The sequence below is a fragment of the Ictidomys tridecemlineatus genome, chromosome 1 (genome assembly GCF_052094955.1).
Source record: "Ictidomys tridecemlineatus isolate mIctTri1 chromosome 1, mIctTri1.hap1, whole genome shotgun sequence".
Lineage (NCBI taxonomy): Eukaryota > Metazoa > Chordata > Mammalia > Rodentia > Sciuridae > Ictidomys > Ictidomys tridecemlineatus.
In genome coordinates, this window is record NC_135477.1 from 208,321,059 (window position 1) to 208,393,147 (window position 72,089).

Here is a 72,089-nt window from a genome sequence, read left to right on the forward strand (position 1 = left end):
CTATTCGTTCACTCAGTCCTCCAGTTAATACATAAGTGTCAAGAACTGATTGCTGCCAGGTGTTGTGACATCTAGAACCCATCCTGCCCCTTGGGAGGCTGATGCTCAGGGCAGTTTGTCTTTATGCCTGTTGCTTTCCTATTTGAATATCTTTGTTGTAATAATTTTACAAAGGAGTAAACCTTTCATGGTACTATGGGCTCTTTACTGATCAATTCTGTGTATCGTAAAAATCTCCAAGATTCAGTATTAGAAATCATTATAACTAGGAAGTCCTGACTTATTTATCTGTAAAAATCTACTTAGTAATGGTGAAATCCCCTCTCCCAGGTACCAAAAATGATAGAAATGAGGCTACTTTTAATTTCTTTCTTCCTTCTCTTCCTCTTTCCTTCCTTCTTCTTTTTACTTTTTGATTAAGTTGTTTGAACAAGTTCCTCTGGGCTACAAAAACAGAAGCAATAGTGGTATCAGTTTCTGAAATAAAACTTTAGATATAACTGCTGTATTAGCTAGGCGAAAGTTTCTACTGAATACAAAATACACTTGAAATTTACAAAAGTTATCCTGTGAATAGTTTTGTATTGATTTTGAAAAACTTACAATTCATTTTTTAAATGTTGAATTGAATTTACATATGGACTACCAAATAGTACACAAGTATAAGAATCTAGTTACTTTTAATTTTTAATATCAATTCATTTTATTTGTTTTTCAAATACATAGCAAAACACCAGATTCCATACCTTAAATGTATACAATTTTATCAGTCAATTATATATCAATAAATTTAAAAATAAAAAATAAAACATAAACTCATGTCTTTTAATTCCTTTACTGCTTTATACTCCGGTTTGCTTTCACTGCAGAGGTGCACCTTCAGAGAAAGTAGTGCTCCCAGGGAGAGTTAGAGCCCTATGCCAGCATGGATCAGCCAGGTTGAAGCTGCCACCTGACAGGGGGAAGAGACCTTCTTCAGGCCATTGGCCCTTCTTTGGGTGCAGTGTGCCCTAAGATTGAAAGAGGGCAGCAGATAACTCACACTGCCAGCAGGGCTAGGTGGCTTGTAACCCGAGGAATATCAGCAGCAAATTTGGTGGGTTTTCACAATCCTAGGCAGGCTAGGGTCCACTGTGCCCGAAATTTGTATTTCTAGAACTGTTTAGATTAAAAAGTAAATGTTTGATTAATGGCCTTTGGCAAGCCGTGGTGATGTTGAGGAGCAGGTGAGGCACATTGCCAACTGAGGCAGCCTCTTGCCTTGTGAGCAATGCAGAAGCTGCCCCAGCGGTGTCAGCAAAGTTAGGGCCCAAGTGCAGGAGAAATGGCCACGGAGCGCACAGCAGAATGGCTGCCTGGACATTTTTGCTGCCTTGTAACTGCTCCTGCTGTATCTGCTATGAGCAGATCCTCTTCACCTAGTGTGCATACTCCTCCTACCTGGGAGTTTGCAAGGGCTGCAGGAGAGCAACTCTCCTCCGGATTTTCCAGTGCTTCCAGAACAAACTTCCTTCACATCCCTGGGATTGGGATTTCAGGGAGGCTGAGTATCAGGAACTCTGAAGTTCTCAATCAAAGACACAATCTTAAGCAAACCTGCATAGTTGAGGTGGTGGGTTTTCATCCTTAGGATCATACAGTAGTCATTGTTATGACCTAGTTTCCTGAATAAGGTGATACTGGAGTGTGGATCCCAAGTGCAGCTTCACAGAGAAGCTCTGTATCTTTTGGAAGGAGAGGAAGAGTAAAGAAAATAAAAATTATTCTTAAAATACATCTTTAAATTATGTTGCTGGGCTCAGGAGGTCTGTGGTAGTCTTGTTTATTTGTTTTGTGGTGCTGGGAATTGATCCCAGGGCCTTGTGCATGTGAGGCAAGCACTCTCCCAACTGAGCTACATCCCCTGGTTTTAAGTCATCATTTTCATTCTTCAATTTTTATGAAAAGCATTTTAGAATTGTTTTGACTTACCAAGAAAACGTCAAATGACATAGCAATCCAGAAGGTGCCTATAACAGTTGAGCCCTCTGTTTGAGAATAGTTATTATTTTTTAAAAAAGATGAAAAGAATTGATGATTTTTTTTTACTCCATCAACAAGTTGGACTATTTAAACTGTTTTGAGAAAATGCACATTCTCCTTTTTTTTTTTGGTCTTTTTTTCTCTTATAACCTCAAAATTACCAGATGCTGTACTGTCTACATACACACCTGATGCTAGATAAAGGGTTTCTAAGAAACGTGTCCTTAAATTTGGGCTGATTTAATATTAAACAGTTCCTACAGAGCTGAGTTAATCAGCCCCTTTATGGATGTCAGTGAGCAGAGCATTCCCTTCCTATGTATAGGAGGAGCACACAGGTCCACATGATCCTGTTGTGTTTCTTAGTAATCTCTACAATCCTGAAGCAGAAGATTGTTTTGTTTTTACTGTGTTTCATGTCATGAAATTTGAACTGCAAGTTAATAAATAGGGTATCCAGTGCCCTCTGGGATCATTAAGAATTCCTTGGGTCTTTAAAGGGACCCTTGGAGTCTAAGATAGAGTGAAATAATCCAGAGTGATCATGAAGTTTTTCATTTCAAATAACTCTAGACAAAAAGATACATGTTTCTTTCCTGGAGCAGACATCTCTAGAGTTAAAAAAAATAGTTCTCTTAGGAATGACTCCAGTCAGTCCTCAAATTACATACACAGAAAAGATGGCTATGTTTACAGAATTTTTATAAGAAGAAAATTATTTGGAGAAATAAATACATGCACCAGAAAATGGGAACTAAAAAAAATGACTCAAGGTAAATGCTGGAGAGAGAACAGCCCACTAGAACAAATGATCATGCCACATATTGAACTAAGCAAGGTCCCTGTCACTGCAGGTCAGAGGCCTGAGTTCCACTGGCAGCTCTGCCTCGGCCTCAAGTTCCTTACAAAAGGCACATTTTTAAAATTTCACAGCCTCAGTTTCCTTATCAGAAAAATGATGGAACTTGACTTTCTTTGAAATTCTACTATTTTATGTTTCACTTAAATACAGCAATGGACACATGGACCCTCAGAGAATTGGTTTCCAACCCTGTTGAATTAGCCTCCACTTTAGCCTCATGGGGATGTACAACTACCAGAATATATTTTCAACATAAATTATGAAAGGTTCACTTTCCTAAGCCATGAAGAAAGATGCAAATTTTATGCAGCTCTCAACCTTAGCTTGTTTCTGAAGCACCACTTGCTGCACTGAGCACCACTCTAGTCAGTGGTTTCTGTACCTGGGGAACCTTGCTAGGGTACATTATGGCTCCATCCAGAAAGTGGAGCTTAGCCTCTGTCTCAGTTCTGGGCCACTCAGCCACATATCAGAAAACAGACTAAGGACACACAGGCTCTGGACCTGGCTGTGCTGTAGGCAAGACCAGCAGGTAGCGGTCCTGCTCAGCCTCCTGTGAGCCCTCACCTGGGTTCCTCCCTTTGCCCTGGAAATAAAGAGATGCAATGAAAATAGTTTCTGCAGTTAGAAGGTTTGAAGCCTTTTGCCTCCTTGAAAAGGTTGTGCATTTGTGAAATCTTTGTGTGCCATACTGAGTTAACACACACACGCACACACACACACACACACACACACACACACACACACATGCACACACACACACCATGTTCCTCCCTTTTTCTTAACCCTATTTTTACACTGGAAGGAGTCAAGTGTCCTTCAGTCATTTCTGTCCCTATTCAGCAAGCATGTGGCCTGCTGAAACCTACCTCTATGAAACAGGAAGATAGATACAAGGCTTATAGGAAAGGAACTAACAGACACTCAAGTTCACGCGCCTGGCAGTGTGTTGGGTTTTGACTCTCATTGCCACCAGAGTCCTCTTTAGAAGTTTAAGCAAGTCTCTGAGAGGTTAAGTAACTTGCCTGGGGCCACACTGCAATCAATCAAATTCCACAGACTTACTGACTTTTTTCATTTATAAAAAGTCTTATTCAATTTTGGAAGAGTTAAAGCTATTATTTTCCCCATTGCTTTTTGATTCATAAAAATTATATGTAATTCTACCAAAAAAAGAAATCTATTACATGAAATTAAGGTACAATTGTACCATTTACCAATTTCCATATGTGACTGTCATGCTGGATGAGACTGTTGAGCTGTTGGCCTCCATTGGGCCCCAGTGGCCTCTCAGTAGGGAAATCGTGTATTTCCCAGAGAGCCCCTTTACCATGAAAGCTATTCTGCCCCTGAGGCACCTTCTCCAATCACTTTTCATGTCTTCACAGAGGTAGTGAGGGAAGGTGTTGGTGGAGAAGGACACATAAGAAGGGGGACATTTTCTTTCTTTTGAGTTTTACCTTGGAAAAGAATGTGATTTAATATGAAAACAAAGTAGGTTATCATGAAAATAAGAGTCAAATCAAGTCTGGATGAAAGCCAGGGCTCGTGAGAAGCCAGCACTTGGTGCTCACTTGTCCCAGGACCCCTCCAGCATTTTGTTCTTGAAGCAGCTGTCTCCCAGGTGACCTCTCTGTCTGTGTCACATTAACCTTTCCTGTTTACTTGATTAGAGCTCCTGCAGAGTTGGAAGTTGATATCAAAGAGGATAAATATCCTGGAAATGGCTGAAGCTGACATATTATTTTATGACTTTTTGAAGTTTCTCAAACCGAGATTCCTAGGAAACACTAAAATGCAGACCGTCCTAGGCCTGATGAATCAAGGCCTCAGTGGTGGGGACAAGAGAATGAGTGGAACTCAAGAATCCACAATTTTAAAATCTCTCCAGATGATTTTTATATACACCAGAATTATAACTACTGTCTGAAAATTTTTTTTCAGGTATGTTACTTTATTTTATCTTTAGATAACCCTACCAAACCTAGGTTATTATGATTTTATACTCATTTTACAAATGAGGCAATTGAAATGTGGAAAAGTCACTTGCCTGAAGGAACACAGCTAATAATTGGTTAGCTCTGACTATGGGCTGGATCGTCTGTGCCCCTTCTCTGCCCCACATATTTTCCAGACTGGAGGGTGGGTCTGAGCACACAGATGTGGTGGATTTAACCACAAGAACGATCTAGCTTGGGCTTCCTCTATGGATCATGCTTTTGGTGTTCTACCTAAAACATCATCACCAAACAGAGGAACTCTCCTGTTTTCTTGTAGCTGTTTTATAATTTCACACTTTACTTTTAGTCTATGATCCATGTTGAAATAACTTTGTGAAAAGCAGAAGGCAGGGGACTGAGTCAGTATTTTTTTCTGTTTTTGCACGTGTACATTCAGTCTCTTCAACATCATGAAATTGCACGAAGAACTGTAAGACCACAGTTCTTTCCCTTGGAACTTAAACTTTGGAGAAAAAATAGAATTTTGAAAAATCAATTTTATTACATGCATTTCAAAAGTGCAGGTAGGTATTTTATGTCATAAACAATTGAGAAACAGTCATCAAAAGCCTATAATGGCCTCTCATTTACCCATGATAATCTCTTAGAAAGTTCCTATTTATAGTATGAGCTTTCTTCTCCAGAAAAAAAAAAGATACCAGTGGATTCATGTAGAAAATATGTCTTGGTTCTCTTTATTTAAACATTTTAAGTTCAGTTCCTCTTTAGCCATCTTCCAGCCAGAGGAACACAGGCAACACACTTTGCTCCCCTTTTCCGGATCCTGAGGTGTGTCCCCTTTTATGGACTCAGAGGCACTTTTCAAATTAACTCGGGTTTTCACAGCGCTCTTGTTGTGCCTCAGAATGAGGGACTGACTTCAGCCCCACTGCTGGCTTGCTTTGCTTGGGTGAGTTAGAAAACCCTTGGCGATGTGGATTACCTGGGTTTCAGTGCTTAGGGGAAACTGTAGAAAGAGCCAGAACACGCGAATCAGTGTTAAGGAGGTCCTCAAACACAAAACCTTTGTGAAACTTCACTGAAAATTCCAAGCATTTTCAATTAAGTCTAAAGACTACAGGTTATCTCCCCTGAGGAAATGGGTTCCCTTTGGTTAAGTTGTTTGTGTCTGTCAGTTGGTTGGTTGGTTTAATCTTTTAAAGAATGGATTGAGTCAGGGCTCCAGGTAGAGAAAGTAAAATCACAGTTCTAAAATCTAATGGGCCATGATTCTAATCAATAAAGCTAATAACACTTTAGCAAAATGTCATGGTTTATAATTGCAAGAAACCATAGGGTCTGAAGAACACCGACTGAGGGCAGCCCTGGAAGGATTCGCTCTGGAGCCAGCCAATGACTCTGGGCTTAGGAAGAGCAGTGGAAGGGCTTTCTTCCTCAGCAGGCTGCAGGGTGTGGGTGGGGCCCTGCTGAGACCCTAGTGCTAACTGCTGCGCTTATTAGTATGTGTGTAATTCAAGTGTGCCAACTAGAAAGGCTGTGCACTACTATGAAACAGTTCCTTGGAGTCTCCCTTATGTACCTTTTTGGGTTTTGGCCTAGTTTCCCCTGGACAGAGTCCTGCACTTTCTTGAAGCTACTGCTTCCTGACCTCGAAGACACTGAAGAGTAGGGCAGCTTTTTTTTCCTTTCAAATGAGCCCTTTCTGAGCCCCATTTTTTATCATATGGTAAGAAACACTGTAAATAATTGAGGTGATCCATCAAGAGACCCATTCTTGACAACGAACCATCACATAACTCAGTAAAAGTCAATTAAAAACCACAAACTTAAGAACCTTTTGCTCAGTGAAGATTTATTGTCATAGAAGGCATCTAATACAATAGGTATTGGGGAGTCAAAATTCTTAAAAGTTCTAAAACTGCAGTTAAAGCTTGACAATAGAGTAGGATTTATACAATAGCAGAATATATGAGTTCTTTGAAATGAAAAGGTATTTTTTTTCTTTCCAGCTTTACCATAAGATGTTTGAGATGTGAGGATTTTATAACAACCTTAGAAGCAATGTCCACTGTGTGGGGTATTTACATTCTTTCCAGGGTTTCAAATGACTCTTACTCTTTGGTTGTGCCTATACAATGAAAGTCTACAAATTAAGAAAAGTCAGGAGTTTTTTTCCTTTGTGTGAACCTTCCCGCTGCAGACTTGCTGGAGCCACCGACCAAACTCAAGACGTGCTCCATCAACATCCCAAACAAACCGCCAGGTCAGACAACACGCAGCCCTCAGCTGGAGCGGCGCCCAGGAGGTAGCCAGGGCCTCTGGAAAGCCCAGAGCGTGGACCTGCCCGCGCCCCTCTTTAAGGGTGTCAGGCTGCGTGGGGAAGCCTAGGAGGCGTCCACGCCCCTGAGGGTGCCTTCCCTAGAGGTACAGAGAGGACAGCCAGCGCGAGCCCGCCAGTCAAGGGGAGAAGCCCAGGGACACCAGGGAGAAGAGCTGACTAGTGTCCCTTAAGAGGGCAGCCTGGTTCTAAAGCGACATGCAGGTCCGCTGGCTAACTGGGTGGCGGAGAGAAGTGTTCACTTCCTTGGGAGTTTACACTCAGAAACGCTGCGGGCAAAGAACACCTGGGTGCCTGGCAAGAGGAGCCCTTTGGGAAGGGCGTCTCTGGTGATCTGTCACCCAAAAGGGAAATGCGCGCTCACCTGAACAGCACGGCTCAGTGGCACAAAAAACTGCTACTTCAGAGTATTCCATACTGGGCAAAACAAAAACAATTAAAAGCCAGGCAAAACAGAAAAGACATTCAAGATACCAAGAGCTTTGCAATTGAGCTGAAAAATCATTTTCCAATATAAATATTCCACAGATTAAAAACACACACACACACATAATATTTACAAAAATATTTAATTAAAAATATCTTATAATTTCAGTAGTCTATTAAAGCATATACTTTTTCACACTTATAGAACATCTCTATATATACATGGTATGAAATGTCACTCAGTTATCTATACAATATGTAATATTCTTGCAGGGAAAAGAAAGTTCCCTGCCCAGTTATAATCATCTCTTTTAAACAATAGATGTAAAAAAAAATATCTACAATGCTCTGGGGTATATTAGTAAAGCTTCAAAACAAAAATTAAGCTCCTTGGTCACAAAGTAGCCTTCTAAAGTCGGATTTACTCTGGATCATCTATTTATCAGTCCTGTCACACTTAATTAAGAGTTTAACTGCACCTCCAAAAACCACAGAAATGTATACTTCGCAGCAGTTATAAATGAAGAGACAAAAGAGAATATTATGTAAAATGTTAATGGACGTGCAAAAAAAAATGAAATTTTATTTTCTTTCCTGTCCCTCTCTTGGAATGACGAGTGAAACGTTTCAACATTTGCTGATGTGTTTTCTTTTCCTCCGTGGCTTTGCTATAACTTCTGCTCTTCCCCTCCCTCTCTAGAGCTCCTGGCTTGGGCTCAGGCGGCTGCACACCTGTGGAAGAGGAATGAATAAGAGGGGTGTGTGAACCTTCCTGCTGCAGACTTGCTGGCGCCACCGACCAAACTCAAGACGTGCTCCATCAACAACCCAAACAAACCGCCAGGTCAGACAACACACAGCCCTCAGCTGGAGCGGCGCCTAGGAGGTAGCGAGGGCCTCTGGGAAGCCCAGAGCATGGACCTGCCCGCGCCCCTCTTTACAGGTGTCAGGCTGCGTGGGGGAGGCGTCCAACGCCCCGGAGGGTGCCTTCCCTAGAGGTGCTGTAGCCATGTTGTTCACCCATCCGGCCTGGAACAGCAACCAAACACCAAGGGAAAGGTTAGCAGGCACAAACTCTCGTCAAGGTCCTGGGCGTGCTCCGACACCAAGCTGGTGCGCTGAGCCCCCACCCCAGTCTGCAGCCTGGGGAGACCCCTCTGCTGGACTTGACAGCACAGGGGTCGCGAAGCCCCAAGTCCTGCCCGGCGCTTTCTCCCTGATCTGTACTTATCTAGCTAGCTGGCAGCAGGCTGCCCCAGGTGCCTGGAGAAGGAGCTGGGGGCTGTCATTCTCTTGGACAGCCTCCACTCCGAAGAGAGGGAACGCCTGCTTCCCGCCACCCTGCCACCACCCTCCTGCACCCCCTGTGGCGTTGTCCCCAGCCGCCACCGGGCCTCTCACCTGGCCGGTATTGAACGCAGTGAGCGGGGTCCGAGGCGGCACTGCTGGACAAGATCTGGCACGGGAGGTGGTAGCTGTCTCAGCAGAGCCGGGTGCGTCTCCAGCGCCAACTGGAGGTCCAGGATATAGTTGAAAACGTGCTGCAGGATCTCCACTTTGCTGACTTTCTTGTTGGGCGGGATGGTGGGCACCAGCCTCCGCAGGAGACTGTAGCAGTCGTTCGTATCGCACTGCAGGCACAGCAAAGGCTCCTAGGCAGCCGCCTCGGCTGCCTTGCAGTGCGCTGCCGCCACAGCGGTCGCGAGGGCCGAGCCGCCCAGGTTGTGGCCATGTTGGGCCAGACAGCACAGCGCCAGCTCCCGGCTGCCGCAGCCCGAAGGGCGCACCAGGCTCACCGCCTTCATCACGCGCGCCCTGCGCCCGGTGCGAAAGGACTTGATGGGGCGTGCGAGGGAGGTAGGCAAGCTCCGCTTGGCCCCCGCCTGAGGCCGGCTCCTCTCCCCTTGCCTTCGTGCCCAGTGCACTCGGGGCTCCCGGCGATCCGAGCCCAACAATTGATGGAAAGGTCGCTTAAGTTTTGCTAGGGGAATCTCTGCTCAGTGGGCGACACTGGGCCCGAACCAAAGACAAGAAAAGTCGGAAGTACCGGTGGAAAAGTAGCCCATCTGGGCCCCCTTGTTATTCCCTTCGGAGCTGAGACTAAGCGGAACCGCCGTTGCCACCGCCGCGCTCCCCTAGCCCAAGAGCTCCCCACTCCTGGCACGGACTCACTACCGCGCCTCCTCCACTGTGCTCTTCCCCTGCCGGCAGCGCAGCTGTATTTATTGAGCCGCGTGCCCCGGGGGCGGGGCCAGCGCCCGGGCCTGGTAGGGGCGCAGCTGGAGCGGAGCTGGGCCCCTTTCGCAGGCTGGTGCACGGAGGGAGGTGGCGAGGGTGGGGGCTTTGGGAGGTGCTGTGAGGCGGGGAGCCGGGCAACCCGAGCGAGCGGCGGGAGGGGTGCGGAGTCGGGAGTGGCCTGCTAATCAGGAGGGCAGTGCCACCTCAGGGAATGACGCTTGGGCCAAAGGGAAGAGCACTCCATTCCGTCAACGCTGTGGGTTGGGTTTCTGACCAAAGAGTGCAAGGTGGGATTCGGGCCAGGCTGGTGTGTGCTCAGGGGAGGGGAAACGCGAGAGAAGTTCCTGGGACGAACTGCGGGAATGTGGGGCTGGAATTCACTCTCCTCCCGCCTAGGCTGCTGAGGGAGCGCTGGGCCCTGCTCACGGATTCCCTGCCACTCCCAACAGCGCGGCCCAGGGTCTCTCTGCCACCTCTGGGATTCCAGTGCCTTAAGAAAGAAGCTGTTCAAGAAGTTCTGTTCCATATTTTCCCTTCCGTTTCATTATTCGCCTTTTGACAATTGCTGAAACCATAATGATGGAATGGAATGTGGAACCTCTCGTTTTCTTTCTTTCATTTAACGCTAAAGCTTAGCAAAAGAAAAGAGAAAGCCCAATGGAATGCAAGTTTTATGGTGAAGAAAAAAAATAAATAAAACAAAACCGTCAGGGGTTTTTCTTTTACTCATCTAGATGCATAAGTGGGCTAAGGAAATGCAACTGCTTTCTACATAAATTAGAGCACGTAAAGATTAAAAATGTATGGACAAGGAGTATTTAAAATTCTGCTATGACATATAATATTAATCCGTTTTATGTAAAATTCATACCTGTAACTTAATTTAGGCCATTAATGCACCACTTCACGCATTAGTGCATCCTGCTTTAAATAAGGTGGTGAGAATGTCCACAGTCTCCTTTGGCAACAAAGCATAAAATTCATACTTCTAGTCCTGAGATCCTGCTTGGGCCCCACCCTGCAAAAACGCCTGTTCATTAAGGACGTTTTGTGTTCCATTTCTAACGGAAAAGCTGTCCTTCAAGGGTTCAAAATTAAACTGCACAATGAACTCTGGTGGGGCTTTGTGTGTACCCTTCTCAAAATAATTAAGCCCTTCAGATGTGAAATGAGCATAAAAACTCTTAGTTAGTGGGGAAATGAATTTTGAGTGGCTTCACCCTGCAAACCCTCCCAAACACACTTGGAGATGAATTATCCAAAGAATTTTCTTCCTTCATGTACATGGCATGGATTGCTGCCTTCATTTTCATTGAAAATTGAGAGAAAGAGATGTGGACCTCATTTCTTAGGGTCTACCCCCTGTGTGGACTTGGTTTTCTTCCTGTCTGCCCTCGTTCCCAGAACTGAAATACTTGTAGAAGACAAGTATTTTGTTTCACCATGTGGCTACTTTATGACAATCGGTCATAAAGCACATTCCTTTTTCCTGATGAAGGAAGAGAAACTATTTAATATTGGCTTCTCAGGTAGATGCAATAACCTCCTGTCCCCTAAACCTCATTCATTGCTGCCTCTAATGTTTGTTTAGAAGCAAATGACACTCTCACTTACATATGTGCCTGTGTAGGATTGTCTCCATTTATCAAGAAAATCAGAATTATACAAGTCAAAAGAAGGATTTTCTTCTCAAACAAGGCCTGATCTTATACATTTGTAAAGTAATATAAATATACACAGAGAGAATACTGTGATTTTAGACAGATAGCTGGGGGAGGGAGCCCCAGTGGGTGGAAGCTATTTTCTTGGAGCCTGTCATATCAGCACAGATGATAATGATAAATGGATATAGGTACAGATGTTTTGTTCCATGATTTTTCTTGTACATAGAATTTAAAATCTGCTTCCAAATGAAAAACCCAAGAGTTTTCAAAATTGAAGTATGTGAAAGTGTCCAGGGCACACCCATATATAAAAATTTTATACATTCTAACTTGATTAAAATTTAAATTTTAAGTATGTGACACAAAGGAACAATCATATTTATCATTTTTGCTAGATTTCAAAATGAGCCACACCTTGGGTGTGGCAAATGCCAAATGCCACAGTTTAAAGTTTTGTTGGAGGTAGTTTTTGTGTCTGACTTAAAGTTAGAAAGGGTGACTTTCTTTGGGAGAAGAGAGTTCAAACAATGTATCTTAGCCACTTGATCAAGAACATCCAGGAAAACTGTGATCTTCAAATCCTGCCAGCAGAGTAGGCAGGAGCAGTTAACTGTATTCCTCCTTTTGAAGGTGAAAAGATGTGAAGACTTTGAAAAAAAAACATAAAACTTTATATAATAGGAATAAGAATATGATCCTGTCCTTTTTGTCCCATGAAACTAGAGAATAGTGGAGGCTACACGCTGAATGTTTTTGTTTTCTTAGCCATAGGCACTGACATAATGTCAAAAACCTGAAATCATAAGACTCCTGGCACTGAAAGTTCAAAACAGAGTTCATTCAGCAGTTACCAGGTTTTGAATAAACTGTGCAAGCCACATTATTTCTAGTGCTCAGAGAAAGACATTTAGTTTACCTGTGGCTCTTGCTTTAATATCAAAGTGTTTTACTTGCGCTTGTGAAAATGAGGTGGGCTGGCCCAGAGCTCATTATAATGGACATTCTTGGTCCCCTCACATTCACTCAGTGGGCCTGGGGTGAAACATGCATAGAAGGAGCACTAGGAAACCTTGTGACCAGGGTCGTATACACACCCCTCCCAGGACAAAGAGATCTGCAGTGCTACCTGGGGAGCATTCTAAATGCCAGTTGGACCCTTGCAGATATGTGACACCCAGGCTCTGAGATTTCACAATCACCCTGTTTACCCTAAACAGGGGTACCCAAGCATATGGGGCTTTTCAGCCTGATGTCTTTAGGAGTGGATACTTTCTTCTTCAAGGACTGGTGGGGAATAGTGGGTGGGCTCAGACCTACAGAAAAATATGTGTTTCCATGCCTTGGTCACTCTCCAGGTGTAAGTGGTTGCTGATGGAGGTACACGCATTCTTTTTGGGCATAACACACCACTCTGTACTCTAAAGCAGGAATGTCCCTTGCTCCAAAAGAGTAAGTTGGACAATGTGGGAACTGGAGCTCATGGCTGCTATACTAAGCACTAGTGCTGATACAAACTTACTCCTGCTGCCTTTAGGTTGCTGATGCCAGGCTGGAAACATTGATAACCTCTTGGTTTGCTCAGTCTTACAAAAAAGGCTTACAGAAAAAGGATGTTGTAAATTCAGTGTGGCCTACTAGACATGGCCCTGCAAAATACCTATCCCAGGAAGTTTCAAAGGTAGTCTGGTTTAATAGAGTGTAGCTATGTTTTAGAAAGTCCTCCTCAGGCTGGAAAAAAAAAGAAAGGAAAAATGGCATTTGTTTTACCTTGGAGATATGAAGAGTTTAGGTTCTGAAGTCGATAGATAGTCTGTGCTCCAATTTTGGCTTCCTTGCTAGCTACTTTTATATCATTAAACTAGCTTCCTAAACACCTATACCATTCATATATTCAATTACAATAAAAATTATATGTACTTCGTAAGGTGCTTATTCAATACACACACACACTTAAGTGGCCTCTGTGCAAGAAAGAGTGTTTAGTGAATGTCACATAGTAATTGGGCAATGTTAAAATTTTTGTTACTTTTGGTAAATATTATCTCACAGTCTGTGGCTTGTCTTTATATTGACTTCATCTCTTTCAAGAGAAGAAGTTTTAAATTTTGGTGAAGTCCAGATTGTCAGTGTGTCCTTTTAAAGATCAGGCATTTGGTATTATATCTAACACATTTTTTTATAATTCAGGGTGACATAAATTTCTCTTATGTTTGTGTATATGGTCCTTGTTTTCTGTATTATATTTAGGTCTATGATTTATTCTGGAGGTTTTTCTATTTTGTATGTGGTACAAGATATGGGTGGATATTGATACTTTTGCATATTTAATTCAGTTATTCCTGAAACTTTTGTTGAAAAACTTCTTTTTGTGTTAAATTGCCTTTGCAGTTTTGTCAAAAGTCATTGTATATAGGTGTCCTTCTATCTGTCCTCTAAATTCTGCTCTATTCTTCTACTTACTAGTTTTTATGCACAGCCATATTGTGTTTATTACTACAGCTTCATAGTAAGTCTTGAAAGCAGACAATGTTGGCCATTGAGCTTCCTGCTGCGTTCCTCTTTTTGACTATTCTGGGTATATTGCATTTTCCTATGAATTTTTGAGTCAGTTTGTGAATTCCTTCCAAGAAGGACTTACATTCAAAATATATAAAGCATGGAGAGCTCACTAGGAGAGTGCCTGTGTAGCATGCATGAGCCTCTGGGTTTGATTCCTAGCACAGAAAAAAAGTGTTCACAAAACATTTAAAGTATCTCTACCCATGATATATACAGAACTCTCAAATTCAACAATAAGAAAGTGAACAACCCCAGTTTTAAAAGTGGGCAAAAGAGTTGACCAGACAACCTAGTAAAGAAGAAATAAAAATGGTAAATAAAGACATGACAAGCTGCTTGATATCATTGGTCATACGAAGCATATATTTCACAACTACAATGAAGCACCATCACGTACCTGTGAAAACTGCTAAAATTAAAAACTGATCATGCTAAGTATTGATGATTCTGGAGAGCAGCTATCATGCACTGTTGGTGGATAGGAATATAAAATCAGGAAGACTACCTTGGAAAAGAATTTGTCAGTTTCTTAAAAAGTTAAACATTGCTAGAGGTGGTGTGTGTAAGCTCACCTACTAGGGAGGTCAAGGGAGGAGGATCACAAGTTTGAGGCCAGCCTCAGCTATTTAGCAAGACACTGTCTCAAAACAAATAGGCTGGAGATGCAGCTCAGTGGTAAAGCACCCTTGTGCTTAGTTCAATCCTCGGTAAAACTCACACACACACACACACACACACACACACACACACACACACACACAAACGGTAAACATACCTATCATAAGGACCATCCATTCCACTGCTAGGCAACTGTTCTAGTCCAAGAGAAAGCAAATGATCTATCTGAGGGCCATGAGGGAGCACAGAGAGGCATAGGAATGGAGGGTGTATTCATTATTTTATTTGCTCTGCATCGTGTCACTCTGAGCCAGCTATCACAGCATTAACCAAATAGTGGCAAGCTGCCTCCAAAGAAGGTATGAGGCATGAACTGCTGTAGTGGACCAGCCGCTGTGGCTGCCCATGACCACGTTCTTTCACTGGCTATAAATGAACTATACTGAAAATCACACCCTTGTTTCATGTTGTTCTGGTGCGACATGGATACAAGACTCTGAGAAGGACCATGCTAATTATTGGAAATGTTCTCTCTGTGCAAAGAGTGTTCTGCACTCCTGCCTCTGTGCTTCCTCCAGCTGTAGCCTCTGCTTCCTCAGTCACCCTAAGTCACAGCTGCTTTGGCAAGAACCCTCAGTGGGTGAAGAGGGAAGAAATCTCATTGTGCCATATTCAGGGTGGTCTAATTTTTCTCCTCTTACTCTTTCCTTAGGAAGAAAGGTGAGCATTCTAACAGGACTAAATACTTTCTATTGCTTTGTCTAGAGTAGGAAACAAAAATTCCTAATGGGTACCATATATTTCCTCCCAAAGCTCTGTTACTTGGTCTGTTACTCAGATTTCTTTGTGACAGGAGGGAGGAATCTTAGGGATAGACTGAGGATTAACTGGTTTTGAAAGTCCCAAATAAGCAATAGAGAGGAATAATTTGTGCATGCTGGTCCCGCTTAGTGTCCTCTGATGTCTATGCTGGTATTGAAGGGGGCTATTATGAGGTAAAATGGTCGTGAAGATGCCAAGGAGTTCAAAGGCTTGCTGTAGTTCCCTAGTATCCTTAAGTAGAGAAATTCAGGGAAAGGATATTATTACTACTACTTAAAACTTCAACCCAGAGGATGTAGATGTGCTGATGTTGCTGTAATTTTGTTTCATCCAGTTATTGTCACAAGGAGAGTCATCACCAAGCACTATTCCCTTCACAGAGCGAACTGTTGCTAGATTCACACTAACAAAGGGGTTTTAATTCCATTTCTCTTTCCTATAAGAGAATATGAAATAATTCCAAGATACTGAAAAAAAATGGTAGTTAATGTGTTTTGACTATGTAGAGGAAAACCACTTAAACAATGAAAAAACTGCAAATCACATTTTGAAACTGAATACTGATCATGCCGTGAGTCCATCTTGGTAAATATGCCTTTATGGAAGAAAAAGCTCTCCCATTTACTTGATACCTAGGTCATGGTTCCTAAAAACTGATACAATGTTTAAGAGACTTGCAACTTTTTTTTCCTGAAGAGAATTTTTTCAGACATTTTTGTAGACCCCATGCAGTTTCCATGGACTGTGGGATAGGAGTTAGATGCAAGGAGCTTGGTCCCTGCATTAGCAAAGGCCTGTGTGGAAAGCAGGAGTGTGGTGAGCCGTTCCTGCGGACTGTGGTCGCCATTACATGTTGGCGCTGGCTCCGTTGTGGTCTGTGAAGGACAACTCCATATCAAAGAGAGTTGGTGTGTTCACAGCTCCTTATCAGAGAAAGTTGGCATGTAATTTTCTAGCACCCTGTGAGAAGGGTACACGTGGCAGCTTTGCTTTGGGGTTCACGGTGCTTTATTAAGGCTGGGAGGGGCATCCGAGGAAGAGTAGAAGAATTATTAGAAGAATATCAAGGGCCTGAATAAACTGCTGAAAGAAGATTCCTGAGTCACGTCTTCCTTGCGGGCAAGGGGGGTCGCGACAAGTGGTGCCGAAACCCGGGAGAAAAGAAACAAAGAAACACCCAGGAACCAGAACTTTCAGCAGTTAGGGAGGTGCACCGGTAAGTCCCAGGTAACGTGGGACCCGCTGTTAAAAAGCGGGAAGCTCCTCTGTAAAGAGAGGGCGCTACATCTTATAGCAATTGCACTCTGAATTTTCCTTTTGTTTTCTGTGTATGTTCGTTTTGTTTTGTGTACTTTCACTTTTGATTTCTGTGTTTTCTTGTGTTGCGTCATGGGTGCCGTGACTTCAAGTCCACTTCTTCTGGCCTTAGATGGCTTTTTACGTTCCAAGGGACTGGAGGTGAAACGCAGTACCTTAGAGAAATTTTTACAGAGGGTAGATACAGCTGCACCGTGGTTTGCATTTTCAGGCAGCCTCACTACACCCAGCTGGGATAAATTAGGCAAAGACCTTGACTTTGCTCGTGAGCAGGGCATGCTAGAGGGCGAGGTGATACCCCTCTGGAAGATGGTCCGAAGTTGTCTTACGGATGGCAGATGCCAAGAAGCGCTTGTTAAAGGGCAAGAAGTTTTAGAACAATTACATGAGGAAAAATCAGAAACAACAGAGAGTGAAGTGTCTCAGGAAGAGGGGAGTGTGCGGGGCGTGGAGAACGGGAGGAGACTGTATCCAGATCTCAGTGTGCTGCGCACGCCCCCATGCGAAAGTGGGTCAGAGGTGGAAGATAATGAAGAGGAGGAGCTGGAGACGCTGTCTCGGCAGCTAGGGAGTTTAGGTACAGGGAACAGAGATAAGCAAGGGCTCAAGAACGGACAGCCTCCCGATCCGCCTCCGTATGGCGGGGGTGTTTCGGGATGAAGTTTCCACGCCCAAACATGGAGGGCTGTTAACGCTGAGATGGGTCTTGCTTATCCAGTTTTTCAGGATGATAATAGGGGAAGATTTCATAAGCCTTTGGATTTCAAGATTGTAAAGACCCTGGCGGAGTCTGTGCGCACTTATGGGGTTGATGCCGCTTTTACACTAACTCAGGTAGAGAATCTGTCCAGATACTGCATGACTCCCTCTGATTGGGCTAGCCTCGTTCGGGCTTGCGTCTCCCCAGGCAAATATTTGGACTGGAGAGCATTTGTGCTAGAGGGCGCAGCAGAGCAGGCCGCCCAAAATCATACAGCAGGACACCCCCATTGGGACAGGGACATGCTTTTGGGGCAAGGGAGATTTGCTAATCAACAGACAGGATTTCCTCCTGAAGTATATGACCAGATTAATAATATTTGCATTCGGGCATGGAAATCACTTCCTAATAGAGGAGAGGTGTCTGGTAACCTGACTAAAATTATACAAGGCCCTACAGAACCCTTTTCAGATTTTGTAGCAAGGATGGTGGATGCTGCTGGAAAAATTTTTGGAGATCCTGATAGAGCCATGCCCCTTATCAAGCAATTGGTTTTTGAGCAATGCACCAAAGAATGTAAAACAGCGATTACTCCTTATAAAAATAAAGGCATAGAGGCATGGATGAAGGTGTGTAGAGAGCTTGGAGGACCTTTAACTAATGCAGGTCTTGCAGCTGCTGTCCTTCGGGTTACAAAAAGGGGCGGTTCTGGTGCCGGGACATGCTTCCGTTGTGGTCAGCCTGGTCATCTCAAGCGTGAATGTCCCAAAAAAGACAATTTCAATGGACCTCCCCATGGTGGCTTTTCCAATGGCCCTCGTTTACCGGGGTTGTGTCCAAAATGTAAAAAGGGGAAGCATTGGGCAAGAGAGTGTAGATCAGTGAGGGACATCCATGGGCAGCCTATTTTAACTGGGTCAAAAAACGGCCGGAGGGGCCCTCGACCCCAGGGCCCACAAATATATGGGGCAATGGAGAATGTCACACCCGAACCCGAGACATGGCCATCTCTACGCCATCCCATGAGACGCGGAGAGCCACTACAGGTGCAGCGGGATTGGACCTCTGTTCCACCTCCAGACTCGTATTAACACCTAAGATGGGAGTCCAGTTGGTAGAAACTGAGTTCAAAGGGTCTTTACCACCTGGCACTGTGGGCTTATTGATTGGACGTGTTTCCTCTATTTTACAAGGTCTTCATGTTTTTCCCGGAGTCATAAGCCCTGATACAGTGGGGACAGTAAAAGTCATGGTGGAAACTCCAAGAGGCATTGTGTCTATCTCCCCAGGGGATCGGATTGCTCAATTACTAATTTTGCCTAGTTTACATAACCACTTCCCGGCTGACTCACGTTCACGGATGGGAAGTGAGATTGGTAGCACTGGAGGGAATTGTATCTATTTGTCATTGGGTATGAGCAACCGCCCCACCTTGGAATTAATCATAGAGGGTAAATCTATTGTGGGACTGCTGGATACAGGAGCACACCGTAGTATTATAGCCCTTAAAGACTGGTCTAAGCGATGGCCAGTACAGACTTCTGATCAATCCTTAAGGGGACTTGGATATTCCCAAGCTCCTCAAATTAGCTGCAGACATCTATCCTGGAAGGACCCGGAGGGACACAGTGGTACCTTTCAACCTTATGTGCTTGATTTACCTATTTCTTTATGGGGCCGTGATCTGATGGAAGACATGGGGTTCACCCTTAGTAATAACTATTCCCTAATGTCTCAACAGATTATGCAAAATATGGGGTATAGGCCAGGTCTAGGACTAGGAAAACATCTACAGGGGCGTAAACACCCTGTGCAAGGTCATCAAAAACTTGACAGATTCGGTCTGGGTTTTTCATAGGGGCCGCTGGGGCTCAAATACCCATAACTTGGCTCACCGAGGAGCCTGTTTGGGTGCCTCAGTGGCCCCTTCCCTCGGCTAAATTGGCAGCAGCCCATGACCTAGTTAAAGAACAACTTGACTTGGGCCACATTCAACATTCTACTTCTCCATGGAATACTCCCATATTTGTCATTAAGAAAAAATCAGGGAAGTGGCGCCTACTGCATGATTTAAGAGCAGTTAATGCTCAAATGCAACTTATGGGGCCCATTCAAAGAGGGCTGCCGCTGCTTTCCTCTGTTCCTCAGGGCTGGCATATCATTGCTATTGACATTAAAGACTGTTTCTTTTCTATTCCTTTGCATCCTAAAGACTCACAGCGTTTTGCCTTCACCCTTCCCTCGTGTAATCACGAGGAACCAGATCAAAGGTTTGAGTGGGTTGTTTTACCACAGGGAATGTCTAACAGTCCTACGATTTGTCAGATGTATGTAGGGAAGGCACTCGCACCTCTCAGACAAAAATATCCTTCCATCAAGATTATTCATTATATGGATGATGTATTATTGGCAGCCAAATTAGAACAGTCAGTTTATGAGGCCTATAAAGACTTGGTGAAGTTGTTAGCTCAGTATGGATTACATATTGCACCTGAGAAGGTTCAAACAGGGGATTCTATTAAGTATTTGGGAGCAACGATTGGATATGACATGTTAAAACCACAAAAAGTTACTATAAGAACTCAAGATCTCCAAACTTTAAATGATTTTCAAAAACTGTTGGGAGATATTAATTGGATAAGAGGTTATTTACATATTCCTAATATCGTGCTCCAGCCTTTGTATGCTATTCTTAAGGGTGATCCAGATCTTACTTCCCCTCGTACCCTCACTAAAGAGGCCAGAGCGGCCCTTATAAAAGTAGAAGAAGCTATACAACATGCTACTCTATGCAGGCTCCAGAGTGATAAACCTTTCCAGTTATGTGTGCTTGCCACTATGCGGCAGCCTACTGGAGCACTGTGGCAAGATGGGCCTTTACTATGGATCCACCCACATGTATCCCCAGGAAAATCTTTAGAATACTATCCTGATGCTGTTGCAGCGTTAGCACTTAGAGGGATTCAACAGAGCATTCAATTTTTTGGACAAGCACCTTCTTCTCTTATCATACCCTATTCTAAAGTTCAACTTAATGTTTTGTGTGCTACTCTGGACAACTGGGCCATTCTATGTTGCTCGTTTCAAGGGGATATTGATAATCATTACCCTTCTCATCCATTACTCCATTTTGTTAAAGAGCATCCTATCATTTTCCCTAGAGTAACTTCGCCCACTCCAATTCCGGGGGCTGTTAACATTTTTACTGATGGCTCTAAGTCTGGAATGGGAGCTTATGTGATTAATGACTCTCCCCCTGTCCAGCATCAATTTGCTCCTGGAAATCCACAATGGGTAGAACTACAAATTGTCATTGAAGTTTTTAAACAGTGTTCTTTTCCTTTCAATCTCATTTCGGACTCCATCTATGTGGTGCAGGTGCTCAAAATTCTGGAGGCTGTAGGAGCTATTAGTGACACCCATACTGTGTCTGCTTACTTTAATCAGCTTCAACAGCTTATCCGTAGCCGTACTGCCCCTTTCTATCCAATGCACATTCGGGCTCACACCTCTCTTCCTGGCCCATTATCACAGGGTAATGCCTGTGCTGACTCGGCAACTAGAAGCCAGTTGGTATGCTTGGCCTCCTCCTTAGAAGAAGCTAAATTGTTTCATCACAACTTTCATGTCAATGCTATGACACTGCGCAGACGTTTTTCCATCTCAAGAGCGGATGCTCGTCAGATAGTATTACAATGTCCCCATTGTGTCACATTTCTTCATCCTCCTACTTATGGTGTAAACCCACGAGGATTGAAGCCATTGGTCATCTGGCAAATGGACGTAACTCACGTGCCTGACTTTGGTAACCTCAAATATGTACATGTTTCTATTGACACATACTCTGGAATTATTCATGCTTCTGCTTTATCGGGAGAAAAGGCACGTAATGTTATTACTCATTGCTTAGAGGCATGGGCAGCATGGGGTGCACCTGCATCCCTTAAGACTGATAATGGACCTGCTTATACTGGCAGACAGTTTACATCTTTTTGTTCTACTATGGGAGTACAACTTGCTCATGGGTTGCCTTACAATCCTCAAGGGCAAGGCATTGTTGAACGTGCCCACCGCACCTTAAAAGAAACCTTAGAAAAACAAAAAGGGGGAATAGGAGTTGACCACACTCCTAAAGAACGCCTGTCCTTAGCTCTTTTTACCATTAATTTTTTGAATTTGGATATTCATGGCCGCTCTGCGGCCGATAGACATGTGTCCCCTCAGCCCTCTGTGACTGGCTATGTTAAGTGGAAGGATGTTCTTACGGGCCAATGGAACAGCCCTGACCCCGTGCTGACATGGGCACAAGGATCTGTATGTGTTTTTCCCCAGGATCGCACGGAGCCGCTGTGGATCCCTGAACGCCTGACAAGAAGAGTCTCGAGATCTACTAACCAGCAGCAGGAGGTGCCACAACAGTCCCATGATGAGGAGCTTCATTCTGATGAGTGCTCTGGCTCTGATGCTGGTGCCAATGGTACAGATGGCACCAATGCAGTGGTGGGCAGTGGCACGGGCATGGCCAATGCCAATGCCAGTTCATAGTAATTCTAGTGTCCTCCCCACTCTTTTTTCTACCTCATGTGAGATGTCTGCTCCTTGTGGCTCTCCTAGAGGGGACATGGAAAATATTTTTAATCAGTCTCAAGTTAATCTCACAGGAGTTTTTTGTTTCAGTCTTGGGAACACTAATTGTATTAGCCTTAAGACCAAAAAATTTGACTAACTGGGAGGACCCATTGCGGTCCAGTCGAGTCTCAGGGAGTATTCTCAGAGCTGTATTGAGCCAAGTAGTTTCAGGGAAGCAATCAGGCTCAGGGACCCCTGCAACTAGCTCTGTTTTAAACATAACTACTTTAGCTATTATCTCCGAGGTACTAATCCCAATGCCTCCTTCTTCTAATAGTACTTGCTATGCCACTCATTTCAAGGCCTCTCCTTACTGTACCCCTAATTTTGGTTTTCCTCCAACATTTACGCCTTGTCAGGATCATTCTTGGGAGAAACATCAAGTTGCTAAAGGTTTCTCCTTTTCCCCCCCTCTGAAGAGATAGGTTTATAACTTTAACAACAATGCCAACTCCTCTACAGGAACAGGTTGGTCCTGGTTTCAATGGCTCATTTCCAATGAGAAGGGGGCTTCAGCCGATATTTCCGCATTGGCTCAATTACTAGGAGCCAAAAGTTGGCTAGCTAATGTTTCTGGCACTACTAAGGAGAGTGAACGAGGTAATAGGCTTACATCTGTTTCGTTCAACTCTCTGTTACATTATGCCACATTGCCTCCTGCAATGGTCTGTATCCAATCCCCATTCCTGTTCCTTTTAGCTAATCACACCTCATCGGGGATGCTGGATTGTTCTAATATTACCTGTTTCTTATCTGAGTGTTGGAATGGTTCTTGGACTGTAGCAGTAATTATGAAAATTCCAACTTTTGTCCCAATCCCAGTCACTGCGGATCCAGATAAATTTCCTATTGTAGAACTACTTAGAGTCCGCAGAGATTTTGGAATCACGGCAGCTATAGTGACAGCCGTGGCGGCATCTGCTGCTGCAGCAGTTACGGCCGGAGTAGCCATGGCCAGTCAAGTACAAACTGCTGCCACTATTAATCAAGTTGTTCAACAAACGTCCACTATACTTGAATCGCAAAATGCGATTAATCAACATATTTTGTCAGGGATTTTAGCTACCAACCAGAGAATAGATTTTCTTCAAGCTCAGGTAGAAGAATTGGCTGACCTAGTACTTTTAGGCTACATTGACAAACGTGCACATTTATGTATAACCTCTGTCAGATTTAATGATTCCAGGAATGCTTCCCACATCATTGGTGGATATCTGGCCGGGAATTGGTCCATGGAAGCGGAAGACATGATCCAGTCTCAACTAACCCAGATAGCTGTCTTTAATAGTACCCGTGTCGATCCCGTGACTCTGGGTCAATTCACCAATTGGATATCTTCTGCTTTTTCCTTTTTTAAAGAGTGGGTGGGAGTAGGCATTTTTGGTGCACTGTGTTGTTTTGGTATGTTCCTCTGTTTGTGGTTTCTCTGTCGCCTTAAAGCTCATAGTGCCCAAGATAAGGCTATGATCATACAAGCTCTTGCTGCTTTAGAAACTGGCAACTCGCCACAGGTCTGGCTTGCGCATCTTAAGCACTAAACTTTTGACATGGTCATTACACCCCAAGTTATTATAACATTGCACTGGGATTGACATGTCTTTCCTCGTTATTCTCTTAGTGTCAGAAAGCCCTTGCACTCTGCTGGTCTTGCTACCATTGCACGCAGATGGGTTTCTACACTAGTGTCTTTGACATGGTCGTTGCACCCCAAGTTATTATAACATTGCACTGGATACGACATGTCCTTCTTTTGTTTTTCTTTTAGTGCTGGAAAGCCCTTGCACTCTGCAGGTCTTGTTGCCATTGCACGCAGAAGGGTTTCCACACTGGTCTTTATCTATCACTTTAAAGTCCGTGCCTTTCTTTCAGGGTGCTGCCAACTTGTTTGTAGTTGTACTTCTGCACAGCCACAGTTCAACCTCAGCTATTCCCTCTTACTCACCATCGTCACGATACAGGATGCGAGGCAAGGCACTGCACTTGAGTGATCCATTGAGAAGAGGGACCTCAAGGGGAGCATGTCCTATTGCATGCAGGTTTGACGTGTCTCCGCCCCGCCCCACGAAAAAAGGCGTCGGCTGATATGGTGTCAGATCTGGGGAAGGCGCCCCCTGGGGCTGGCCCATACTATGCAGCCACTTTTGCACAGTGGGATAGGACCTCTACTCTCGCCTGTATTGTCTTAGTGAAACAAAAAGGGGGAGCTGTGGTGAGCCGTTCCTGCGGACTGTGGTCGCCATTACATGATGGCGCTGGCTCCGTTGTGGTCTGTGAAGGAGAACTCCATATCAAAGAGAGTTGGCGTGTTCCCAGCTCCTTATCAGAGAAAGTTGGCGTGTCATTTTCTAGCACCCTGTGAGAAGGGACACATGGCAGCTTTGCATTGGGGTTCGCGGTGCTTTATTAAGGCTGGGAGGGGCATCCGAGGTAGAGTAGAAGAATTATTAGAAGAATATCAAGGGCCTGAATAAACTGCTGAAAGCAGATTCCTGAGTCACGTCTTCCTTGTGGGCAAGGGGGGTCGCGACACAGGAGAATGGTATGAAAACTCACTTGTTTGTGAAATAATCAAAGTAGTGCAGTTTCTCTACTAGTAAAATGTGCAGTAAATCTTAAAGGAATTAAAGATGCAGAATTAAAGGAAAATGAGCATTTAACTGCACTTTATGAATACTGGTAATTCTATGTTAGGACAGTCCAATTTAAATGAAACCATCTTCAGGAAAGGAATTACAAAAATCTATTTTCTTCTTGAAGAGAATTAAATCAAATACATAATCTTTGGGGATTAAAAGCCTTAATCAAGTATATTTTCTTAAAATATGACTCATTGACAAAAAAAAAAAATCCCAAAGTGTGACCCAACATGCATTCTTTTTTTTTTTCATCCCATTTATTAATTCTTATTTTTTTTCTTTTTTTTTATTGGTTGTTCACAACATTACAAAGCTCTTGACATATCATACTTCGAACAGTAGTTTCAAGTGAGTTATGAACTCCCATTTTTACCCCAAATACAGATTGCAGAATCACATAGGTTATACATTCACATTTTTACATAATGCCATACTAGTGACTGATGTATTCTGCTACCTTTCCTATCCTCTACTACCCCCCTCCCCCCTATCTTCTCTTTCTATCCCATCTACTGTAATTCATTTCACTCCTTATTTTTCTTCCAATTCCCCTCACAACCTCTTTTATGTAGTTTTTTATAACAATGAGGGTCTCTTTCCATTTCCATGCAATTCCACTTTTCTCTCTCTTTCCCTCCCATCTCGTGCCTCTGTTTAATGTCAATCTTTTCTTCCTGCTCTTCCTCCCTACTCTATTCTTAGTTGCTCTCATTATATCAAAGAAGAAATTTGGTATTTGTTTTTTAGGGATTGGCTAGCTTCACTGAGCATAATCTGCTCTAATGCCATCCATTTCCCTGCAAATTCCATGATTTTGTCATTTTTTAGTGCTGCGTAATACTCCATAGTGTATAAATGCCACATTTTTTTAATCCATTCATCCATTGAAGGGCATCTGGGTTGGTTCCACAGTCTAGCTATTGTGAATTGTGCTGCTGTGAACATCGATGTGGCAGTATCCCTGTAGTACGCTCTTTTAAGGTCTTCAGGGAATAGACCAAGAAGGGCAATAACTGGGTCAAATGGCGGTTCCATTCCTAGCTTTCCCAGGAATCTCCATACTGCTTTCCAAATTGGCCGAACCAATTTGCAGTCCCACCAGCAATGTATAAGAGTACCCTTTTCCCCACATTCTCACCAGCACTTGTTATTATTTGACTTCATAATGGCTGCCAATCTTACTGGAGTGAGATGGTATCTTAGGGTAGTTTTGATTTGCATTTCTCTGACTGCTAGAGATGGTGAGCATTTTTTCATGTATCTGTTGATTGATTGTATGTCCTCCTCTGAGAAGTGTCTGTTCAGGTCCTTGGCCCATTTGTTGATTGGGTTATTTGTTGTCTTATTGTCTAATTTTTTGAGTTCTTTGTAAACTCTGGATATTAAGGCTCTATCTGAAGTGTGGGGGGTAAAAATTTGTTCCCATGATGTAGGCTCCCGATTTACTTCTCTTATTGTTTCTCTTGCTTTGAAAAAACTTTTTAGTTTAAGTAAGTCCCATTTGTTGATTCTTGCGATTAACTCTCGTGCTATGGGTGTCCTGTTAAAGAATTTGGAGCCTGATCCCACAATATGTAGATCGTAGCCAACTTTTTCTTCTATCATACGCAGAGTCTCTGATTTGATATCAAGGTCCTTGATCCATTTTGAGCTAATTTTTGTGCATGGTGAGAGGAGGGGATTCAGTTTCATTTTGTTGCATATGGATTTCCAGTTTTCCAAACACCATTTGTTGAAAATGCTATCCTTCCTCCATTGCATGCTTTTAGCCCCTTTATCGAATATAAGATAGTTGTAACTTTGTGGATTAGTCTCTGTATCCTCTATTCTGTACCATTGGTCCACCTGGCTGTTTTGGTACCAGTACCACGCTTTTTTTGTTACTATTGCTCTGTAGTATAGTTTGAAATCTGGTATTGCTATACCACCTGATTCACACTTCCTGCTTAGAATTGCTTTTGCTATTCTGGGTCTTTTATTTTTCCATATGAATTTCATGATTGCTTTATCTATTTCTACAAGCAATGCCATTGGAATTTTGATTGGCATTGCATTAAACCTATAGAGGACTTTTGGTAATATCGCCATTTTGATGATGTTAGTTCTGCCTATCCATGAACAGGGTACATCTTTCCATCTTCTAAGATCTTCTTCTACTTCTCTTTTTAGGGATCTGTAGTTTTCATTGTATAAATCTTTCACCTCTTTTGTTAGGTTGATTCCCAAGTATTTTATTTTTTTTGAGGATATTGTGAATGGAGTGATTTTCCTTATTTCCATTTCAGAGGTTTTGTTGCTGATATACAGAAATGCCTTTGATTTGTGCGTGTTGATTTTATATCCTGCCACTTTGCTGAATTCATTTATTAGTTCTAGTAGTTTTTTTGTAGACCCTTTTGGGTCTTCTAGGATAGAATCATGTCATCTGCAAATAGTGATAATTTAAGTTCTTCCTTTCCAATTTTTATGTCTTTAATTTCTTTCGTTTGTCTAATTGCTCTGGCCAGTGTTTCGAGAACTATATTGAATAGAAGTGGTGATAGAGGGCATCCCTGTCTTGTTCCTGATTTTAAGGGGAATGCCTTCAATTTTTCTCCATTCAGAATGATGCTAGCCTGGGGCTTAGCGTAAATAGCTTTTACAATATCAAGGTAAGTTCCTGTTATCCCTAGTTTTTCTAATGTTTTGAACATAAAGGGATGCTGTACTTTGTCAAATGCTTTTTCTGCGTCTATCGAGATGATCATATGGTTCTTATCTTTAAGTCTATTGATATGGTGAATTACATTTATTGATTTCCGTATATTGAACCATCCCTGCATCCCAGGGATGAATCCTACTTGATCATGGTGCACAATTTTTTTGATGTGTCTTTGTATCCGATTCGCCAGAATTTTATTGAGGATTTTTGCATCTAGGTTCATCAGAGATATTGGTCTGTAGTTTTCTTTCTTTGATGTGTCTTTGTCTGGTTTCGGAATCAATGTGATGTTGGCCTCATAGAATGAATTTGGAAGGACTCCCTCTTTTTCTATTTCCTGGAATAACTTGAAAAGTATTTGTATTAATTCTTCTTTAAAGGTTTTGTAAAACTCCGCTGTATACCCATCCGGTCCTGGGCTTTTCTTGGTTGGTAGTCTTTTGATTACTTCTTCAATTTCATCCATTGATATTGGTCTGTTCAAATCGTGTGTGTCCTCCTGACTCAGTCTGGGCAAATCATATGTCTTAAGAAATTTATTGATGTCTTCACTATCTTCTATTTTATTGGAATATAGGTTTTCAAAATAGTTTCTAATTGTCTTCTGTATTTCTGTGGCGTCTGTTGTGATATTTCCTTTTTCATCCCTTATGTTAGTAATTTGAATTCTCTCTCTTCTTCTCTTCGTTAGCATGGCTAAAGGTTTGTCAATCTTGTTTATTTTTTCAAAGAACCAACTTTTAGTTTTGTTAATTTTTTCGATAGTTTCTTTTGTTTCAATTTCATTGATTTCCGCTCTGATTTTAATTATTTCTTGCTTTCTGCTGCATTTGCTATTGTTTTGCTCTTCCTTTTCTAGGGCTTTGAGATGAAGTGTGAGCTCATTTATTTGTTGGTTTTTCCTTTTTTTGAGGAATGACCTTCAGGTGATGAATTTCCCTCTTAAAACTGCTTTCATTGTGTCCCATAGATTCCGATAGGTTGTGTCTGCATTTTCATTTATCTCTAAGAATTTTTTGATTTCCTCCTTTATGTCTTCTGTAACCCTTTGATCATTCAGTAACATATTGTTCATTTTCCATGTGATATTGGATTTTCCCTTCCTTCTTTTATCATTAATTTCCAGTTTCAATCCATTATGATCAGATAAAATGCATGGTATAATCTCCACCCCTTTATATTTATTGAGGGTTGCCCTATAGCATAATATATGGTCTATTTTTGAGAAGGATCCATGTGCTGCTGAGAAAAAAGTATATCCATTTGATGATGGTTGGTATATTCTATATATGTCAGTTAAGTCTATGTTATTGATTGTGGTATTGAGGTCTATAGTTTCTTTATTAAACTTTTGCTTGGAGGATCGGTCCAATGGTGAGAGAGGTTTGTTGAAGTCACCCGTAATTATTGTGTTGTGGTCTATTTGATTCTTGAACTTGAGGAGAATTTGTTTTATAAAGTTCGAAGCGCCATTATTTGGTGCATAAATATTGATAATTGTTATGTCTTGTTGTTTAATGGTTCCTTTTAACAGTATTTAATGTCCTTCCTTATCCCTTTGGATTAGCTTAGTCTTGATGTCGATTTTATTCGATATGAGGATGGCCACCCCTGCTTGCTTGCGAGGAGCGTGTGCGTGGTATATTTTTTCCCAACCTTTCACCTTCAGGCTGTGTATGTCTTTTCCAGTCAGGTGAGTCTCCTGGAGACAGCATATTGTTGGATTTGTTTTTTTGATCCATGTTACCAGCCTATGTCGCTTTATTGGAGTGTTTAAACCATTAATGTTTAGAGTTACTATTGATATATGGTTTGTACTTCCAGCCATATTTGATTATTTATCTCGTTTTTTTTTTTTTTAATTGCATTTGTTTCACCATGATTAGTTTTTCCCCCTCCGTCTGTCTTTACTGAGGTACTTCCCACTGTTGGCTTTGGTTATTGTTTTCCGTTTCTTCCTCGTGAAGTGTTTTGCTCAAGATGCTTTGCAACGCTGGTTTTCTGGCTGCAAATTCTTTTAGTTTTTGTTTATCATGAAAGATTTTTATTTCGTTGTCGTATCTGAAGCTTAATTTTGCTGGGTACAGAATTCTTGGTTGGCATCCATTGTCTTACAGTGTTTGAAATACGTTATTCCAGGATCTTCTCGCTTTCAGCGTCTGAGTTGAGAAGTCTGTTGTTAACCTTATTGGTTTACCCCTGAATGTAATCTTTCTCTTTTCTCTTGTAGCTTTTAATATTTTCTCTTTGTTCTGTATATTGGATATCTTCATAACAATGTGTCTTGGCGTTGGTCTACTGTGATTTTGTATGTTCGGTGTCCTGTATGCATCTACAATTTGTATATCTGTTTCCTTTTTTAATTCTGGAAAGTTTTCTGTGATTATTTCATCCAGTAGATTACTCATTCCCCTTGTTTGAATCTCTATCCCTTCCTCTATCCCAATGACTCTTAAATTTGGTTTTTTTATATTATCACATATCTCTTGTATGCTTCTCTCATGATTTTTAACCAGCCTATCTGAGGTGGCTAGCCTCTTTTTCAGATGATATATTTTGTCTTCATTATCTGATGTTCTAGCTTCTACTTGCTCCACTCTATTAATGATACTCTCATTTGAGTTTTTAATTTGGTTTATAGTTTCCTTCATTTCTAAGATTATGGTTTGATTCTTTTTTATAGTCTCTATCTCCTGATAAAGATGCTTAACTTCTTCCTTTATCTGTTTGTGTAATACATTCTCAATGTGTTCTTTCGCTGCTTGAATTTGCTGTCTTGTATCCTCTTTAAGGTTCCGTTCCATCTGTCTCAGGTGTTCCATGAGTTCTTTATATGACCATTTTTCTGGTGATTCTATATCCTCCTGAATATTTAGGCTGCCCTGCATTGTTTGCACTCCTTTTCTTCCTTGCTTTTTCATGCTGTTCATATTGTTTCTTGTTCTGTTTGACTGCTGAGTTACTGTTTACTCCTATAAATATATTTGAAGCTTGGGAGGAAAGGTATTAGAAGGGATGGGTAGAAGTCACTAAAGAGAATAAGAGTAAGCAGTTAGAATTCAAGGAATGGGGAATAAGAAAATTAAAAAGAGATGTAAAGACAGGAGAAAAGAAGGATAGAAAAAAATAGAAGATTAAAAGGGATTTAAAGAAAAATAATAATAGTAGAAATGGAAAATGAGATTTAAAAAATAGAATAAAATAAAAGATGGATTAAAAAACATTTAAAAAGACAGCAAAAAAAAATTTATAAATGCAGTCCTAGAGTTCGATTAACTGCTCTTCCAGTGGGTGGAACTATGCCCACAGGGCCAAGTTTCTCCTCTCAGTAGGCGGGAGTCAATCACTGTGCAGCGGTACTTCCTCCCGGATTGGGCGGGTCTCCATTCCTGCTGTTCGCTGTGTGGGCGGGGCCTTTTGCAGAGCTGGTCAGGGGTCGTTTGCAGCACTGGGTTGGCAGGTGGAGGGTGGTCGTCTGCAGCTCCAAACCGCCAGAGGAGGTTCACAGAGTCGGGCCCTCAGGGCCGGGCAGGCAGCGCCTGCTCCCCCACTCACTGCAAGGGTGTAGGCAGCGGCCGCTTGGCGGTAGCCAGCGGCGGTTCACAGAGCTGGTCTGCGGGGGCCCACGCAGCCAAGCAGGCAGCGCCGGCTCCCAAGTTCACTGCGCCGTGTGAGCAGCGGCTGGTTGAGGTTCACCAAGCCAGCCCGGGGGAGGGGGGGGGACAGGCAGACAGCCAGCAATGGCTCCCAAGTTCGATGTTATGTGTGGGCGGTTCACAAAGCCGGGCTGCGGGGACCCAGGCAGGCTGCTCCTTCTCCTAAACTCGCTGCAGCGTGTGGGCCGTGGTCGGCTTGGGTTCACAGGGCCCGCCCGCGGGGGTCCAGGCAGGGAGCAATCCCCAACATGCATTCTTGATCTTCTATGGTTGTATTTACCATTTTGAAAACATCTTGTTCATGAGGTTAAAGTTAATGCTTGATTCTCTGTTTATATCATGTTTTCAAAATGGGCAAAATGGGTGTCACCAGGAAGAAATATGACAGTTACAGTGACAGCGCTACAAAAATACAAAGTACGTTTTCATCACGGTGTGTAGGCACAGGCCTGGAGCCACCAGACATAAAGGAACTGGCTAAAGATGTTTTTAACATAGTCATTCATTCATTCTTCTGTGTTTATCTGGAATCTACAACTTGCAGTGTATGAAATGCTTTTGCCTCTCAGCAGATTGCTAAGTGGACACTGTTTGGCACCTTCCAATGTGCTGTCCATTAACAGTATCCCCAGACCTGCCAGCTTCCATCTCTGGTAACACAGCGGGAAGAATGGAAATGCTTTCTGTATTCAGCTTCTAGAAAACCATCCTCTGGTGCTAGTGACACGTATACTTAAAACCTCTCTACTTGAATTCTACCAAACTAACTCTCCCTCCCCACCTGTAAGATGTTGTTTACTGATCCTTCTCCAAAACTGTTCTAATGGAATTTAGTCGATTGAAGTCAAGCCAAAACAAACATGTATGGTACATATATTATAGGACAAGACTGTGTTTAAAAACCAGAAAGTCCCTTAATCTTTACAGATCTTGCTGTTTAGAAATGTTTGAATGAACTGAAAATCAGTTAATGCAATTCAGTATGTACAGGCAAGGATAGAGCAGGCAGTGGCAGAGAACAAAGCCTGCAGTAAAGGCAGCTTCATACAGGATGGGAGAGTTGCTAGGGTGGCCAGAGGGATGGCTTCATCAAGGGAGATGTCCCAGGAAGTCCCAAGACCAAAGAGCATCTGCAGAAGCATGGAGGAGAGCCCCTCCAAGAGTCCAGCTGGTTCTCTGCTTCAGCTGGTTCAACTCTGAAATTTCTTACATTCAATTAGTCCCTTCCTTCCTCATCTCATGCTAGTCTTTCTATGTTAAGTGTTTCCCACTCACTCTTGTTCTTCAGTGCAATCAAAAACATGTTGGGACTTAGTGATACATAGCCTCTTCCTCCAGGAAACCATCCATTATTCACTCCCTGATGATAATCACTTAAAAATAACATTGGTTTTTCATTTTGCAATCAAAGCATATACATATTGAAAAAAATCAGAAAATACAAACATAAAATGGAAATAAAGGTCATCCACGAACCCACATCCAGATAAAAACCTCTGTGACTATTTTATTGTACATACGTCCAGATTTCCCCCACCCATGTGGATATTTTTCCTTGAACAAAAATTACAGTGTACAATACTTATCATTGGAAATCTAATTTTTTGCTTCATGTAGTGTGAATCTATTTCCTAAACAATACTTACCTGTGGCACAATTTCTGTGGTTGCATAGGATTCTTGCTTGGATCTGCCTTAACCTATTTAACAAACACTTTATTACAAATATTTTATTATTTCCATTTTTTGTCATGTTCTCTTATCATGTCTGATGGGCTTATTTCATCTTAGTATTATACATTACTCAACAGGTTGCATTTGTTGACATGTCACTGTGCAATTATTTTCAAGTTATGTCTGTGCTATGGTTTTGGTGTGTCCCCTAGAATTCAAGTGTTGGAACCAAATGTCTAGTCATATGTTAATGATGGGGCAAGACCTTTGGGGAGGTAACTGCATCAATAGGGATCTGCCCTGATGAATGGACTCATCCATTAATGGGTTAATGGATTAATGAGATATTGAGGAAGTGAGTTAGGTATCATAAGGGTGATTTGTTAGGAAATCTAGATTGGCCATCTTTCATGAGCCCCCCTCAGCATGTCATGCCCAGAACTGCCTTGGAATTCTACAGAGTTCCCACCTGAGGAATGCCCTCCCCACATGCAAGTCCTTGACTTTGGACTTCCAAGCCTCTAGAACTATAAGAAATTAATTTCTTTTATTTACAAATTAACCAATCTCAGGCATTTTATTATAGCAGAAGAAAACAGGAATATAGGAGTGTGTATTTGTAAGTCTTCCACGAAGTCAAAGCAGCTTAGAGGCATGGGCAGTTTTTTCTTATTAGGAATTATTCATATAGCAATATGAATATGTTCACTGCTGCTCAGATGGGTTGGCACAGTCTGCTAGGATTACATCTGAATGAACATTTGTCTGGGGGTGACCTGCAGATTTTGCGCACTGTTCAAACAGTGGCTGGCCTGTTGGAATGGAGAGCAAAAGGAACAGGAGCAGATAGTAGTAACTGGTTCAGCTGATGGAGACCAAGAACGTTCCAGTTCATTTCCCAGGAAGCTTTGGGAAAACTGCTAGAACTTTAGATTATGAATTTGCTAGAAATTTTCTCAGGTGAGGAAAGGACAGACCACAAAGGGGGAAAGCAGAGCACCTGATGCTGGAGATCAAGCATGGGAGCCATGAGAGGGTGTGTCAGTGCAGCTGCAGGTCTTGCTTCTTCTCACTCCACTCTGGACTCACAGCTACACTAAACTTCCTGTTCCTTCCTTTGAACTCTTTATTTCTTGCTCAATCATCTTCTGCAACCAAGACATGAACACAGTTCCAGACAAGGTGACAATGAAGTTTATGTCCCTTCTACACACCACCCAGCCATCCGACCTACCCTAGTGGCCGCAGGTGTTTTATTCACCTGGATCAAGCCGGTTTTCTTCTGAAGTTATAGTGACCCCCACTATTGTAACTTAAAGGGGGAAAACACTCTCTGTCTGTTGGTCAAAACCTAAACAAGAAATAAATAGTAAAATGCAATTTTTGTCCAGTTTCCTTTTGGAAATTCAGATGCTTATTCATTTTATTGAACAGCCAAACAGAGCTGTGTAACTTAAGATAATGGTTCCAGTGAATGTATAAATTTAGAAATGGCTATTATATCATCAATATAGTTGTTTAGGGTATGATGCCATTGAAGGTGGCCCCTCCTGAGCCCGCTTTTGGACGCCCCTCCAGTGGCTTTCCAAGTGTTAGCTGATTTATCCCTCAACACAGCCAAGGCTGTCACTGTCACACTCCTGTCTCACAGGTGGACCAGTGGAGGCCCAGTTCGATTGGCAGCTGGTGAGAGGCAGAGCAGGGTGTGACAGGCGTCCCTACTCTGCAGTTCTTCCCTGAGTCATTATGCTGCCCAGGAACCTGGAGCAGGGTTGGGCGCACACTGAGGGGCCCTGAGGGAGATGGGAATCTGCAGAGCCCATGAAAGCAGGGCTCTTGGAGGTTTGCACTGTTATAGTTTGTGAGGAATGACCCCCTATGATTCATCTGTTGAAGGCCTGGTCCCCAAGGCAGCAATGTTCAGAGGTGGGACTTTGAGGAGTTAATTGAATCATGAGGGCTTTAGCCTCATCGTGGATTGATCCACTGATAGATTAGGATTTTAATGGCATTTTTGGGAGGAGGTGGGAACTGTAGGAGGCTGGACCTCACTGGGTGAAGTAGGCCTCTGGGGTGTGCATCCTGCTTGTTACAGCTTGTCCCAACCCACTTCCCTGCATTCTCTCTCTCTCTCTCTCTCTCTCTCTCTCTCTCTCTCTCTCTCTCTCTCTCTCTCTCTCTCTCTCTCTCTCTCTTCTTCCTGGAGGCCACAAGGAGACAGCTTTCCTTTGCTGCACCCTTCTGCCTTGATGTCCTACTTCATCTCAGGCCCAGGTGACCAGGGACCAAAACCTCTGAAAACATCAACCTAAATAAATTTCCTCCTCTAAATTGTTTTTCTGAGATATTTTGTCACAATGTTGGCAACAGACTAACCCAGATGTCCCCAGGACAGCAATGTCTACCTTAAGGCTGCCTTGTTTTCACGTTAGCATTGCCTGTCCAAATTCTGTTTTCTTATTTTTAGCCTTGTGTGTCTTTTCCATCCCTCTTATTTCTAACCTTCTGCTCTGTCCTGTGTTGCATTGTTTTATGTTACATGATTCTTTCTACATATTTAGACCTTTTTTTCAGATAATGATATGATCTTGACAAACCTTTTCACAGATTTTGATAATATTTTTTATATTTCTTACTTTTTCATCCTTTAAACACCATTCAGGATTCTGAGTGGGCAAGAAAAAAGCTAAAGATTTCCTGGTGGAGAGACAGCAGATATTATCCACAAGGTGCTATGGAGTCTGAATATACTCTGTTTATGTGTTTAGGATCCCAATCCAAGAAATTAGTGTAGAGAGATGCCTGGCCCGTGATCCTTAGGGATGATTGGCAGAAGCTAGTGCTAAGCCACTCTGCAGGGGTATTTGCATGACCCCAGACATTCCATTGAGAATGAGGTAACAAATCAAATGCAAAACACAGGGGAAATTATTCACTATGATTCATGTGCTTAACTCTGTCTTGCTTGAGACTTGGAGAGCTTTTTGAATCTGAACAATCATGCATTTTAGAGAGCTGCAAAATTCTTTTAAAATAGTCTCTCTGCCAGTTTCTCCAATTCTTTTTGGAAAACATCTTTGTAGACTTACATTGGACCTTCTCATTTTATTCTATGTGCCTCTTAAAACTTTCATGTGTGTGTATATAGATATCCCTTGATTTATGATGGGGTTATGTCCAACAAACCCCTTATAAATTGAAAATATCAGAAGTTGCAAATGCATTGAGTCTAACTCCAAAAGCATTCTGCCTTAGCCACACAATAGATTGTATACTGTAGAGTCATTGTTTTCCCCTCATCATCTGGGGGCTGACTAGCAGCAATGCCTTTCTGCCTCCATCCATAATCATGACAGAGGATTATACTGCAGATCACTAGCCCTGGGAAAGAACAAAAATCAAAATCTATATAGTTAGAGTACCCTTTTCTCCACATCCTCGCCAGCACTTGTTGTTGTTTGACTTCATAGTGGCTGCCAATCTTACTGGAGTGAGATGGTATCTTAGGGTGGTTTTGATTTGCATTTCTCTGACTGCTAGAGATGGTGAGCATTTTTTCATGTACTTGTTGATTGATTGTATATCCTCCTCTGAGAAGTGTCTGTTCAGATCCTTGGCCCATTTGTTGATTGGGTTATTTGTTATCTTATTGTCTAATTTTTTGAGTTCTTTGTATACTCTGGATATTAGGGTTCTATCTGAAGTGTGAGGAGTAAAAATTTGTTCCCAGGATGTAGGCTCTCTATTTATCTCTCTTATTGTTTCTCTTGCTGAGAAAAAACTTTTTAGTTTAAGTAAGTCCCATTTGTTGATTCTTGTTATTAACTCTTGTGCTATGGGTGTCCTATTAAGGAATTTGGAGCCCAACCCCACAATATGTAGATCGGAGCCAACTTTTTCTTCTATCAGACGCAGAGTCTCTGATTTGATATCAAGCTCCTTGATCCATTTTGAGTTAACTTTTGTGCATGGCGAGAGGAAGGGATTCAGTTTCATTTTTTTGCATATGGATTTCCAGTTTTCCCAACACCATTTGTTGAAGATGCTATCCTTCCTCCATTGCATGCAATCTGCATTTGGGGTAAAATTGGGAGTTCATAACCCACTTCAATCTAATGTATGAAATATGATATGTCAAGAGCTTTGTAATGTTGTGAACAACCAATAAAAAAAATTAAAAATTAAAAAAAATCTATATAGTTAGAAATTTATTTCTATTAAAATAATACATATGCAATGTTTAAAGCTAAATAAGTTCTATCAAGATTTAGGATATAATAAAGAAATCCCCTGCCTCACACAAATTCCTACTCCCAAAACTACTGTTTTCAACTTGTTTCTTCTGACATTTGCCTCTGCATTACTACATTATGATAATGCTGCTGTTTTCAGGTTTGGATTCTATCTACTGATTTCTTACTACAGAAATGAGGAATTTTCTCTCTTATACCTGTATGACAATGTTCCCCTTCCCTTTGTTATCTTTCAAATTTTTCCCCCAAATTTTTCTTCTTACTATCATTTTTAAAATTTTCTAAAAAATTATTATTTTCTTTCTGCAGTGGTTTGCTTTTTAATTACCTCCTGTTCTTGATTCATGTATATACTATATTTTTCTCCTCCTCCTCCTCCTCCTCCTCCTCCTGCTCCTCCTCCTTCTCCTCCTTCTCCCTGAGGACATTATCAATAGTTGCTTATCTTTTCTGATTTTTCTGCTTCTGCATGTGGCTTACATTTCTTCAAAGTTATTTTCTTTTCCTTTTTGATATAGAACATTCAATTGCTTTGTAATCCTCACTTTTAAATAGGAGCCTGGGCAAACATTATCAGACAATTGAGGGAAGTGTTTATAAAAAAAAGACTACATGTTTTCTTTTGCTCAGTTTTCTAAAAGTGACAACCTGCACATCTGTACTTGGGGAGTAGACTTTGGACGCCCATGCTCTCCAAACCAAGTGCAGAAGGGCGTGCGAGGCTCATGATACAGTAGTTGGATTACCTACTTCTACTTCCACCTTCTCCTTGTGGGCTCCGCATTAGCCTTCTCAAGCTACATGCTATTACTGATGTCTTATCGTGCATCTCCTCCCTGTTCCCTTTGCTCCTGAAGTGCCTGCCTTCCTTTCACCATTGTTACTTCAGTGAAATTCATAGGAAGGAAGAGTGATAAACGATTGTATTAAAAGAAACATTTATGTTTAAACAGAAACCTTTTCTTGTTTCTTAACTTCTTTCACTGTATTATATTCTGAATAATAATTCCACATTTTTCTAATCCCTGAGGACTTGACTACTACTTCTCCTGGTTTCTTCTCTTTCTTCTGTTTCTTGTTTTGTGTTTCCTGAGTCACCTTCTTCTTTACATAAAACATTTACTCTCCTAGGTGATTTTTTTCTTTCTTTTCTTTCGTGTGTGTGTGTGTGTGTGTGTGTGTGTGTGTGTGTGTGCATGCTCACGTGTGGTGGGGATCAAACCCAGGGCACTGCCCATGCAAGGCAAGTGCTCTGCCACTGAGCCACACTCCAGTCCACTCTTCTAGGCTTTAATTTTGAGTTTGAGCTCATCTCTGGTGGACAGGGGAGGCCTACTGTCCACTCCAGAGGAGGGTTGGGGAGGGTGTGTTTTCATGTTTCCTCTGTAAACCACAGGATTTCACTGGCTTGAGATTTTTTGTTGTTCTTATTTTTCAAGATTCCTGCACTTTTTGGATGATGTAAATTTAGACTCTGCACCTAAGCTATGTGTAAGAGTAGGGTTTTGACTTTTCCTTGGAGACTTGAAAATTATTTCTTGCCCAGATCCCAAGGTGAGAGAAGCCTCCTGCCACTCTTTGGGCCCAGAGGACAACCTCTCTTCCTGCCTTCTGCACTCAGGTGGAGTGGTGGGCTCTCAGCTCCTGCATGTTCTGTTTGATGATGCCAGGGTTGGGATTCTGCAAACCACATTTTCCCTCTGTCACTAAAAGGGAGGAGGCTCCTCTCTCCTTTGGCTTTTGCTCATCAGGTTCTCCGAGTGAGGATGGAAGGGGAGTGAGAGAGGACACTCCCACTTCCTATCTGCTCCATTCCTGAAGCATCACTCCAGCCAGGATCTCATTGTGGCTATCCATGGTTCTATTTCTGGCTTATTTTCCCACCACCAATAACACTCTTATTGTACCAGAGACACCAGTACCAGCTGGAAGCACCCCTTCCTGAGACTGGGTATTGGCTCTGTGGAGATCCTCCTCCAAGTTCTACTGAGCTCACTCATGGACAGGAATACATGGATCTAGATAAATAGCTGGTTGTGGTGGGCAGCTTCAAAGATGGCCCCTGTTAGCACAAAACAACTGAGCCACATGCAAACTTCACAGATCAGCACAGTCTTTATTCAGTGGTGGAGTCACGCATCTGACGGACTCAATTTCCTGATGGAAAATGAGCCACTGGCCAAAGTGGGATTCTGTGCTTATATATCCTACACTGAGAGGTGACTTAGTTATTGATAGAGCGGGTCAGTTTGGGCACTCAGAAAACAGATTTGTGAGAATTTTAAATTTGTTTTTCTTGGGCAATATTTTTACTTGGGGAAGAATGGAGGGTCTGGGGTCAGTCAGTGCTTCTCTTTCTCTTCAGGGTCCCACTGTACTGTCACTGGTGAAGGATTTATTTGGGAAAGGATCAATGCTTTGGCTTACTCTCAGAGACTACCATTCTGGGCTGGATGAATATGTCCTCCCCAAGGATTGTGGTGTCACTAGATGATGTTTGCTTCATTCCCAGGGGTTATCCTGGCACTGGAAAAGGATGGACTGGGAAAGGATCAATGTTATCAATGTGTTCTTTCTCAGTCCCTCTTCTCAAGCCACACTATTTGGGGCTTGACATTTCCCATATCTGACCACCCCAGCCTTCTCTCTCTGTTATTTGCACTCCGGTATAGCCCCATCCCTTGAATGCGACTTGACAGACAAATTGATAGTGGCCCAAATGGTGGGGAGCTGCCTCTGAGACCAGGTCACAGAAGCCCTGGTCTCCATCTTTCCCTCTCCTGCCTCTTTCTTGTTCTCTCTAGAAATCTGACCACCATGTGGCTAGCTGTTCCCTGGAGAGGCCCAGAGGCTGGGAGAGCAGAGGGGAGCCTCTGGCCCACACATGAACGGAGGCTCTGGGTCAACAGCTTGTGAGGAGCTGAATCTTACCAACAGGAGTGGGCTTGGAGGCAGAGCCATGCCCTGTTGAAACCTTGAGTGGAAACTTATAGGGATGCTGAGGAAAAGGCCCAGCTAAGCCCAGCTAGATGAGTGACCCACAGAAACCATGAGCTAATTAATGTGTGCTTGTGTTTTTAGGTTGTGAAGGTTTGGGATCATTTCTTACGTTGCCAGAGATGATTACTAATGCAATTCACTTCTGACAACAGAACATCTTTTTCATGGTGGCAGATCTTCAGAGATTCTGGCTGCAGTGGTTATAGTGGTATTCTTCCTTTCTCAAGGGGCTCAGAACCCATCATGTCTCCCAACATGCTATTTAAACCCTGGCTCTGGGCTGTTAGGGCCCATGTCCAAAGTCTACCTCTCAGGGCGTCATCTTGCAAGCTCATCCTTAGTTTCTGGCAGCACCTTAAAATTTCTTTTACTTTTTAACGAAATGTTTGTCCAGGATTCCACTGTGTTTTAGGAAGAAGTGGCTTGTCCCTTCAACTCAGTTTTCCCCATGGCCAGCTGTTCAAAGTCAAACACAAGGCCCTGAACATTGCTACAAAGGATAATTAAAAATTAGGAAGTCTCTGTATTTTAATTCTCAATATTGAAACAGATAGATCTTTACCAGTTGTTAAAAGGCAAACTCTAGTTGGTAGTACAAATGATCTCCCAGGATGAATACCATTAGCGCAATCTGGCAGCTTAATCGCTTCCTCCCGGATGACTTATGACTTGGAACAGATAGGAAAGGAGGGTATCAAAACAAGTGCTTGAAGTGCAAACATAAAAAATGTTAATAATTAGTAACAGCTAGAAGCAAAGTTAATTCTCAGTGGGCCCGTAATGCCAGCTATTTAATGCAAATTAACAACTGACAATTTAATGTGAAGGACTTGAAAGCTAATATTCTAATTTTCCAAGTAAGATCAATAACTCAACACACAATAATATGTTCCAGAAAGGAATTGAGAACTAGAGCAATAACTTTATTTTAGAGATAAGTGAAATGCTACATAAAGTCTATATTTGTGGATCCAAAATTAGACTAAATTACAGTTGGGTGCCACATGCATTGGAAGGACAGCCTCATAAAAATGACAAGTGCAAGCAATAGCTTATCACACCGTGATACAACCCGTTCGATAACACCAGATAATGAGGCCATCGATTACCTCTCTGGAGGATTACAAAGGGGACTTCTGAGTTTAAATGGTGTTGTTTTGAAGTCTTGGATTTTGTGCTTTCAATAAGAGCTTTGTAAATGAGTAATGGAAGAGCCTGCTGCTTTCTGGTGCTGGTCTGCTCAGGATGAATCATTTTGACCTGAAAGATAAAAACATACTCTTGCGTTTAGACTGTAAGCTCCCTGTGACCAGGAGAAACATTATTTTTTTTTTTGGTCTGGTTTATAGAAAGCACTAAATAAGCTGGTAACTTCATTTGTGTGGTCCCTTGCAATTGATAAACATATTCACACTTCATCTCACTTCATCCTTAAAACCAACCTGGGGGGCAGATGTTCTTAGCTCATTTGGTAGACAAGGGGGCTGAGAACTACAGAGGTGTGAGGGGAAATGTCTCTGGCAAACCCGAGGTCCAGGCTTCCTTCCTGGGTTCAGCTGTGCTCTGCCACATTCAGGATGGTTTGTATGGCCCCTGCTCTGTCCCCCCAGGGATGCCTGCCTATGCCATCTCTGGCATGGCGGGTGAAGCTGAATGGGTGATCTCCTGTACCGTCTTTCAGCATTTTCCAAGTGCTAGGTCCTCTACCTGTCCTGATATTTTCTCACAGTCTTTTATTTTTAATTTGGTGTTTATCAGATAGAATCCCAACCCAGTCTTCAACAATGGACTGTAGACACCTGCTTTCTTCTCAAGTTCTCCCTCTCTCTTACCCTGCCCCTTTAACTGGGTATTGTTATTATTTTAACTTCAATTAAAATAAGAACACATTTGTATTGCAGTGTATGTGCAGACAGAAAAACTCCATGCATTCATTTTTCAACAACAAAACAGGCTCTTGTGGTTTTGGCTCTGAGAAAGAAACTAAGTTGCCAGCTCCAGAAAACCTTGGGTCCCTTCCCTGTTACCACCCCCTCAAAAGCTCACCATTTGTGTGCCTTCTAACTGCATGCATGTGCATTGCTTGCTTTTGTAGACTTAGAAATGAAATCTTTGGGTCTGGCTCCTTGGGTGTGAGGTCCAGCTCAGGTGTGTTCACGCTCCACAGAGCACTGTCCCATGGTGATGCTATAGTTCCAGTACAATCTATCATTTTACGTAACATGAAATAATGTATGAAATAGAACAGAAACCATCAAAGGACAAAAGCACAATGTTGTTTAAAGATCTCCCATGGCTTTATTTTTTGTTCTGGAACTGGGCATCATGAGCGTTCCCAGAGCCAGGCAGAGGAGGCTCCTTACATAGACAGGAAAGGGCTTCAATAAAAGGCAGAATGATCATTGCAAAGTTATTTTCCTTGTAAGGTGGGGATAGGAAGACAGACAAGAGAAAAATAATTAATTGGTTAAATCAGGTTACCTCAGGCCACTATTTTTTTTTGTGTGTGTGTGTGTGTATAAGAATTAAAGCTGAAGGAATTTCATTATTATGCCAGTTGAAACTGTCCTGATTGGAAAATTTGGCTATTACCTTTCTACCTCTGATTTCTTGGGAGTTCAGATAAACAGCTTAGTTTCAGCCAGGTGAAACGTTAGTGTAAGTGACTCCATTTTGATTTTTTAATCTGGTCTGTTGGTACCTAGTGCAGGAACTTATTTGAAAACCAATAAAGAAGGGCTCTAATTTCCATTTAGCAACACTAATTCTGTAATGCCTATAATTATCCATTTTATAGGTAATAGGTGTTTGGATGGTTTCCAGTTATGGGTTATTATTGATAATGCTAATTAGAACATTTAACACAAGGTTTTTGATGGATATAGTCATAAATGTTTTTTTGTTGTTGTTGTTTGTTTGGTAAAAGTGATTTAGTTTTTGGATCCTTTCTTCCCCTGGCAGAAACAAAAATTAATAAAGAGTATAATTTTCCATTTATATGTTTGTGTTAGTAATCTAAGTCACATTGTTTCTGAAAAATATGTATCTCTGATAGCACATCTCATTTGTTTAGATTTCATTAGTTTAAAATTTGTAATGGTTCAGATAAGGGCTCAATGAAGCCTTTTTTAGTTTGCAAACATTTTCTTGAAAGGTAATGTTAGTTATCATTTCAATGTGAGGGAGGGGTATATTTCTCATTCAAGACCTACTCATCAAACACTGGAGAAACAACATTTACAGATATAGTACAAGGTAATTATCAATGGATCTTATACAGAAATAAAAACAGACTATCTAAAGAAATATCCTTTAAAATAAAAAGCTTTGTTAGTATGTCTGGGTTGGCTATACTTAAATATTATGGGCAATTCCTTTTGTAAGCTAGGCTACATTCTGTCATTCCAAATCTCCTCCATTCAGATGTGGCCCTGGAACTGGGCAACACCCTAGTGGTGTTGCTCTGGCTTGCATATAAGCACAGAAGACTTATCAATATGTAGAACTTTTCTCCCAACAAGTCAGGAAGGACACGGGGAATAAGACAATCCCAATTATGTTCAAATATCCACTGAGCAATCTGCATAGAAGTGCTGTTGCACCATGCTCTGGCTGGGGATACTTATTCATGACATCCGGGTGCTGGAGCCTCCCCCACCTCCTTCTTGTCTAAAGGTTTCTCTGCAGAGCCGCACACACATGGAGTTGGGTCATTCCCACCCCCCTTTCCACTGAACACACCCTTCCCCCTTGTTTACTGACCAGCACCTTAGCAAAACCCTTAACAGATACTTTTTACTAATTCATCCTCTTGTTTTAAAGGAATTCACCTGCCACCTCCTGAAATAACACTTTTATCCATTTGCTGCACAATAAATTGGGAAGTGTGTCCAGTGCCTTGGAGGAGAAAGGAGGGGGATACCAAGAGAATCTTTCTGGAGGAAGTGACCTTGAGGCTGAGAGCTGGAGCTTGCATGGGTGGTGGTAGGGCATGGACTAGCAGGTGTGTTAGGGACAGAAGAGCTGTGGTTAGGAGAGAGCAGGACATTTCAGTGAACCTGTGGTTTTCTCCTTTGACCATGTAATGCCCTGATAGAGCAGTTATCTCTCATGACAGTAATTCTGCATAACAAACAACACACAATCACAGTGGTATGTGACACTGCATCATCAGTGCTTAGAGAGCTGGTTCCATGGCACATAGAATCAGTGAAACAAATCGTGATCTTATAATTCCATGTGCAGCACCAGGGAGTGCAAGCCTCGGAGTGGCAGGGGAGAAGGTGAGCTACAGATCCCAAGCTCTGAGGGGAGTCCTGGTTCCAAGCATCCCAGGAGCTTGGCCATGGACAGGGTGGTTATATACTTCTCCACATACAAAATGGGAATACTAACAATCCACACCTCACAGAATGGTTCTGAAGGTGATATTAAGAGAACATGTGAAAATCTGGGCACCATGCTTGGTGCATAGCTAGCACTTAGAAAGAGTGAGATTAATGAATTAAGAGCAAAACTTCTAATTGTTCTTCTTATTTTTTTTTGCACCTTTTCAAGAAGACTGCTATCTCAGTCTGCTCAGGCTGCTGTGTCTCATGCATTGGGTGCCTGAAATGACAGACACTTATCTCCCACTGTTATGGAGGCTTGGAAGTTGATGATTGAGGTGCCAGCTGGCCTGGGTTTGGAGAGAATCTCTGAGTATGTGCTCACATGGACTATTTTGGTACACAGAGAAGAAGAGGAGGAGGAGGAAGAAGAGGAGGGAGGGGGAGGAGGAGGAGTAAAAGAAGGGGGAGGAATAAGAAGAAGAGGAAGGAGGAGAGGAGCGGAAGGGGAGGAGAGTAGAGGGAGAGAGATCCTGTGTCTCTTTATAAGGACATTTATTCCTTTGCAAAAGCCCACTCTCAGGCCCTAATCTAACCTAAGCACCTCCAAGGGCCCCACGTCCAAATGTCAAATGCCATTGGGGATTAAGTTTTCAGTGGCAACCCCTTCCACTCACACAGTGCATTAAAACTCATTAAATGCTTTCAAATACTTCTTTGATTCACATCATCATCTGTATGGAAAAGGAGGACAAGGAAATGAGGTTCAAAGTGCCAAAGATTTCCAGTGAGTTGTGTGTCCAGGGCAGCTCATAGGTGGGAACTGCTTCTGGCTTCATGTTCATACTGGAGAGGGGAGGGGGGTCCCAGAGGCGTAGCCCTGCCTTCCCTTCCACACTTCCCACACAGCAGCAGCCATGGCTCACGTCCTGCTGGGCCTACTGTGAGAAGCTCAGGGGGAGTGTGGGAAAACTCCTGTCTACACTGGGTCCCCATGTGCTGTCCAGCACAGCCCCACTGTGTTGGGATCCAGCGGTGACTTTCAACTCCTTAATGTATAAAGAGGAGTTTTGACGTTTCCTATGTAAAGAAGGACAGGTGCTATTAATAATGCAAGTCAGCAAACATTGGGAGGAGCAGCTCTCTGGGGGCAAATGTCCTTTATATCAGAGTGGTTTCACTTCAGGCCACTTTACGTTGGGGTCAGAGTTGGAACAATTAAAGATTCACATTTTAATACAAGATTTCCTTTCTTTTCCAAATTACTGATGAATGACGAGTAGTTGTGTGTGTGAGTGGGAATGTGCAGGCTGGGTGGTGGGGACCAGGGAGCGTAGAAAGAGGCCTGAGCATTTTACATACACTTGCCTTGGGCCTGCACAGCTCTCTGGGATTATGATGCATTTCCTCTTCACTCAAGTGCCTGGTAGGAAGGGGCACCTCAGCTTTTAGAGTGTGAGCTCTTTACTGGCTGGGCTTTGATTCATCTTGTGAAAAGTCCAAGAGGCCCCCCACCCCCGCCGCCTTCTGCATCTCTGAATTCTAACCTCTCTGCAAGCGGAAGCTCCAATACCACTTGCTCCTAGTCACCTCCCTACCCCTAGAGCTTGCAGGGATCTTTTCTTCCTACCATCCTTGCAGGTTCCTAGCAGGACCACACAGGGCACTTACAGTCAACACCAGGCAAGATGCGTGTGGTTTAGATGATAAGTCAGAACAGCCAGCCTGAGGTGGTTACAAACCCGAGCACCGAACTCAACCAGCTCATTCAGCCTCACGACCCTCCACTGAGCAGACCATGATTTGTAAATAGAAAGGAAAATGTCATCATTCTCCAAGTAGATGTTAAAGGGCTTTGTTTTTGGGGTTGGGGCACAGTAGTGTGGACCTGGGATGTGGTAGGCACAGAGTAAGTAATGACAAGTTGGCCAGTGAAAGAAAACTGTCCACATCTTCACCATCCCCTTTTCCCTCCCTACTTATTTTTATAAAAATCTTCTAATAAAAAGAAAAGCGTGGCTGGGGATTTGGCTCAAGCAGTGGCGCGCTCGCCTGGCATGCGTGTGGCCCGGGTTCGATTCTCAGCACCACATACAAACAAAGATGTTATGTCCACCGAGAACTAAAAAAATAAATATAAAAAAAAAGAAAAGCTAGAAGAATGTATTTAACAAAAAGTCCAAGTCCAACAATTGCTCATGTTATATGTGTGGGATTTAATAATATGCATATCATGAACATGTTCCTCACTAAATCATTTGCAAGTGTGTGGCCAATATCCTGATGCTTGCCCCAAGTCCAAGGCACACAAGTCCTTAAAACAGAGCACTTAAAACAGGTATCCAACCACAGTATCTTCCATACCTAAGGTCACTGACAATAAAACTGAGTGTCACTTGTCTTTTCTCCTATCACTATGTGACCAATAAGAAGATGATAGGGAAAAATGTTTTGAGTTTTGTCTTTAGTGATCTGGGATTGTGTCTGTGCTTCTCTGAAAATGTCATTGTCAGTCCTTCTGTTTCCTTTGATGGCATCTGCCACTTGGATGAGGAGGGAGACTATATTTTTTTTCAACACTTTTAAAATTGGAATTCATTCACTTACTATAGTAAATATGGACATGCTTGTAGTATGTTGGGGAGATTAAGACTGACAGTCACAAGTCAGTAGTTTCAGTTTCTGTGGATTTGAATTCTAGATTTCCCCCCTGAAAGTCCAGTTAAATTTAGAGCTAATCAGCAATGCACAGAAGCAACCTCTAACAAAGGAACTTAACAGTTTAATGGACAAGAAACAATAGACAGGTTCAGAATTCAACAGGGAGCAGATAGGGCTTGAGCCTCCATTTCCAGAGCGTGCAGCCGCTGAGAAAGCAATTGCATTGGTGAGCTGGTGATAGATGGTGGTTTTCTTTTTCCATTTATGAGATAGATCACTATTTTTGCTGACCAAAGAGAAATGCAACTTTAAAAATCTTGAAAAAATAATGTGTAGACTTTTCTTCATATTTTGTCTCCTCCACACGAGCTTCAGTCTCCAGATTCCCTGTTGGATTTGGTTTTCCAGTACACTCTATATCCAACTCCTCAGATACACTCGAGTTGCCTGACAGATTTACTAGAAATGAAGACATCTGATTATTTTGACAACACTGGCTATTACTACCTTGTCTCTGACAGGATAGTCATGCCTTTTAACCTCTAGGTTTGGAACTGTGTTTGGTCTTTCCTAGTACTTACAGGTAGAAGGGAAAGTTACATAATATTTTAGGAAATATCCAAATAAACAGGAAGTAGTCAATGATCATATTGTTCTAACAGCAGAGGAATCATTAGTTTTTGCTGTTCAGGAAAGATAAAGATGTATTATAGTAGAAAATATTGGTCTTAGCTAAAAAGCTGCTGTAGCCTGTCAATTTTAGGGAGTACTGACTGAATTTTTAGTATACTTACTCTTCTGATATAGAGCTCTCTACTATGAAATGAGGCTAGAGGTTGAATCATGTGCCCCAGAATGGTTGGAATTCTAACCTCCAGAACCTCAGAAAGTAACCTTGTTGAGAAAGGGCCTTCAAAGAGATAATCAGGTGAAAGTAGAGGATTATGATGGACGATAATTCAACATGACTGACTTTTTATGGAAAAAGAAGACATCGTGTGTGTGTGGTGTTAGTGTGTGTGTGTGTGTGTGTGTGTGTGTGTGTGTGTGTGTGTGTGTAGATAAAGGCAGACCTCAGGATGGTATTGGTGATTGCCAACTAAGCAGAAGCTGGGAGTTATGCCCCCCCCCCAAATCTCATGTGTGAGTCAGTGCAAGAAGATTCAGAGGAGAAATGATCAGGTTGTAGGAGTCTTAAGCCAATCAGTGATTTAATCCCCTGATAAGGATTAACTGAGTGGTAATAAAGTGGTGGGGTGTAGTTGGAGGAGGTGGGAATTGGGGCATGGCTTTGGTGTATATATTTGTATCTGGTGAGTGGAGTCTCTCTGTGCTTCTTGATCATCATGATGTGAGATGCTTCCCTCCCCCACACTCTTCTGTCATGATGCTCAGCCTCATCTCGAGCCTTGAGAAATGGAGCTAGGCTTCTATGGACTAAGACCTCTGAAACTGTGAGCCCCCATATAAAATTGTTCTCCTCTGTAGTTGTTCTGCTCAGATACTTTAGTCACAGTAGCTAAGAAGCAGACTGAAACACTGGTGGAGTGGCATGGGGCAGGTTCTCCCTCACAGCCTCCCAGGAGCCAATTCTGCTGACATCTTGATCTTTGACTTCCAGCCTTGAGAACTGTGACATGATGACTGACTATTGTTTAAGTCAAAGTTCATGGTACATTGTCACGGTAGCCCTAGCAGACTAAAGCCAAGGCCAGCTTCTTAAGCTGATGTGTATGGATGTGAGGTGTGATGTTTCCCCGGAGGCTGGGTCACAACTAATGTTACTCCAAAATCTCCTCTAGGGGACAAATAGCTTCGTGTATTTACTTAAAGAGCTTCCCCCCCCCTGGGTTCCTGGGAATAAAATTGACTGACATGTTATTTCTAAGGGAATCACGTGGATGTTCATGTACACTGGGGATACCCACATGCACAAGCGAATGGTTACTGACTATTGAAATGTCAGTAGTGTTTACACTTCTGTGTCTTGGGTGGTTAAGTGGAATGTGCTAATCTGCTTCACTTTCCTCATCTGGGAAACTTTCCTGCACCATGGCTTTGTGCACACTCTGTCTTGTGGTATGCTTGGGACTCACTATGGTTGGGACTCACTACTCTGGCTTGTCCCAAGGGTGGCCAGTGGAAATTCTTTATTTCTTTTTAATGGTTCAGGGATAACCTATCAGATTATTCTGCAGGAATTTTGCTGGGTTGGTCAGGAAATTGTTCTTTTATTAGGAATTAGGAGGTTAAGATTGGTTCAGATGCAAGTTCTGGATGGAATCCTCTAGGTAAATGGCAGAGCATGCCAAAGTTGTCAGAATTCCTGGATCAAACGCTACCTGAGAGCAGAATCCTTCTTTGAACTTCCTATTTATGTGAGCCAAAAAGTTCTCTCTTGTGTTTTAAGCCCTTTTGAGTTGGGTATTTTTTATCTAAAAGGAAAAGTGTCATAATATATCTGTGAAGTATCATCTTTACTCTATTTCTGTCCCCTCATGGCCTCTGGAAGCCTTGGATTGTGCCAGTGCTAGATCTTTCAGGAATGTGGAGCTCTTAATGAGAGCCGGTAGAATGTTTTATCCTACATTGTTAGAAGAAGACGGATTCTCAAACTAAGCAAAATGGCACTAGGATGACTTTCTTGTGACGAGGGACAACTGTAGTCCATATTTACCATTTCCCCTGAGGCAGGTGTGTTTTCTAGTGATGGCCATCTGTAGATAAAAATGTCACACCAGTTTCTTACTGCAATGCAATTGGCCATCAACCCAGGGTGTCTATATTTCCTCCCCACAAACATGGGTTAAGCTTGTGACTGGTTCAGCCAGGAACAAATGGTGGAAGGGATACTGTGGGACTTATGAGGCTAGATCACCAGAAGACCCCAGCTTCTACCTGTACTTTCTCAAGGGGATGCAAGTATACAAGGAGCTAGGGCCCAGCCACGTGGAAAACAGCATGGAGGTGAGGATTGGAGCACTACAGGACCCAGATCACTACTCCTTGGTGTCTGTCCTAAAGAACTAAAGCCATTGTACAGTAGACACAGGCACACCCATGTTTATAGCAGCACAGCTTACAATAGCAAACTATTGTAGCAGGCAGGTGTCCATCAGTGGATGAATGGATAAAGAAAATGTGTTAGATACACACCATGGAGTCTTATTCATTCACAAAGAAAAACAAAATTAGGTCATTTTCAGGAAAATGAATAGAATTTGAAGACATTATGTTAAACAAAAAAAGCCAACTCAGAAAGCCAACTGGCATGTTTTCTTTCATATTTAAAATCTGGAGAGAAAAAATGGGGTGCTGCATGAAAATAGAGGCAAGATCAGTAGAGGAGGGGTTCCAGGACAGAGGTGGGGAAGGAAAGGGAAGATACTAGAAAATGAAATTATCCAACTATATTTGTGCATATATGATTATATAGCAATGAATGTTATATAGCATGTATAATTATAATGCACTAATAAAAATTTTTTTAAAAAGAGAGAGAAGCTGAGGTCCCAGCCTCCACAAGTCCCAACCTTCAAGGTACCAGATATCGTGAAGCAGAGATGACCATGGCTACAGTAACTTGTCCCAATTCCTGGCTCACTGAATACCTGAGCATAAGAAAGGAGTTTAAAGCACTGATTTTTAAGGCAATTTAAAAACTTATTTAAAAAATATGCACCTACGTATGATTCATTTTTAATTCACATATAATGATTGACATAATTAGGGGGTACAGCATGGTATTTCCATACAGGTGTATGATGTGTAATAATCAAATCAGGGTATTTAGCATATTCATCACCTCAAATGTTTATTCTTCTTACCAAGATGTGCAGGTGAGGTCACTGGCAATGACGTGTTGATGGGGCTCAACTCCATTTCACAGATCACCCTCTCCTGTGTGTTCTGGTGTGGAGGGCCCGAAGAGAGCCTAGTGGAGAGTCAGAGGGCAGAAGGGAAGTGGCAGCCAGTTTGTCCTGTGGGTTCCAGGTTGGCCATGCTCCTCATGGTTCATGAGCATCTTCTCTTCCCACTGCCTGCCGTGGGCTCCAGCCCCAGACTCCAGGACAACAGCTTTCATACATGTGAGGTCAAAACACTGTATATATAAAATCCATAGTTAGGCTTGGGTGTGAGGTGTTCCCAAAAGCTCAAGTGTGAGACAATGCAAGAAGGTTCAGAGGAGAAGTGATTGGGTTGTGAGAGCCTTCACCTAATCAGTGAATCAATCACCTGATGGGATTGAGTGAGTGGTAACTGAAAGAAGGTGGGGGTGTGGCTGGAGGAGGTGGGACCTTGAGGCATGGCTTTGGGTATATATTTGCATTTGGGAGTGGAGACCTTTCTATGCTTCTGATAATCATGTGAGCTGCTTCCCTCCATCTCACTCTTCCACCATGATGTTCTGCCTCACCGTGAGCCCTGAGGAATGGAACCTGCTGTCTATGGACTGAGACCTCTGAAACCAGGAACCCTCAAATCAACTTTTCCTCCTCTACAATTGTTGTGGTCAGATTTTTTTAGTCACAATAGTGAAAAAACTGACTAAAACATATATCCATATAAATAATATTTAATATAACATGTAATATACAATGCAGAATGTATACTGTATAATATGTGATAGGTGAATATACTATCATATATGGTATGTAAAAACATACATGCTCACACACATGTATACATGTGTGCATGTCTCTCTGATCCTCCTAGGTGCTGCCCTTGGCCTCTGAGTGATGTGCATGGTCACTGGGTACACATGTTCCTCAGTAGCCAGGCTGTCTTCTGCTTCATTTCATTCCTCTCCCATTTGTCACTCAGTATCACACAACCACTTGCCTCCAGTCATCACTTAGCATCCTGCACCTGCTCCCTGTTTACATTTGTACTGCTGCAGTCCTCGCTGATTTGTAAATCTGAATCCATTTTGATGATTTATATAATCTTTGAAAGCAAGCTGTGTCTGAGAAAAACTTTCCCTAGTACATAAGAATAGAATGATATCCACATTGGACTCAGCAAATAGTACATTAAGAAACAGATTTGTTTCTTTCTCCTCATTCCCAGGACAATTCTTCATCCAACTTTTTAGACGAACATGTTTAGTTTGCTCAAGCTGCTATAACAAAATACCATAGAACACTTGCCTTTAACAACAGATAATTATTTCTTAGAGTTTTTAAGGCCAGAAGAATAAAATCAGGGTGCAACCAAGTCAATTCTGGTGAAGGCCTTCTTTCTGGTTGGAAGATGGACACCTTCTATTTCTGTCCTCATGGGGTAAAGAGAGAGCTCTGTTTTTCTTCTCTTATTGGGATACCAATCTCATCACAAGGGACACACCCTCATGACCTTATCAAAATCCAATTTCTTCCCATAGGTTCCCCTCCAAATACTGCAGGGGTACCATATTTGGGATTAGGACTTCAGCACATGAATTATTTTGGAGGGGTGAGATACTTTCAGTCAAAAGATTTTTAAAAATACATTTAACCTAGGAAGACTTGTGGTGGGACTTTAAATGTTCACTTGTGGTAAGTGGATTTGAATTTGGCTGTTGACAACATCTCTGCCACTAGGCATACACTGGGAGTGACGTTGGAGGCAGACCATCTGAAGGGCCTCCAGGGTTCCCAAGGTTGATGCGGTCGCCACTCTGTCTGCAGTATTTAGCTGCACCTGATGGATCCCTTCCTTTGGCTCACTGTGCTTCTTACCAAGGAGGAGACCACTGCAGCCAGCAGCCTGGTGGAAAGCATTCTTATTATGAAAAGGATCACAGCCACCTCCAGCACACAACCACCACATTCTCTGCCAGTGGAGGTGCCCTGGGAGAAATATACCAATCCAACCTCCTGTGTAACTGAAGCCTCCCATTTCCCATGGTTTTGGGTAACAAAACCCACACAACTTTTATCATTGTACATAGTTATAATTGCTGTATTTTATTGTTGTTAACCTCTTACTGTGACTAATTTATAAATTAAACTGTATATGTATAGTACAAAGCATAGTGTATATGTCTAGGTACTATCTGAAGTTTCAGGCATGCACTGGGGTCTTGGAATGGATCTCCCATGGATAAAGGGAAATAAGTACATCTTCTTTGTGAGGTTCATTAATACACGGAGAATATAAACCAAGTAGGTAGAGTTACTCTTTTCTACACAAAGTGTAGAGAGGGATTTAAGTACCAAATACACTGGGATAAATTGCATATGATGGTGTTTCTGCTTGGCTTCCCATTGTGTCTCCTTCCATTGGGACTGCATGAATCCTTGCTAAGATTACAAAACCCTTTGGGCCAAATTGGTTGGGCCAGGTGTGGACACTTAACCCATCCTGGTCCCATAACATTACATGCTACGTTGGTGGCAACATGTCAGTATGGTATGGCAGAATTATTTTCAGGCATAGGTGGTTGACATCCAGTCCAAGGGGCTTACTCAGAAAGACATTTATTGACTGGAATAAAACATTGAGGGGCTGGGATGTGGCTCAAGCAGTAGCGTGCTTTCTTGGCATGAGTGCGGTTCTGGGTTAGATTCTCAGCACCACATAAAAATAAAATAAAGATGTTGTGTCCACTAAAAACTAAAAATAGTAAATATTAAAAAATTCTCTCTCTCTCTCTCTCTCTCTCTCTCTCTCTCTCTCTCTCTCTCTCTCTCTATCTTTCTCTCTCTAAAAAAATTGAAAGATAAGACTCAGTGAAGGTATTGCTTGATCCAAGGACCTAAATGTTATAACAGGATCCAGACCATCTCCACTTCTTGACTCTGTTTTCTTAGTTTTGGTGCAATCTCAGATTATGGTGCCAAGAGAGCTGAAGAAGCTCCAGTTTACAACTGTCAAGTCTAAGTCTACAAAGAAGAGTTCAGTGTTAGTTCTCTAAAGTCCCATTAATGACCCTCACTGCATCTCCCAGGCTCTGCTTGAGTCACATGCCTATGGCTGGACCAGTCCCTGTGGCTAGGAAAATGTAATGCTCTGACTGTGGCTCACCTGGAGTTACAAGCAGAGCCAAGGATTTAGAGAAACAGGAGAAACAAGAGCTAGGAAAATCCCCCAAGTTTCCAAATGTTCCCTGCCCACTGGAGCCCTAGGGGACACGTTCTGCCATGCACACAGAGAAGCAGAGGAAGCACTGACTAAAATGAGAGAAAGACTGACAGGTACACGTGGAAAGAATGAGAGACAGAAAGCAGAGGTTTTCCATGGCTTTCCAAGGTCTGCTTCTGTCTCTCCCAGAGGCTCCATGAACACACGTCACTGGTGTCTGTGGCTTGATAGTTTGTCCTTCTTTCCTGTCCCTCCGTTTCTGTGGATTGACAGTTTGTCCTTCTTCCATGACCTCCATTCCTTGCCTCCTTGCCTTCTTTCCACCCGAGGCACTTGCATTGGTTTATCTTACTTACAGCCGTGGACATTAACCAGTTTATTTTATTTACAGCCAAAGACATCGAACAGGGAGTTCATGGAGTTTTCCCATAGCCCCACAATGAGAAAGCAAATGGGCTGTTTCCCAGGCTTGGGAACCGGAACCCTTAGTCTGCCTTGGAAGGAGAAGCAAAACAAAAACAAACAACACTGTGCTGTAGTCAGCTCCTTGCCCCAGGGGTGAGCATTGCTCCTCTATTCTCCAATGATGCCATGTGGGTAAAGAAGCTCTATTAAGCCAGTCAGCATGTCCCACCCGTTGGAGCAGCGATTGACTTCCTGATGGTCACATGACATAACCCTCATCCAGCACAGCCAAAAGGAACCATTTTTCTAGGTTTTGGTTGGAAGTATCAGGGAAGCATACTTCCTTTTACTGTTGGAATGTGAGAAGATTGCAGGGCTGAATTGGGTCAGATTTCTTGTAGTTCATGGGTCTGAGCATGGACTAAACTCAAGGGAGTAGAGCCCAGAAACCCAGAGATATAAGCTCCATCCCTGTGAGGTCATGTGAGTCCTGGATCAAGCTATGCCTGAAGCAGTAATGACCTCTGGATTCTTCAGGTGTGTGAGCAAAGAAATTCTTTTTCCTTTTATTAAGCTTATTTGAGTTAGTTTTTGTCATTCGAAGCAGAAAGAATCATAACTAAGTTATGAGGAACTAAGTTATGGGAAATTGGGTTTGAGGAAAGGTGTAAGGTAATCTGTAAGATGGAGATGCTGAAGTATAAACAGAGACAGGTTCTAAAACTCCAGTAGGCACACATTCTCCTTTTTTTAATGCATAAAACACTCTGTTTCTACAGTAGATATGGCATGTATCACCAACTGCCTTGAATTACAATTACAGTTCTTGTATAAGTACAAATTTCACAACCATAAACTCTGGTGTGCAGAAATGTAACTTTATTGTTTTATGATTGAGCTTAATTTAGCTCACACACCTTCATTTCTGCTAATGGTGGAGAACTTAATCTTGCCAATTCTGGGCGATTCTGGCAGTCCTGGTTTAAATTATGGGATCTTTTGCAGGGAATCAGTTCAGGATTCCAAATCACTTTCCCCGGGGGTGAGGGGGTGATCTATGGGCCTGATGAGTAAGCAGTCCATCTGGTCTGGGCTAACCTCTGACAGTGGAGGGCAGCAGCCCATGGCCGGTCCTTGGAGGTGGCGGCCAGTCCTGGCTGTGTCCTTGCCCATTCCCCAGTTAAGCTTCTGCAGACTCAACCAGGTTCTCTGTTGGTCTCCAGCTTGGGCTGCCGCGTGGTCTCTGGGCTCATAACAAAGTCCCTTTCTCTTCAGGTATGCCAGCTGTTGACCTTCTGCTGCCCTTGGCATCCCACTCCAACATCTGGGGACTCCCTGGTCTTTTCTAACCAACAGGAGTGAGGAGTGAAGAGTGAGGGGCAGGGTCACCTCAGCCTCCCCTCTGCCTATATCAGCTCTGCCCCACCTTCTCAGCTCCAGGGACCTCTTGTCAACTTGACTGGACCAAAGAATACCCAGATACTTCATTGGACATTGTCTATGGGTATGTCTGTGAGATAAGCCTTGAGTTCATGGGATGAGTAAAACTGACATCTTTCCCCAGGTGTCGTCCAGTATGCTGAGGGTCTTAATAATTTAGAAAGGGAGAAGAAGGAAAGACTATGTGTGTGTGTGTGTGTGTGTGTGTGTGTGTGTGTGTGTGTGTGTGTGTGTGTTATATATATCTCTATCTATAAAGTCTTTATCGCTGTCTCCTGTCTGCTTGAGTGCTTGAGCTGGGACATTCATATTTTGTCCTTAGCACTCCTGATCCTCAGATTCTCAGATCTTCAGATCAAGATTCACTCTTATATCATCCCTCTGTCTCAGGCCTTAGAACTATACCACTGACTTTCTTCATCTCCAACTTGCAAATAACAGATCGTGGAACTTCTTAGCCTACATTGTTGCATGAGTATGTCTATTTATCTATCCATCCATTATCTATCTATCTATCTATCTATCTATCTATCTATCTATCTATCATCCATCCATCATCTATCTATCTATCCATCATCTATCTATCCATCTAGCATCTACTTACCTACCTATCCATCCATCATATATCCATCCATCATCTATCTACCTATCCATCCATCATCTATCTATCTACCTATCCATCCGTCATCTATCAATCCGTCATCTATCCATCCATCATCTATCTCTCTATTCATCCACCCATCAATCATCTATCTACCTGTTCATCTATCATCTATCTCTCCATTTATCCATCTATCCATCCATCCATCATTTATCTATCTACCTGTCCATCATCTATTTATCTATCTATCCATCATTTATCTATCTGTCCATCTATCATCTATCTATCCATCCATCATCTATCTTTCTACCCCCCATCATCTATCTACCTATCTATCCATCCATCATCTATCTATCTATTGATCATTTATCTATCTATCCATCCATCCATCATCTATCTCTCTACCCATCATCTGTCTGTCTGTCATCACCTATCTGTATGCATAGGTCTCCTGTTGGAGTTGTCTCTCAGGACACCCTGAGTGATCCACCACCACAGGCTCACCACAGCTCTTCTTGATCTCAAGGAGGGTGCGGGGCTCACTCCACTTTATGTCTCTTGCTTTTCCCCTGTGAGCCCAACATCCCCTGCACAGGAATGCCAATTGGTCTCATTGTGAGCTGTGGATTGATTTCTTTGCTTAGCCTTGCTCTTGATTTCACTTGGAATACAATTAAAAAAAACCCTGTTTTTCTCTCACCTGATTGAAGCTTTAAGCTGAAAACCTCAGTTTTCCAGACTGTACCTCTGTTCTGGATTCTGAGTTGGTTCTGCAGCTTCCAGTGGCAGAGTGGACTGCTTGCTGGGGGTCTCTGGGGGTCAGCTCTTCCCTGCAGCCACTTACCTCTGCTTGCAGTTCTGTTTCGGGAGAGGGGAGACTGTGGGGGTGAAGAGGAAACTGAAAAGAAGAACTTCGGAGGAGGAGGACCGCTTGTGGGAATCCATAGCATGGTCTGGCTCTTAGGGGCATCACAGTTGTTTTTCCAGGGTACTTTTTTTCAAATGGAAATATCACGGCTGCCTCGACTGTTGTCTGCCTGACACCCCCTTATTGGGCCAAATGCATCCCTCTATACAGAGAAGCACAGCAGCCAGAGGATGTCACTTCAAGTGTAAGTGCTCCTTTATTTTAGCCACTTGGACTGGGTGATTGTGGTTCTTTTAGCAGATGAAAGTTGGCCCTGGTGCTTTTAATTAGCAGCCTTCTCATCAAGGAGCTAACAGCGAGTTTGCTGCAGTGTCACTGGGTGAGGTGGCCTCCGAGTCTGTTGAGGATGTGACCTCTTCAGTTATCCTCAGTGTTTTGTGTTCAGTTGTGACTGCCAAGAGGCTATGTTGAAGTTCTAGCCCCCCTGCCTGTGAAGGGGACCTTGTTTGGAACAGTCTGTGTAAGTAAAGATCAGCTGTACTAGGGTGGACCCTCAACTTAATGACTGGTCTTTTTAAGAGAGGACACAGATGCAGATATGCAGGGAGAAGGACATGCAAGGGTGAACACAGAGATTGGAGTGGGACATTCTCCAAGGTAAGGTGCACTGGGCAGTGTGGGCTGGAGCCACCAGAAGCTGGAAAAGGGTCCATGTGACCCACAATGTGACAAAGATCAGGAGCCACTCTAATTTAAGCCACCACAATTTGACAATCCTGGGAAATGCACCAGAATTGTTGGATTTCTAATATTTCTGATAAAATTCACAGATGTTTTACTAGGCGGTTCGGATTTCTCATGTAGTCTGCTTATCCAGAGAGATATCTTCTAGTCTACACTTTTTACCATCTGAGAGAAAAATTATTCCATGAGGAAGAACTTTGTTAATTATATTAAGGGTGCACCTTATTTATTATTATTTTTTAACCTTTGTGTATGTGCTCAAAAATATTATCTTCTCACATTAAAATTTGAATCTCACTTTTACATGGAATTTGGGTAGCCAGGAAAGTTTCTAAAGCTCTTTTTAGTCTTTAGAAACTTTGAGGCTAATTGAGGGGGTTGGAAGAAATAATGGAACATAGAATGCTTATAGCCACAAGTGACCTTGGGTGGCAAGCTCATAACATCAGTTCAAGGAAGAAAGGCACTAGGGTGGACTGGAGTTGTTAGGGCAGGCCAGACACGGGAGGTGGACATTTAGGACTGCTCTGAAGGTCAGGGGCAAACCAGTCACTATTTAACAAAGAGAATTCTGAGGCATGAGGAAGAAAGTTTTCAGCAGTCAGACAGAAGGTGGGAGAAGCATATGACCTTATCCCTGATGATTAAGCTGTCTGAACTGCAAAAATTATCAGCACTACAACTCAAAGAGCTTTATCTCTGTAACTGTCCCAGTCTCCTTGTTTTTTTTTTTTCCATACGTTTCTAAACACTGGAAAAAGCTAAAAAACTTTTCTACTTCATCAAATAAAAATCAAGGTCCCCTTTCCTCCAACCCTCATGTAGGCTTTTGGGTCCTTGAGGCCTGAAATTTCTTCAGAGGTGAATCAAGTTAACTTCCTTTCATAATAAAGAGAGTGGGCCAGACCTTAATTTTCATTATCAAGATGTCAAGTTGTTGATTTCTTTGTGTCCTTCCTTTTCCTTTTTTTCTTTCTTTCTCTTTGTTTGGGGGTGGATATTGGGGACTGAACCCAGGGGTAATTATCCACTGAGCCACATTCCCAGCTCTTTAATGAATATTTTAGAGATAGGATCTCACTGAGTTGCTAAGAGCTTTGCCTCACTAAGTTGCTGAGGCTGGCTTTGAACTTGAGATCCTCCTGCCTCAGCCTCCTGAGTTGCTGGGATTATAGGCATGTGTTACTGAACCCAATAATTTCTTTTTAGAGAGAGAAATGATAGAGACTAAGTTCTGCTATGGCTAAGGATGGAGTGGCCGGGACAACAGGTGGTGATTATCTCTCTAGGGATACTGAGGGGGAATAGGTTGGAGGTTCTGCAGGGGCCCAGGGACATAAAAGGCATCTGCAGCTCAACAGTGGCTCAGTGAGGCCCAGGGACACTCTGTGGATGCAAAGCAGGACATGGAGCACAGGAATCACCCTGGGGTAGAGCTGAGCATGAGGCATAGGAGGTGATAACCCAGGCACCAGCAATCAGGTGGTGGATGACCACTCCCTCTTCTTTTGGATTTTGTCTGGTTTAAAAATAAGAAAATAATACAGACTGCAGTCTCACAATGGTTCACACTGAGAGGCCACATGACAACCACTACAAGACTTCAGTCTCCAAATGATATGGATATGTGATTACTAAGAGGTGGCCATGGGAGGTTGGAGAAGAGAAGCACACCATTATGGAGAGTCCACGGGCTTGGAGTCCAGTGCAGAATTGAGGTCATGGAGAAAGGATGACTCAAGGTTTTCAGCTTGCTAGTGAAGTGGGAAGTGAAAACCAAAGAGAACTTTAAAGCTCAATAATAATGGGCAAGTGAATTTAATTTTACTTTTTTACTCAAAGGAAAATGTGTAAAATTAGTTGTGCTAGTTTTGAACATGAATTGTTTCCATCAGAACTCATGTTGAGACTTGGTCTCCACTCTCACAGTCTTGGGAGGTGATGAGACTGGTGGAAGGCAGTGAGGTCACGAAATCCATTCTCATGAAGGATTAATGTCATCTCTTGGGACTGAATGTGTTCTCACTCTTGAAGGGCTGGATTAGTTTCTGAAAGTAAGACTTGTTACAAAGGGAGGCTGTCCCTTGAGAGTTTTACCTCTGCAGGAGCAAGCTTGTCCTTCCCAGTTCACCATCATTTGTAGTAGCCCAAGGGATTTACCAGATGTGAATGCCCAGTGTTGGATTTTCCAGCCTCCAGAACAGAGAGCCAAAATGTAGCCTCTACCCTTATACATGACTCAATCTCAGGTATGCTTCTATTGAGTACACAATCAGCAAAGACACATTATACTAGATACATGAGAGAACTGCTCAGCCAAATCCTATCAGAAGACAAGCAAGTTATCAGGGTCAAAGGAGACAGAGGTTTGTGAGGCACAGAGGACACCCTGTCCTGCCTCTATTTGGAGTAAATATGCTTCCCATGATCCACTAGAAAGAGCCACACTGTAAGAGGGAAAAGCTCTTTACTTTCTTGGATCAAGACAAAACAAACCCTGACACCACCATCACCACCAGACAAGTCACTCCATCTTGCCAGAGTTCCCAGTACAAGTGAAACCTCAGGCTGTTTCTTCTTCAGTTCTTGGTCTCTAGTGGAGTGTACCTTATCTATGAATTTGGTGGTATAAATATGAGATACCTAAAGGAGATATTGTAATTGTGTGGAATTATAATCTGTAGTTCCATCAGTGACAGACCAAGCACAGCCTTGTAACTTGCTCTGTTTCTTCCAAATCCATGAGTTTAGTACTCAGCAAATACATTTTGTAATTTCAGACTCTTTTCACAGATTATAAGTAAAAAATATTTTCTCTTTATCATGCTTCTTGCTAGTAGTTTTCTGGCTAGAGCTTTGGGCACCCCAAGGTAGCCAGTGGACTCACTCAGGAGACCTAACAAACCGTGGTGCCCGCTGAGGTGTGGCTGTGCGTGCAACCTGGAGGGGCTTTCATGATGGGGGACAGAGCTTTGTCTTCTGACTGCTTCTGCTTCTGTGTTGTGTTTGCGTGTGACTCTATTTGTTTCTGAACTAAGCCTATTTCTGGTATTGATGTGCATGCTACCATTCAGCTTCCCCCACTGGAAGCAGGAATTTTGAGGAGTGGTTTTATGGTCTAATCACCCATGCTTTGTAAGGTGTCAGACAACAGAAAAGGCCTCTGAGTTCCTTTCTACACTGATTATGTGTTTCTTTTGATCATTGATACAGTTCTCTGTTAGCTGATCTTTCTTGTGCACTACCCTAAACTTAAATGTCTCAAATTGACTGGGAAAATATATTTTCTTAAAGAAAGATTAGGCAGAATAGACAGAAATCCAGGATCAGGAATCCACAACTGCTTTGTCCTTGAATTCTTGGTGCTTCTTTGGCCTTTCTGTTTCTGGAGCTGCTAAGAGTGACCTGTGAGTTTTTGCTGAGACATTCTGAAGTTTTTTTTTTATTTTACTTTTTTTTAATGGTGATAAAAAACGCATACCATAAAATGTACCACATCATCAATTTTTTTTTTTTTTTTTTTTTTTTTTTTTTTTAATTTTTTTAATATTTATTTTTTAATTCTCGGCAACACAACATCTTTGTTGGTATGTGGTGCTGAGGATCGAACCTCGGCCGGACGCATGCCAGGCGAGCGTGCTACCGCTTGAGCCACATCCCCAGCCCTATACACAGAACTTTATTAATAATAATTATCTTTTTATTCCTCCAACCAAGTGAAGAAAGAACATGAGCAACACTATTTGATTTCCACGTAAGCACTTTTCCACTCCCTTTGCCTGCTCTACCTGAAGATCGTGGAATTCATACTTTTTTTCTTCCCAGCTCCAATCTCTATGTATAGGTTTTGAATGCTTACATTTTACTTTTTTCTGCATTTGAAATGCATTTAAATTATACATTCCATTTTATCTGGTGTCCTTTTGAGGAATTTTTCATAAATTGTAACTACACTTCATTTTTTAACTGAATTGTGTTTCATCAAATGAATTTATCAGAATTAGCTTATTTGTACTACTGTTTATTTTTGTCTGGCATTGTTTTCTTTTCAATCTCTTTTTTTTTTTTTTTTTTTTTTTTTTTTTTTTTTTTTATTTTATTTTATTTTATTTTTTTTTTTATTGTTGGTCGTTCAAAACCTTACACAGTTCTTAATACATCATATTTCACAGTTTGATTCAAGCGGGTTATGAACTCCCAACTTTACCCCGTATACAGATTGCTGTATCACATCAGTTACCCTTCCATTGATTCACATATTGCCTTTCTAGTGTCTGATGTATTCTGCTGTCAGTCCTATTCTCTACTATCCCCCCTCCCCTCCCCTCCCCTCCCCTTTTCTCTCTACCCCTTCTACTGTAAATCATTTCTTCCATTTGTATTATCTTGTCTTACCCCTCCATTACATATTTCTTGATATATCATATTTCACATTTTGATTCAAGTGGGTTATGCACTCCCATATTGCCCCTTATACAGATTGCAGATTCACATCAGTTTCACTTCCATTGCTTTACATATTGCCATCCTAGTGTCTGTTGTATTCTGCTGCCTTTCCTATCCTCTACTATCCCCCCTCCCCTCCCCTCCCCTCCCCTCTTCTCTCTCTACCCCCACTACTGCAATTCATTCCTCCCCCTTGTATTATTTTTCCCTTTCCCCTCACTTCCTCTTGTATGTAATTTTGTATAAACCTGAGGGTCTCGTTCCATTTCCATGCTATTTCCCTTCTCTCTCCCTTTCCCTCCCACCTCTCAACCCTGTTTAATGATGGTCTTCTTCTTGTGCTGTTCTTCCCTAGTCTGTTCTTAATTACTCTCCTTATATCAAAGAAGACATTTGGCATTTGTTTTTTAGGGCTTGGCTAGCTTCACTGAGCATAATCTGCTCTAATGCCATCCATTTCCCTCCAAATTCTATGATTTTGTCATTTCTTAATGCAGAGTAATACTCCATTGTGTATAAATGCCACATTTTTTTTATCCATTCGTCTATTGAAGGGCATCTAGGTTGGTTCCACAGTCTTCCTATTGTGAATTGTGCTGCTATGAACATCGATGTAGCAGTGTCCCTGTAGCATGCTCTTTTTAGGTCTTTAGGGAATAGACCCAGAAGGGGGATAGCTGGGTCAAATGGTGGTTCCATTCCCAGCTTTCCAAGAAATCTCCATACTGCTTTCCAAATTGGCTGCACCAATTTGCAGTCCCACCAACAATGTACAAGTGTACCCTTTTCCCCACATCCTCGCCAGCACTTATTGTTGTTTGACTTCGTGATGGCTGCCAATCTTACTGGAGTGAGATGGTATCTTAGGGTGGTTTTGATTTGCATTTCTCTGACTGCTAGAGATGGTGAGCATTTTTTCATGTACTTGTTGATTGATTGTATGTCCTCCTCTGAGAAGTGTCTGTTCAAGTCCTTGGCCCATTTGTTGATGGGATTATTTGTTATCTTATTGTCTAATTTTCTGAGTTCTTTATATACTCTGGATATTAGGGCTCTATCTGAAGTGTGAGGAGTAAAGATTTGTTCCCATGATGTAGGCTCCCTATTTACCTCTCTTATTGTTTCTTTTGCTGAGAAAAAACTTTTTAGTTTGAGTAAGTCCCATTTGTTGATTCTAGATGTTAACTCTTGTGCTATGGGTGTCCTATTGAGGAATTTGGAGCCCGACCCCACAGCATGTAGGTCGTAGCCAACTTTCTCTTCTATCAGATGCCGTGTCTCTGATTTGATATCAAGCTCCTTGATCCATTTTGAGTTAACTTTTGTGCATGGCGAGAGAAAGGGATTCAATTTCATTTTGTTGCATATGGATTTCCAATTTTCCCAGCACCATTTGTTGAAGATGCTATCCTTCCTCCATTGCATGCTTTTAGCCCCTTTATCAAATATAAGAAAGTTGTAGTTTTGTGGGTTGGTTTCTGTGTCCTCTATTCTGTACCATTGGTCCACCCGCCTGTTTTGGTACCAGTACCATGCTGTTTTTGTTACTATTGCTCTGTAGTATAGTTTGAAATCTGGAATCGTTATACCACCTGATTCACCTTTCCTGCTTAGTATTGTTTTTGCAATTCTGGGTCTTTTATTCTTCCATATGAATTTCATGATTGCTTTCTCCATTTCTATAAGAAATGCCGTTGGGATTTTGATTGGCATTGCATTAAACCTATAGAGAACTTTTGGTAATATCGCCATTTTGATGATGTTAGTTCTGCCTATCCATGAACAGGGTATATTTTTCCATCTTCTAAGGTCTTCTTCAATTTCTCTCTTTAGGGTTCTGTAGTTTTCATTGTATAAGTCTTTCACCTCTTTTGTTAGGTTGATTCCCAAGTATTTTATTCTTTTTGAGGATATTGTGAACGGGGTGGTTGTCCTCGTGTCCATTTCAGAGGATTTGTCGCTGATATACAGGAATGCCTTTGATTTATGCGTGTTGATTTTATAGCCTGCCACTTTGCTGAATTCATTTATTAGCTCTAACAGTTTCTTTGTAGACCATATTGGGTCTGCTAGGTATAGAATCATGTCATCTGCAAATAGTGATAACTTAAGTTCTTCTTTTCCTATTTTTATGCCTTTAATTTCTTTCGTCTGTCTAATTGCTCTGGCCAGTGTTTCGAGAACTATGTTGAACAGGAGTGGTGAGAGAGGGCATCCCTGTCTTGTTCCAGATTTTAGAGGGAATGCCTTCAATTTTTCTCCATTCAGAATGATGCTAGCCTGAGGCTTAGCATAAATTGCTTTTACAATGTTGAGGTATGTTCCTGTTATCCCTAGTTTTTCGAGAGTTTTGAACATAAACGGATGCTGTACTTTGTCGAATGCTTTTTCTGCATCTATCGAGATGATCATATGGTTCTTATTTTTAAGTCTATTGATGTGGTGAATAACATTTATTGATTTCCGTATATTGAACCAGCCTTGCATACCAGGGATGAATCCTACTTGATCATGGTGCACAATTTTTTTGATATGTTTTTGTATCCGATTTGCCAGAATTTTATTGAGGATTTTTGCATCTAGGTTCATTAGAGATATTGGTCTGTAGTTTTCTTTCTTTGAAGTGTCTTTGTCTGGTTTCGGAATCAGGGTGATGTTGGCCTCGTAGAATGAATTTGGAAGTTCTCCCTCTTTTTCTATTTCCTGGAATAGCTTGAAAAGTATTGGTATTAGTTCCTCTTTAAAGGATTTGTAAAACTCTGCTGTAAACCCATCAGGTCCTGGGCTTTTCTTAGATGGTAATCTTTTGATGGTTTCTTCTATTTCCTCAATTGATATTGGTCTGTTTAGGTTGTCTATATCCTCCTGACTCAATCTGGGCAGATTATATGACTTAAGAAATTCATCGATGCCTTCACTATCTTCTATTTTATTGGAGTATAAGGATTCAAAATAATTTCTGATTATCTTCTGTATTTCTGAAGTGTCTGTCGTGATCTTGCCTTTTTCATTCCTTATGCTAGTAATTTGAGTTCTCTCTCTTCTTCTCTTCACTAGCATGGCTAAGGGTCTGTCAATTTTATTTATCTTTTCGAAGAACCAACTTTTCGTTTTGTCAATTTTTTCAATTGTTTCTTTTGTTTCGATTTCATTAATTTCAGCTCTGATTTTAATTATTTCTTGCCTTCTACTTCTTTTGCTGTTGTTTTGCTCTTCTTTTTCTAGAATTTTGAGATGAAGTATGAGATCATTTATTTGTTGGTTTTTTCTTTTTTTAAGGAATGAACTCCAAGCAATGAATTTTCCTCTTAGAACTGCTTTCAATGTGTCCCATAGATTCCGATATGTTGTGTCTGTGTTTTCATTATACTCTAAGAATTTTTTAATTTCCTCCTTGATGTCTTCTAAAACCCATTGATCATTCAGTAACCTATTGTTCATTCTCCAAGTGATGCATGATTTTTCCTTGCTTCTTTTATGGTTGATTTTTAGTTTCATTCCATTATGATCAGATAAGATGCATGGTATTATCTCCGCTCCTTTATATTGTCTAAGAGTTGCCCTGTGACATAATATATGATCTATTTTTGAGAAGGATCCATGTGCTGCTGAGAAAAAAGTGTAGCTGCTTGATGTTGGGTGGTATATTCTATATATGTCAATTAAGTCTAGGTTGTTAATTGTGTTATTGAGTTCTATAGTTTCCTTATTCAACTTTTGTTTGGAAGATCTGTCCAGTGGTGAGAGAGGTGTGTTGAAGTCTCCCATGATTATTGTATGGTGGTCTATTAGACTCTTGAACTTGAGAAGAGTTTGCTTGATGAACGCAGCAGCACCGTTGTTTGGGGCATATATATTTATGATTGTTATGTCTTGTTGGTGTATGGTTCCCTTGAGCAGTATGTAGTGTCCTTCTTTATCCCTTTTGATTAACTTTGGTTTGAAATCTATTTTATTTGATATGAGTATGGACACTCCTGCTTGTTTCCGCAGTCCATATGAGTGATATGATTTTTCCCAACCTTTCACCTTCAGTCTATATATATCCTTTCCTATCAAATGCGTCTCCTGAAGGCAGCATATTGTTGGATCTTGTTTTGTGATCCATTCAACTAGCCTGTGTCTCTTAATTGGTGAGTTTAAGCCATTAACATTTAGAGTTATTATTGAGATATGGTTTGTTCTTCCAGCCATATTTGTTTATTAATGCTGTTAAACCTGTTTTGTTTTTCTCTTTGATTTTTCCCCCCCTTTACTGTCCTACCTCCCACTGTTGGTTTTCATTGTTGTTTTCCATTTCCTCTTCCTGTAGTGTTTTGCCAAGGATTTTTTGAAGAGATGGTTTTCTAGCTGCAAATTCTTTTAACTTTTGTTTATCATGGAATGTTTTAATTTCATCCTCCATCCTGAAGCTTAATTTTGCTGGATACACGATTCTTGGTTGGAACCCATTTTCTTTTAGCGTTTGAAATATGTTATTCCAGGATCTTCTAGCTTTTAGAGTCTGTGTTGAGAGATCAGCTGTTATCCTGATTGGTTTACCCCTAAATGTAATCTGCTTCCTTTCTCTTGTAGCTTTTAAAATTCTCTCCTTATTCTGTATGTTGGACATCTTCATTATAATGTGTCTAGGTGTGGATCTCTTATGATTTTGCACATTCGGCGTCCTGTAGGCTTCTAGGATTTGGGGTTCTGTCTCATTCTTCAAGTCTGGGAAGTTTTCTCGTATTATTTCACTGAATAAGTTGTCTATTCCTTTGGTTTGGAGCTCTGTGCCTTCCTGTATCCCAATGACTCTTAAGTTTGGTCTTTTGATATTATCCCATATTTCTTGGATGTTCTGCTCATGGTTTCTTAGCAGACTTGCTGAGCTGTCTATGCTCTTTTCAAGTTGAAATACTCTGTCTTCATTGTCTGATGTTCTATCTTCTAAGTGATCCACTCTGCTGGTAGTTTTCTCAATTGAGTTTTTAAGTTGGTTTATTGCTTCCTGCATTTCTAGGATTTGTATTTGTTTGTTTTTTATTTCCTCTATCTCCCTGTGAAATTGATCTTTTACTTCCTGGATTTGTTTATGAAGTTCCTTGTCAATGTGATCTTTCATTGTCTGATTTTGCTGTCTCATGTCTTCCTTGAGACTCCAGATCATCTGAAGCATGTATATCCTGACCTCTCTGTCTGACATTCCATCTGTTGCAGCTATTACCTCTTCTAGAGTTGAGTTGACCTGCATTGCCTGTGGTCCTTTCTTTCCTTGTCTTTTCATACTGCTGGCGTTTCTTTCTGCTTGGTGAAGCTGTTGTGTTTTTGAGATTTTCCCTCTATTTATTTATATTGCTCTTGTATAGTTGAAAAGTCTCCCTTGCAGGACAGATGGTGGCTGTGATCCTCCACCAATTGGTGCGATCTGTCTACCACGCTGGCGGGCCCTAGGTCTGCTCTGCTGGCCGGTCGAAGGTCCGCCTACCCAGCAGGCGCGAGGGGCACCTCTGTCTCTCCGTAGGTTGCTGGGCCTAACCTCCCGATGGGTCCCTGGTATGCCTACCTTGCAGGCACTGGGGGTGGCGCTGGCTCCGGCCGCAACAAGCCGCTGGGCCTGATCTGCCGCTGGTCGCAGTCCCGCCTATCTTGCAGGCACTGGGGGAGGGGACGGGCCTGCCCCACAGAAGGCCGCTGGTGGGTCGCAGGACCCTGTTCCCTGCAGGCGCGTGTGTCAGCTCTGTCTCTTCGCAGATTGCTGGGCCTGACCTGCCTGTGGGTCGCCGGTTCTCCTACTTTGCAGGCACTGGGGTGGGGCCGGCTCCGGTCCCCAACCAGCCGCTGGGCCTGATCTGCCGCTGGTCGCAGTCCCGCCTACCTTGCAGGCACTGGGGGAGGGGACTGTCCTGCCCCTCAGCAGGCCACTAAGCCTGATCTGCTAGAGGTGACAGTCCCGCCTACCTTGCAGGCTCTGGGGGAGGGGACGGGCCTGCCCCACAGAAGGCCGCTGGTGGGTCGCAGGACCCTGTTCCTTGCAGGCGCGTGTGTCAGCTCTGTCTGTCCGCAGATTGCTGGGTCTGGCCTGCCCGTAGGTCGCCGGTTCTCCTACCTTGCAGGCACTGGGGGTGGGGCCGGCTCCGGTCCCCAACCAGCCGCTGGGCCTGATCTGCAGCTGGTCGCAGTCCCGCCTACCTTGCAGGCACTGGGGGAGGGGACTGTCCTGCCCCTCAGCAGGCCACTAAGCCTGATCTGCTAGAGGTGACAGTCCCGCCTACCTTGCAGGCTCTGGGGGAGGGGACGGGCCTGCCCCACAGAAGGCCGCTGGTGGGTCGCAGGACCCTGTTCCTTGCAGGCGCGTGTGTCAGCTCTGTCTGTCCGCAGATTGCTGGGTCTGGCCTGCCCGTAGGTCGCCGGTTCTCCTACCTTGCAGGCACTGGGGGTGGGGCCGGCTCCGGTCCCCAACCAGCCGCTGGGCCTGATCTGCCGCTGGTCGCAGTCCCGCCTACCTTGCAGGCACTGGGGGAGGGGACTGTCCTGCCCCTCAGCAGGCCACTAAGCCTGATCTGCTAGAGGTGACAGTCCCGCCTACCTTGCAGGCTCTGGGGGAGGGGACGGGCCTGCCCCACAGAAGGCCGCTGGTGGGTCGCAGGACCCTGTTCCTTGCAGGCGCGTGTGTCAGCTCTGTCTGTCCGCAGATTGCTGGGTCTGGCCTGCCCGTAGGTCGCCGGTTCTCCTACCTTGCAGGCACTGGGGGTGGGGCCGGCTCCGGTCCCCAACCAGCCGCTGGGCCTGATCTGCCGCTGGTCGCAGTCCCGCCTACCTTGCAGGCACTGGGGGAGGGGACTGTCCTGCCCCTCAGCAGGCCACTAAGCCTGATCTGCTAGAGGTGACAGTCCCGCCTACCTTGCAGGCTCTGGGGGAGGGGACGGGCCTGCCCCACAGAAGGCCGCTGGTGGGTCGCAGGACCCTGTTCCTTGCAGGCACGTGTGTCAGCTCTGTCTGTCCGCAGATTGCTGGGTCTGGCCTGCCCGTAGGTCGCCGGTTCTCCTACCTTGCAGGCACTGGGGGTGGGGCCGGCTCTGGCCCCAACCAGCCGCTGGGCCTGATCTGCCGCTGGTCGCAGTCCCGCCTACCTTGCAGGCACTGGGGGAGGGGACTGTCCTGCCCCTCAGCAGGCCACTAAGCCTGATCTGCTAGAGGTGACAGTCCCGCCTACCTTGCAGGCTCTGGGGGAGGGGACGGGCCTGCCCCACAGAAGGCCGCTGGTGGGTCGCAGGACCCTGTTCCTTGCAGGCGCGTGTGTCAGCTCTGTCTGTCCGCAGATTGCTGGGTCTGGCCTGCCCGTAGGTCGCCGGTTCTCCTACCTTGCAGGCACTGGGGGTGGGGCCGGCTCTGGCCCCAACCAGCCGCTGGGCCTGATCTGCCGCTGGTCGCAGTCCCGCCTACCTTGCAGGCACTGGGGGAGGGGACTGTCCTGCCCCTCAGCAGGCCACTAAGGCTGATCTGCTAGAGGTGACAGTCCCGCCTACCTTGCAGGCTCTGGGGGAGGGGACGGGCCTGCCCCACAGAAGGCCGCTGGTGGGTCGCAGGACCCTGTTCCCTGCAGACGCGTGTGTCAGCTCTGTCTGTCCGCCGATTGCTGGGCCTGGCCTGCCCGTAGGTCGCCGGTTCTCCTACCTTGCAGGCACTGGGGGTGGGGCCGGCTCTGGCCCCAACCAGCCGCTGGGCCTGATCTCACATCATCAATTTTTAAGCAATATTAATTAAGTACCTTCATATCATCGTACAACCATCACCACCATCCATATCCAGAACCATTTTTTCTTGCAAAACTGAAACTTTATGCATTTAACACTAATTTCCCCTCTACCCTCTTCTCAGCACCTGCAACCACTATTCTCCTCTCTATATCTATAAAGTTGACTACTCTAGATGCCTCATGGAGGGGAATCATAGACTGTTTGTCTTTTTGTGGGTCGTTTATTTCACTGAGCACTGAGTCCTGAAGGCTTATCCACATGTAGCTTGTCAAAATTTACTTTCTTCCTCATACATTTCACTTACCTGTTCATCTATTGATTGACAGTTGAATTTCTGTTGTCAATAATATGGTGTATAAATACCCTGTTGTCAATCTATTTGTCTTTGGATCTAAAGTTAGTCTCTTACAGATAACAGGTTTTGTGTGCAAATGATTGATTCCTGTCATTGGAGAGTCTAATCCAGTTACATTTAAAGTCATTGCCAATTAGGAAGGACTTATCTCTTGCCATTTTGCTGTTCTCTAAATCCCTTCTTTTCTGCATTATTGTCTCTTTGGTGTGTAGTTGATATTTTTGTAGTGAAATTCTCTTCTCCTTTTCCTTTGTGCAAATTCTTTGTTTTCTTTGTGGTTGCCATGGGAAATACATCCAACATCCTAAAGATATAACACTCTATTTTGAATTTGTGTCAAGTAAACTTCAATCACATACAAAACCTGATTGTTTATGGTGACACACTATCCCTTTCAGTTACTGATGTCACAAAATTATACCTTTGAACATTACTTGTCAAAAACATAAACTGATAATGGTGTTTTAAAATACATTAGGCTCTTAACATATATAGAAAACAAAATGTGTAGCTAGGAACCAATGTTACCACAAAATAGCTTGTAGACTAACATGTGTTTTCTTCCTTATGCTTATTAGTCTCTTAAATCATGTAGAAAATAAAAAGTAGAGCTATAAACTATTGTTACAATAATATTGGCTTTCCTAATTTCCCATCATTACCTTTACGGAGGTCTTTCACTCCTCTTGGGATTTTAATTACTGCCTGGTGTTCTCTTATTTCAACCTGAAAGACTCCCTTTGGGGTTTCTAACAGAACAGGTCTAGTGCTAATGGTCTTTCTCGATTTTGCTTATCTGGGAATGTCTTAATTTTTTCCTCACTTCTGAGGAACATTTTTCTGAACACAGTGTTCTGGGCTGATAAAGTCTTTTTGTTTCTCCTTTGAGCATATAAATATGTCAGTCTTCTGAACTCTGTAGCTTGTAATGATAAATCTTTGTTAATCTTCCCGAAGATCTCTTGTATGAGATGAGTTATTTCCCTTGCTGCTTTCAAGATTATCTGTCTTCCCATAATTTGATTATAGTGGGTTTTGCTAAATACCTTATTTTATTTGGATTTCATTGAACTTCTTAGATGTTTATATTTATGCCTTTCATCAAATTTGGTAAGTTTTCAGCACTTATTTCCTCTAACATTCTCTCTATACTTTTCTCTCCCTCTTTCTGGGTTCTCAGTGTGACTGTGAGTTCTCTTGATGGACCCACAGATCCCTTAGAATTGGCTTCTTTCCGGAATCTTCTTTCTTTATGTTCTTCAGACTCAATCATGTCAATGGTCTGACCTTCATATTTACTGATACTCTCTCTGTCTGCTCAAATTTGCCTTTGAACTCTTTAGTTTTTCTTTAATTTTTTCA

At 42.7% G+C, this 72,089-nt stretch overlaps 1 long non-coding RNA gene across 1 annotated transcript; it reads right to left on the reverse strand.

The window, feature by feature from the left end:
• Positions 1-7,735: 7,735 nt before the first annotated feature.
• On the reverse strand, positions 7,736-9,905 carry LOC144364974 (uncharacterized). The gene is made up of 2 exons (XR_013423196.1): positions 9,011-9,905; positions 7,736-8,341 (listed from the first exon to the last, which is right to left on the reverse strand). It is a non-coding gene; the product is annotated as an uncharacterized LOC144364974 (long non-coding RNA).
• Between the last annotated feature and the right edge of the window lie 62,184 nt (positions 9,906-72,089).